This window comes from Squalius cephalus (genome assembly GCF_949319135.1).
Source record: "Squalius cephalus genome assembly, chromosome: 12".
Classification (NCBI taxonomy): Eukaryota; Metazoa; Chordata; class Actinopteri; order Cypriniformes; family Leuciscidae; genus Squalius; species Squalius cephalus.
The window spans coordinates 37,940,233-38,004,003 of NC_137133.1; the positions used below are offsets into that span (position 1 = coordinate 37,940,233).

Here is a 63,771-nt window from a genome sequence, read left to right on the forward strand (position 1 = left end):
CGGCGGCGTCAGACACAAGCCCTTGAGCTCCACTTAGACGCGAGCGCAGACACACAGCAGAGACAGCAGGAGACTCACGCGCAGCAAAAACACCTGTTCATCCTCTACCTGTGGGTTCCTCCCGTCTCACTCTTCAGTCTACAGTACAGATCAGAGGAAATCTGTATTTCTGCTCAAGACTGACACTTGCTGGTGCCTTTAGGAATTAGATTTCAGGTAAAGTGCCATATATCCCAATCATATTTTGCCCAAAATTATAGTATTATTAAATAATGTCCTCTTCTTTATTTCCTCCTCTAATTCCTTCACTTTATTCTTATCTGTTTATCGCTGTCTCATGCTTTCTGGTTTGCTTTTTATCGCTCTAAATCTTTTTACTTTCAGAATGATGTCCTGCAAGCTCTGATGTGACCTGTGTTGAGAAGTACAGAAATACAGGCTTTATTTCTTCTCTGGAAAACCAAATAAAGATGTTTATTAGGGCTACATGGTAAATGGATGGTAATTTACACTGAAGAGTAACAAAAAAGACCCCAAAAAGCACCATAAAAATAAATTAACAGTTATCCCACATAAAGTTTGAACTCCATAAAAGACCAAAAAGTTACTATCATCTGCTGCTCTCAGACCTGTTAAAATCTATAAAAACGTATGCAAGAAAATGAAACCATAGTTGTGACTTATTTCTCATAATTTAAAGTAAAGTGTATATATATATATATATATATGTGTGTGTGTGTGTGTGTGTGTGTGTGTGTAATAAAAGGTGACTTTTTTAAAGATGTACCAAAACAGAAGCTCAAATACTCTACACCAGAAATCAATATCAGTGTGTAGAAGTGTATTTTTGTCTCTAAAGTTCAGCGTACTGTAGTTCATTGTCATTCAAAGTTAATTCAGGTCAGTGTGAAGAGTTCAGAGTCTATCATTGTGTGTCTCTTATTAAAATATAATCCATATCCACTTTGAAGGAGTTATATGTAAAAATGTTAATTTCATGTTCAGCCAGATCTGTAGTCTATAGTCTCAAATATACTTTAATCAAGTATTAATTATCAATCAGACTGTCAGAACAGTGTACATGTAAAGGGGTCCTATTGTACCCTTTTACGAAGTCTGGATTTTGTTTTTGGGGTGTTCATGATGTAATACACCATTTAATCATGGTACTTGTCGGAAAACGATGGTAATACAAACAGTAATCGATCACAAAAATATGGTTTATTTTCCTAAGGGGCGATGAACAGTCTAACAAAATCAAGAGCTTACAAAAGCTACAGTGAAGACTACATCAATACTGTAATGTTAGTTAGCAGGCTAGCGGAGACAAAGCTTTACATCATAGCTATCATAGCAAATACATTAAGCTTATAATTGGAACTGCTAATTGAAAACACTACTACAAATAATAATTGACGATAATGTTCAGGAACAGTGTTAAAATAAATTTTAACCTCTCTAAGTTTGTCAGCCTTTGGACAAACTTTTTCGGGGGTGTAAAGTCAAAGACAACTCTTCCTCTTCTCTAAAGCAGCCCAACATGGCTTCATCCCCTTTGTTGCTGTTCCCGGGGGCGGGGTTTATGTAAATTTGAGGGTTTGTGATGTCACCAACACGGGAAGAAGCTCATTGTAGTCCCTATGAGTCATTTGTGGTGGTCCTAAAAAACAATTTCTGTAAAAGAAAATATCTCCTTTCTCATTGAACTTTGAGCTTCTGCTGCTTTTGACCATCGCCATGTCCAGTAAGTATCTCTACTGCCGCTCAGTCTGAATAGCACAAATCGAAATTTCACAATTAGTTTCTGACCAACTTTTTAATTTTTTTCCATCAGATATTTGCACTGCAAAAAGTGATTTTCTTTCTCTGTATTATTTCCAGTACAAGTAATAAAATACATTTACTGAAGATGCAAAAATGACATGCATATTAAAATTAAGTGAGATTTGTCCTTAAAACACATTCAATACTCAATTATCATTTTTGATTTGTTTAAATAATTCAAATATCGGAAAATTATTTTTTCCAGTTTAATAGGATACATTGTTGAGATGCATATGAAATCCATATGGAAACCCATTTCCGCCACATGAGATAAAGTATCATGCTTTAGTAAATCTTAATTATGACAAAAAGTTTGAGATGAAAAGTCTAAATGATGTCAGAATTTTGAGATTGAAGTCAAAATCATGACATAAAAAGTCAAAATTTACATACTAAGTCATAATAATTATACAGAATACAGTAAAAAAGTCATAATGATGAGATAAGAGTCGAACTTATTACATTAAAAGTCATAATTGTGGCTTTTTATATCAGTTTTGACAAGTCAAAGTTAGGTAAAAAAAAGTTATAATTATGAGATAAAAATGTGAAATTGCAACATACTAAATCATAATTTTGTGATTGAAAAGTCAAAATCATGACATAAAAAGTCGAAATTGACATAAGTTAAAATAATAATTATACAAGTCATAATTATAAGAGAAAAGTCATTTTTATCTCATAGTCGAAGTTAGGACATAAGTCCTATGAGATTGAAAATTCAAAATCATGACATAAATAGTAGAAATTGTCATAAGTCATAATTTAGATTTTTTATGTCATAATTATGACATAAGTCATTATTATGAGATAAAAATAAATAAAAATGATGATGTGCCAAGCACTACAATAAGAACTTTTGAATTCATTTTACTTTTTTCACTTCATTGGCAGGTATTTCTTATTTCTGAATGCCATTACAATAAAGAACTTTACATGTAACATTTACATTTAATCATTTTGCAGATGCTTTTATCAGAAACAACTTACAAATGAGGAGAATAATAGAATTAATCAAGCAGCGATTGACCACCAGTGCAAGTTCACGAGGAGAGGAGTTACGTGCGTCTCTTCGGCTCGATAAAGACACTCTTCTGGATTCTGGATCAGTTGCAGAGGTTTGACAGTGAAGCTGGAAGGAGAGAGCATTACAATAGTCCAGTCTGGAGAGAACAAGAGCTTGGACCAGGAGTTGTATAGCTCCGATATGAAGGACCTGATCCTCCCCATGTTGTATAAGGCAAATCTTCAGGACAGAGCAGTTCTAGCAATGTGGTCTGTAAAGTTCAACTGATCATCAATCACAACTATAATGTTCCTGGCTGTCCTGAGAGGAGTTAAGGTTGATGAACCTATAGCTTTGACGTACCAGGCTTTGCTACAGTGTGGTGCACCAGAATGCAGCAGTGCTGTCATGCAGATATTCAGGACCTTTGACAAGTTCTCGGGTGAGATTGACGCTGCTGTATATGCCATGGGAATGATCCCCCGGTCCTCCTGCGTCCTTGTGAAGGAAATGTTGGCGATGGCAAAGTTCAAGCCAAGCAAACCCATCTACTACGCTCTCAGCAATGCTGTGAGAAGGTGAGGGACTACTGTAGTAATGTATTACATTGAAAACTTTAGATTAAGGTAAAAAATAAATCGTCAACTAATATATGAGTTGAATTTTACCAATTGGTAGTATTTCTGTAGTTCAAACAGTTAAGAATTAGCCAAGATCTTGGGTTCCATTCCAAGGAAATGCATGCACAATTTTATTATTCCAAAATTTTGGTAATGTTTACCTTGAATACAGTGGATAAAAGTGTTTGCCAAATGCATAAATATAGTACTTTTTAATTTGCAACCATGTGAAAAGACATTTTCAGACAAATTACAGTTTTGTCTCACTGACTGTTGTCCATGTTTCACGCAAGTGAACTTTTCATCAAAACAACATCTTTATTCTTTGTGTGACCCAAGGCTCTTTGAGACGGATGGAGTCACCAGTGAGATCCAGGCAGTGGCTGATTACGCCCTTGAACAGATCGGTGATTGCACAGGTGACCAGGAACACGTCTTTCTTTCTTTGAAGGTATGTTCACACAAATTCCTACATGCTAATAAATTCAACTTCAGACTCTACAACTAAAGCCCTATTCAGATGGTAATTGTTTCTCATGGGGACGCAACATTTACAGGAGTTAAACTGTGATTTTATTGCTGTCTGATTCCAGAATGTCTGAGTTTTTCTCCCACTATCTGTATAAAAATTCCAGGCTAAATCCCCGTCTGTTTGTTGACGAACACCAAGGTCATGTTGGTAATTTTATGGCCATCCTAATCCATAAGAAGGGATCAATCAAAAAGTCGTTCTTTGAATTATTTTCGACCAATGCCAAGCACTGTACAGTAACTGTTGTGCTTCAGAGTAATGTGTGCATGTATTATAAGGAAAAACCTTGTAAATTATTTTTGATAGACCAAATCGTACTCATACTGTACAATGTATTAGACACGCCAAAATGGACATTAGGCTATAACTCTCCAATGCTTCAGCATATTGGGACGAAACTTGGTACAAGTCATCATAATCATGACTCCATTGTACTTCCACATTTGTGGCATAGCACCACCTACTGGTCAAGAGAAATGAAGAATTGAGTTTTTGCTTATAACTGCTGAACGGTTTGGCCAAACATCATGAAATTGGTCTCGTTAGATTACCCTAAAAGTCTATTAAAGGTCATTGGCAACATGGTGGCTGCACTGGGAGCTGCGCGTCCTGCTTTGCAGTCGTCTGTTATTCAATGCATCAAACAGCCGGCTGCCTCCCCTGCAGTCCAACAGGCCGCGGTCCAGGTCTACAGACAGATTCCTTTACCTGACGAGGTGAGCTGTTAAATAAACCCACAGCTCCTGTTAGATTCGAGAGGCCTTTCAAGCCAATGATATTGAAATGCTCATGGAACCAAACGAACTCTGTCGGTACTACAGACTTGGATCTTTAGAGGGAAACATGATCTTTGAATCTCTTAATGAACTTCCAAGGGAGGTCATGCTGGAGATTGATTATGGCCCTATGAAATCTGTTTGATTTTTGCCAAATTCTGTTTGCCATAATCAAGCAGCCCTAATGTCCTTGATTCTTGCTTTCAGATTGGCATAGAGGGAAAGGGCTTTGAGCCCATTGTGGAGGCTCTCTTTGGTGACAATGGATTCTTCCCAGATACTATCACGAAGACCACCTTATATGCCACCGACAAGATGCCCGCCGAACTCAATGAGGTCTTAGACAACATGCTGCCGTTCATGGGAAACGATAGGAAGAAGAGACAGGTATTAAATGCAGTGAAAGTTGCAAATGGATGTATTTCTTTACAGCTGTATTCCAATCTCAATCTCTTCTGTGTCCTGTAGGCTTCTCAAAACATGGTCAGTGAAATCAGTCATAGTGTCAACAAGCTTATCGAGAACTTAAAGGCCCAGGATGCTCCTGAAGCAATGGTGTACCTCAAGCTTCTGGGTGCTGAACTTGGGTATCTTGATACAAAAGATGGCAAGATAATTCACAATCTCCTTAAGATGATCCCCATTGACGTGAGTACAGCTTTACCAACCACAGCTCAATGTTGAAAAGTCATTTTTTTGTGGAAACGTGATATATTTTTATTTTTCAGGATTCTTTGATGAATAGAAAGTTCAAAAGTACAGCATTTATTTGAAATAGAATCTTTTGTAACATTATAAATGTTTTTAGTGTCACTTTTGAGCAGTTTAATGCCTCTTTGTATAAAAGTATCATTTTCATTTCATTTTTTTAAATCTTACTTGACCAACATTTTTAAATGGTAGTGTTTCACGGTTTCCACAAAAAAAATGGCTGAACACGGATGATAATCAGAAATATTACTTGAGCGTCAAATCATCATATTGAATGATTTCTGAAGGATTATGTGACACTGAAGACTGGAGTAATTATGCTGAAAATTTAGCTTTGATCACAGGAATAAAATATAGCTGCAAGCAGCAATTTCCGGGCCAAGCCCCAGAAAAGCAAAAACAGCAGAAATTGAACATACATGGAAGAAGTACAGGTGAAAATGAACTCAAAATGAACAGAACACAGAATGAACAAAACATACAACATAGAGGAAGAAAGATTAGTACAACGCTTACTCAGATAATAAAGGAATTAAAATGACACAACATTACATACAATTATAATTATAATTATAAAGTTGTCCGACACAGGACTCAACAGGACTTAACAGCTTACGCTACTCAGTTGACGCTGACTCACCGAACTGCAGAGGAGAGCCTTCGGTGTGAAACTGAAAACACAACAGCATTACTTAGCATGTTAACCAGATTAGCATGCTAAGCTAGTTTAATGCTAATGTGACATATGGTTAACCTGATAGCTGAATAGCCACATTAGAAAGAATGGCATCTGGTTAGCATGCTAACCAATTAGCAAGGTCAGCTTTGAAGACGAATATCTCGGGAACGGTGGTGAATATCAAAACTCAATTCTGGTCTGTGCACCTTGGTCCAAAGATCATCTGAGCCAATTTTTTTACAAAATTGAGCAAAATTTGTCAACAGTTTTTCATTTTCTTCATTATGGCGGACAAAAGAGATATCGTCGGAATCGGCAAAAACCAAGGAACATAATGACATAAATCAAATTTTAAACAATGTTTTTAAAAGTTATAAGCATTTTTGCAAAAAAAAGTATATCTCTGGAACACAAGGTGGCACTGTGTTCAAACATCTTGGGTACTTTCAGGACATACCCTTGATGATTCCTACCAAATGTTGTGAAGAAATGTGAAATTGTTTAAAAGATATTTCAATTATGTCCAAATTCAAAATGGTGGACACGCGGTTCATCCAATCCTTTCATGACACAAGGAATCCATGGACACCAAAGATTATGATTTTCTGACAAACTGTTCAAAAGTTATGAGCATTAATAACCATTTTTCAGATCTCATGACCTGTAGGTGGCGTTGTTCCCAAATTTGGAATGGTCCCTCAGATCATGGTTCTGATAAAGGGTACCAATTTTCGTTTCGCTTGATTAAAGTTTAGCCAAGATAAAGCCTCAGAACCAATTTTGGGTCGACCTTGTTAAATTTCTGACATCATAACTTTTGAACAAAGATGAATTAAAAAAAATCTGTTCAATCATTTATGTGCAGCTCAGTCCAAAGATAATCTGAACCAATTTTCGTAAAAATTTATCAAACCTTAAAGGAGTAGAGAATTTTTTTTTTTTTTAAATGGTCACTACTGTAATGGGCAGACTCTTATTGTAAGACATTGAATGTGATCTGCATATTGAGAGAAATCATGTGTACTAAATTTCATTTTTCGAGATCAAAAGTTCAAAAGTTAACACTATAGAGTTGGTCCAAGAGACTCCAAAATTGGTCCAATTACTATTCTTTACCATCCCTACAAGTGTGCCAAATTTCATAATTTTCCTATGTTCCGTTAATTGGGCTGCCATAGACTCCCATTTGGGAGGAATAAGAAAAATAAAAATGACAATAGGGGCTTGGCCCCTAATTAAAGTTTACTATATATTTTCACATAGAACACAGCCGTTTTACATTGTAATAAAATTGTACAAATTTTACTGTTTTATCAAATAAATGCTAAAACAATCTTAATCCAAACTTTTGATTGGTAATACTAACATGAATTAATGACTATACAGAGGAAACTTGCTTTGACCCTGTCTGCTGGCATTGAGTTTGTGACTGAGATTGGGACTCACTTCCCCGACTATGTTCACTGTGGTCTGGAGATGCACACGAACATCATGAGAGTGGTGTTAGAGCAAAGCCCTCTGTGACCGACAGCCAGCTCAAGCTCTCCATTCCAGCTCCTCATGGGCCAACTGAGCTCATTACCTGCATAAAGGATTTAAAAGCCCTTCACATAAAAGGGGGGTAGGGCTCCAAAATAATGGGTAAACTGATAATCATGATTATTCTAATTTGACATTTTTACAGTTCATCAGAATTATTGCACTTTCATTTGACCAAGAGAAAGTCAACTCATATGCAGGGTTTATTTGCCAGATAAGTTGATGACTAATGTAAACTCAGAATTGCAAGAAAAGAATTGTGAAATAAAATAAAAATAAAAAAAAACCAGTTACCTTTATATATTTTATTCCTTGGCAGAATTAAATGGTTGGAGAAAAAAAAAATGCAAGGAAACAAATCTGCAACAAAATATTGAGCTATACAGAAGCATAGCGGCCCAGGTTAACAACTGGAGCTTGTAAAATGGCTTGGGCAGAAACTTGGCTTGTTTAATTCAAGTCAAGCACCCCAGTCAGAATGAACATTGGTAAAGGAAAAATGGAATTTCACTTGTGGTGTGGCCCAATAAATAAACTGAACAGTCATGAAAGTTCCAACTCCAGTTGAAAATCAATACCAAAGAGACCCTGTTGGGTTTCGTGCAATTTATTCAATCGAAAATCACATGACCAGTTTAACCTCTCCACTAGACACCACAGTTTGCCCACTAGAGATGGTCTTGATGGGAGTGTCTCTTCCTGTAAAAGAATTTGTAGAAGCATGAGGAGCATTTAAATACCAAAGTCGCATGTTTCCTGAAGTCAGTTTACAGCAAGCACTCACTTTTCCTTGTGCAGCTTTGCTCACAGGAGCCAGAAGAGGGATGGCACACCGCTGTACTACAGTGGATGAAGATCTAACAGAGGGGGAAAAGGGTTTAGCCATAATATTGACAAAAAAAAAAAAAGCCCTAATATTAAGGGTTGAGGTAAGGCTGCAGAGCATACGGTTTCCTGCAGAGGAGCCAGTGATGCTGGATCAACAAATGTGAACATCTTCACAATAAAGCGCTTGTAGTGGGTCGGGAACTGAAGACCAGATGATCCAGCCACTGGAACCAATGTGGTCAGGTAACGATCATCCTGGTAAGGGCATCTGAAAGGCAAAGAGGCAGTCAGAAATGCCTTACAGCACACTAGATGGATAAAGACTGGCCATACTCACCCATCAACCAGAAGATCCCATTGGGGTAGACTGAGTGGACTGGGGGTTGATGTCGCCCAGCAATGTCCCAGCATCAGGACAATGTTGGGGTCAGTCCTCTCCAAAATGTGCACCTCAACATACACAGGCTCCCGCAGGACTTTTGTAACTGGATAATCAGCATCACTGTAGTAGGACGTGTACGCCTCGTCCCCTGAGGAAGAATGCAGTGTTTAACTAGAAACTGGAGCTTTAGAAAGGCTTTAGGCATACTTGGGACAAACACTTACCTTCTGCACAGCCTTTGGTGACACATTGACCATTTGCCAGTCTAAGCTCCACCCTGAGGGGTCCAGGAGCAGCTACTGGTGGAGGTGGAGGAACGGTGTTGACCTCCACAACCAGAGCTTCCACAGAGGTACCAGAGTACCTACACTGGAAGAGAAGCCTGGACAACAAACAGTGAGCTTGTAGCATTTGTCAATGATTCACATTTATGATAAAGCATACATCACTTACTCAAAATGGCTGTCCCTTGTAATGGAACCAAGTGGTCCGATACCCACTTCATATGAGGAGGTCATTCTGTTTTCATACACCACATATCCACTGTCCTCCTGCAAATAGTAACATTGACATCCAATCCATTCTAAGCCATGCAGAACAAAACCACAAGCAGCTACTCACCATCATGCTTGTGCCACACGCAGTGACAGGGAACTGGTAGATAGCAAAGAAAGGTGTGGATCCCACAGGACTGCAAGCTGGATCACTTCCACCCAGGAGACGGACTGAATCCAAGCTCAATCGAGGCAGCGTAACATCTCTAGCCACCACTACCACAAACTGACCATCTCTTATACACTGGACAGTCACTGGAACGAGTTACAAGAGCAGGTTATTGCTGAGGATCAGTTTAACATGAATGCCTCTACATTGACTCTACACTCTTACCTGCCTTCCCATAGTAACACTGCTGTCCATTAAAGCAGCAGTTGATAGCAGCACACTCAGCACCACTGATACCAGGTGGTCCACATTGAATCTGCTCATAATCAGCTACAGTACATTTGTCAAGGGGCTCTACCTGTGCTACTGGCTGCTTAGGCTGAAACTGCTGAGGATACAGTTGACTAGCTTGCTGTTGAACTGACTGAGGAAACTGCTGAGGAGACCATTGACTAGCTTGCTGTTGAACCTGCTGAGGAAACTGTTGACTAGCTTGCTGTTGAACTGGCTTTGGAACCTGCTGAGGAAACCATTGACTAGCTTGCTGTTGAACTGGCTTTGGAACCTGTTGAGGAAACCATTGACTAGCTTGCTGTTGAACTGGCTTTTGAAACCGCTGGTCAGTTTGCTGGAACATCAGAGCTTGAGGATTCTGGGGCAGATCACTCCACTTCGGAACAGCATGACTGAACGCACAGAACCAAACACAAAGTGCCAGAGACTGAACAGCCCACCAACTTCCTGCCATTGTTCAACAGCTAGTCACACTGCTGAGGTGCTGCCCTTTGGTCCTTTTGTACTCTACAGACTTTGGCTAATTAATGATAATCCCTCCCTCTTCATTAACAGTCATGATTCTCCAGACTTGCACGAGTGGGAGTTTATGCAACTAGGTGATTCTATTGTTTCTTAAAAGTCAATTTTTCCCTTTTGAACATACATAAAACCACATTGAGCTGAATTCAGAATAGTATGCTAGTACTATTTCTGCCCTTCTGAATTCAGCCTTTTTATATGAGATGTTTTAGCTATTCTGGATTGTTTTTTTTTTTCTTCTTTGAAACACATCATAGTTTTCTCATGGCAACAGGCCTGTATATTTTAAGAAAGTTTCAAGGGATACTTCACTTCTGGAAAGATGAATGTGTATTTAAAATGGGTCATTTATGTAGTAGAAATGTGAAATTATTTTTGAATTTAGAGCCTTCTAGACTGAGAAAAGCCAGAAAATGTATTTTTGGCTCATGTGGATGAAAGACAACAACTCCCAGAATGCACTTGCTTCGCTGCCCTACGAGGCCACTCCCAAGTCAGTAAGCTGGTAAGAGAGCGCAGTTAAACAACTAGGCTAGGCTACTAGTTGACTCGAAACTTAAAAGACGTCGTTTTATAGTGAGTCTCCATGACGAGTCTGCCCTGGATTTCGAGATCGCCCAAAATGTCCGGGATTCGGCTTTTGCGTTCTACAGTCGCCATTCATTATGTTTACTGTGGCGAGCAGGACGAGGCTGAGGGGCGCGGGAGAACGGCGCGAGGCCGGTGGCGTGATTACTGATGAGCGACACCTGTGAGACGCACTGGTCTCGTAGGCTGTCTCTCCCGGAGTAGCGGGAATTCTCTTAGCAATGCTAAAACGCACATCAGCCGATCACTTGTTTGGCGTTCAAGAAAACACTACATTCAGATTCACCAATTGCAATGAATTCAGTTAGATTGCAACAAATGGTGTGCATGTAAACAATGAATGGCGACTGTAGAAAGCAAAGGCCAGACATGTCCGGGAAAAAGAGGATGGTAACCCCTACTACTCAGCTTTCTCCACAGAACAAGAGCCTGTTAGCTTAGCTTCCAAAAAAAAAGATGGCTGACACTATTTGTACATTCTGTGAGTGAGATCCCACCCCCTATGGGCGGGTTGAAAACATGCGGAACTAGCTCCTACTACTGGCTGTAGTTTCTAGCCTCTGGCCAAAAAAATATCCTCCGATGACGCAAAATGCCGATTTTTGCGTCATCTGAGAATTTTTTCCAGACAAAAAATACATAAATCTCTTGTCTCAGGGGGATATGAGGGAGGGAAGCACGGTAACTTGAAAATACTACAGGTTTTCTACTGATACAAAGCTTAATGCTAAACGCTGAAGTATCCCTTTAAATCACACCTGCTAGCGCACTTCTTAAAATGTTTACGTACAAGGTCAGTAGGCAGTAGAGTACACCATTTTGCAGCTGTTCGAACACATTTAACCACATGAGCATCTACACTATGAAAGCAATCTGGTCAAATGTGTTGGACTACCTCTGGAAGTGGCCAAAAATAGACAAGCTCAAAATAAAATTAGCCCCTTTTTTACACCTTCATTTACCAAAGTTCACTTGTGATCCAATTTACAAAAAATACTCCTTAGTACCAGGTGTAAACAAGGCCTTGGACAGCTACCTAGTTTGGATACAACAGTTAAGGGATTAATGCTTAAATGAAAGCAGTCTACATTACTGGGACTACCCTGAAAAAAATTTGAAATAAAAATCAGTATCAACCTGCACTCAGTGTTGGTCAAGTTACTTGGAAAAAGTAATTAGTTACTGATTACTGATTACTTCTCCAAGAAAGTAATCCAGTTACTTTACTGATTACTTATTTTCAAAAGTAATTAGTTACTTTACTAGTTACTTTACTAGTTACTTTTCAAAAACATGATGCACGAAATGAATACGCTATAAAGCAATAGACCTTTCTGCTTCTATTCTTTCTGCATATTCCATCATCTAAAATTGAATCAAATGAAACATTCTTTTTTAAAATTTGTTTTATTAGTTTCGGTATTTTAACTTTATGCACATTGCATCAATGATTCACTCATTAAGATGGTCGCCTGCCGCCTCCTACTGGCGGTTTATAAATATTTCTATGCATAAATAATATTTCTTATTTGTATATTCAAAAAATATTTTAAATAATCTCATTACATTATTAAATGCTTTGATTGGTAACAGCCCTTTAGCATCTTATTATTCTATTGTAATTTATTGATCAAATTTAAGAATTTTAAATGAAAGATGAGGCAAACGATTAGGGAAAAATGCCCTTTATAAAGGTTAAAATATCATAAATATATACATTTATATATGTTAAAGCTGACTGAACTGATGAGAATACTGATTCAGAATAAATTATATTTACAACACACATAAAAAAAAATCACATTTTTTTCCTGTTCTAACAAATGTTTTTACTCGGACAAGTGAATGACCGACCGAAGGACAAATGAAAAGGCTTAAATGTTGAGCCCTGGTATATATTTTTTATTATTATTCATTTATTTACCCATAAACCTGTCTTTAGGAAGCCATAAGTTACAGTGGCAAGAATAACTTTGTGAAACCTTTGGGGGTGGTGGACAGAGAGGAGTATGCCTTAATCTAGTTGATCATGCATTTCTTTTCTTTTATTCCACAGCTGATGTGTGCAGTTTTTTATTGCTTGCATTAAAATAATTTTCTCTTGTTTTGTTTTTTTAATTGCAGTCTTTTTCTTCTGCCATTCATGCTTTTCAGCTCCATGCAATCTTAAACTTTTCTTGGTTCAGCTGCACACAGTCTGAAAAGGTTTTTTGGCAGTTTGCTAAAATAAAAGACCCATTCTAAGAGCTGTTGACTTTTCTACCTTGGGAAAGAACGTTAAACGAATAACTTTAAAAGGCATGACAAATCATGACATAAGACTGACATCACTCACAACGTACCAATGCATTATCCCTCATGAACAAATATAACGTCTGATGTTTGCACGTGCATACAGTTTACCATTACGACATCGTTCATGAATAAACATGACGTCTGAACACGGACAAACGGTGCGTGTTGACGCCTCAAAATTAACGCGTTTCGTTTAAAGACTTTTGAACGCGATCGCTTGCCATAGTGTTTACCACTGACTTCGCGGCGCTCATGTCATTGTCACTCACGAGTCACGGCTCACGTCGCGAGACAGTCTCGCAGTATAACGCAGTAACGCAGCCTGCTTACGGGGAAGTAACAGTAATCTAATTACTGTTTTTGCAATTGTAATCCCTTACTTTACTCGTTACTTGAAAAAAGTAATATTATTACAGTAACGCGTTACTTTGTAACGCGTTACACCCAACACTGCCTGCACTCATCCTTTATCCCAAGATATGATTCTATACTTGCGTGACTAAGAAAGCATTACAAAAAGCCAACAAGTGACCTCAGTGGGATTTGGGCATCAATATTTGCAGTTATGCTAGTCCAGCCATAAAGTCATATGTAAAGCCTCAAACAGACAGAAGCTAAAACCTTAATTTGATATGTGAAACATGAACAGGGGCCCCAAGTTAACTACTATTTGCCAAGTTCTAGTCAAGTTAAAAGGCTTAAGCAGAAACTTGGCTTGTTTAGTTCAAGTCAAGAATCTCAATGCACAAAAGAAAGGTTTAGTAGTGCAGAAGTCAAACTAAGAACAATCATGAAACTGCCAACTCATGACAGAAATGAATACCAAAGAGAAACATGTTGAGTTTCATGAAGTTTATTAAAACACTTAAATTCACTTGACCAGGTTAACTTGTCCACTAGACACCACAGTTTGCCCACTAGAGATGGTCTTGATGTGCGTGTCTCTTCCTGTAAAAAGTGGTAGAAGTGTGAGGGGCGTTTAAATAAATTCTCAGTTCCTGAAGTCAACCTACAGAAAGCACTCACTTTTCCTAGTGCAGCTTTGCTCACAGGAGCCAGAAGAGGGATGGCACACCGCTGTACTACAGTGGATGAAGATCTAACAGAGGCGGAAAAAGGGTTTAGCCATAATATTAACTAAAATGTTTTTTTTTTTAAAAAGCACTAATATTAAGGGTTGAGGTAAGGCTGCAGAGCATACAGTTTCCTGCAGAGGAGCCAGAGATGCTGGATCTACAAATGTGAACATCTTGACAACAAAGCGCTTGTAGTGGGTCGGGAACTGAAGACCAGATGATCCAGCCACTGGAACCAATGTGGTCAGGTAACGATCATCCTGGTAAGGGCATCTGAAAGGCAAAGAGGCAGTCAGAAATGCCTTACAGCACACTAGATGGATAAAGACTGGCTTTACTCACCCATCAACCAGAAGATCCCATTGGGGTAGACTGAGTGGACTGGGGGTTGATGTCGCCCAGCAATGTCCCAGCATCAGGACAATGTTGGGGTCAGTCCTCTCCAAAATGTGCACCTCAACATACACAGGCTCCCGCAGGACTTTTGTAACTGGATAATCAGCATCACTGTAGTAGGACGTGTATGCCTCGTCCCCTGAGGAAGAATGCAGTGTTTAACTAGAAACTGGAGTTTTAGAAAGGCTTTAGGCATACTTGGGACCAACACTTACCTTCTGCACAGCCTTTGGTGACACATTGACCATTTGCCAGTCTAAGCTCCACCCTGAGGGGTCCAGGAGCAGCTACTGGTGGAGGTGGAGGAACGGTGTTGACCTCCACAACCAGAGCTTCCACAGAGGTACCAGAGTACCTACACTGGAAGAGAAGCCTGGACAACAAACAGTGAGCTTGTAGCATTTGTCAATGATTCACATTTATGATAAAGCATACATCACTTACTCAAAATGGCTGTCCCTTGTAATGGAACCAAGTGGTCCGATACCCACTTCATATGAGGAGGTCATTCTGTTTTCATACACCACATATCCACTGTCCTCCTGCAAATAGTAACATTGTTGGCATCCAATCCATTCTAACCCATGCAGAACAAAACCACAAGCAGCTACTCACCATCATGCTTGTGCCACATGCAGTGACAGGGAACTGGTATATAGCAAAGAAAGGTGTGGATCCCACAGGACTGCACACTGGATCACTTCCACCCAGGAGACGGACTGAATCCAGGCTCAATCGAGGCAGCGTAACATCTCTAGCCACCACTACCACAAACTGACCATCTCTTATACACTGGACAGTGACTGGAACAAGTTACAAGAGCAGGTTATTGCTGAGGATCAGTTTAACATGAATGCCTCTACATTGACTCTACACTCTTACCTGCCTTCCCATAGTAACACTGCTGTCCATTAAAGCAGCAGTTGATAGCAGCACACTCAGCACCACTGATACCAGGTGGTCCACATTGAATCTGCTCATAATCAGCTACAGTACATTTGTCAAGGGGCTCTACCTGTGCCACTGGCTGCTTAGGCTGAAACTGCTGAGGAGACCATTGACTAGCTTGCTGTTGACCTGACTGAGGAATCTGTTGACCTGACTGAGGAAACTGTTGACTAGCTTGCTGTTGAACTAACGGAGGAAACTGTTGACTAGCTTGCTGCTGACCTGACTGAGGAGACCATTGACTAGCTTGCTGTTGAACCGGCTTTTGAATCTGCTGAGGAAACCATTGACTAGCTTGCTGTTGACCTGACTGAGCAAACTGTTGACCTGACTGAGGAAACTGTTGACTAGCTTGCTGTTGAACTAACGGAGGAAACTGTTGACTAGCTTGCTGCTGACCTGACTGAGGAGACCATTGACTAGCTTGCTGTTGAACCGGCTTTTGAATCTGCTGAGGAAACCAATGACTAGCTTGCTGTTGAACTGACTGAGGAAACCATTGACTAGCTTGCTGTTGAACTGGCTTTTGAACCTGCTGAGAAAACCATTGACTAGCTTGCTGTTGAACCGGCTTTTGAAACCTCTGGTCAGTTTGCTGGAACATCAGAGCTTGAGGATTCTGGGGCAGATCACTCCACTTCGGAACAGCATGACTGAACGCACAGAACCAAACACAAAGTGCCAGAGACTGAACAGCACACCAACTTCCTGCCATTGTTCAACAGCTAGTCACACTGCTGAGGTGCTGCCCTTTGGTCTTTTTGTACTCTACAGACTTTGGCTAATTAATGAGTATCCCTCCCTCTTCATTAACAGTCATGATTCTCCAGACTTGCACGAGTGGGAGTTTATGCAACTGGGTGATTCTGTTGTTTCTTAAAAGTAAAATTTTCCCTTTTGAACATACATAAAACCACATTGAGCTGAATTCAGAATAGTATGCTAGTACTATTTCTGCCATTCTGAATTAAGCCTATTTATCCTTCAGTAGCTGAATATTATATTCGATGTTTTAGCTATTCTGTATTGTCTTTTTCTTTGAAACACATCATGGCAGCAGGCCTGTATTCAGGGTATGATTAAACAACAACGATGTACTAAAAAACGCGGGACAGTCATTCTGCGGGACAGTCCCGAAATTGTGTGTTTTGTCCCACAAGACATAAATATTGTCCAGCATTTCAGTTATGTCTGTATTATTATTCTTTTTTTCATCCCTAAAATTACAATAGCACAGTAAGAAATATAATAAAAACTGTGCCTGGCATTTAAAAATCTATTTGTGCAGCTGTCATGTTCTAGTTGTAGAAATAACCAAACAACATACGCAAACCTGGAGAGAGGTTTTCCCGCTGATGACAACTAAATGGACAGCTCAAAGAAAAGTGCAGGCCTCATCAAAGTCTGTAAACACAGCTATACCAGCAAGAATTTCATCTCACATTCTGGATAAGAACCTTAAGAGCTGCTCAAATTGATGATTTAAAGCTACACTGTGTAACTTTTTTAGTTGATTCTTAGCAAAAAACACTTAGTTCTTTCAAAAATATATGTGCTCATTAATATATATTTATTTATTTCAAGTAATAAAGTATTCTCTTAAGTTTATAATCTGCCATTGAAAGTACATACGGGTGAGGGGTTCGAATGCCGGTCGCCATGTTGCCCCTCCATCTTGAAACTACATTAGCCAAAGAGGGACATGCCTGTAAATTCAAGCTTCGCCTTTTGCGTTTTTCACTCAGTGACACCGTGACGAATGCGAGGGGGAGATTACTCGCGAGCTCGCGAGTGCCGGCAGATTTGAAAGATAGTGTGGTGTGTGTGTGTGTGTGCGTGCGTACTCAGATTTGAAAGAGAGAATTAAAACGTCAACGCGACAGACAAATCAGCAAGACCATAGTCAATATTGGAGTAACTTTTCCCAGATGGAAAGAGCTCATGAGGAGAAAAGATTTTAAAACGGACGCCGAGGTTGCCTGCTTTCTTCTCGACAGGTAATTCAGCCTGTTGTAATTCATTTGTGTAAATTCGAAGTTTTATAGTTGCTTGTCTAAACATAGCATGGTTGTGCATAACGGCAGAACGACCTCCAGTATAACTTCATCCTCGCGTCAATGGTGAAAAAGTATTGTTTACCTTGTAACATAAATCTGTGCTGCGACGGATCACAGGTAATAAAGGCGCAATTTTTTAAGCTATATAAAAAAAAGGACACTGTAAATTTTAGTTATTTTTAATTGCTTTTACTTTGTACACATTGTAACGTTAGCCTAATCTGATTATGCTGGGATAGCCGATTCCAAGGGTGACGTTTACCTCCTGACATCTGTCCTGTAGTTTTATTCATTTTAGACGTATTGTTTATTATTGTCATGGACGAAGTGATAACTGGAAGCCATGTTAATCTTGGAATAATATGGCCACCGTAGGAGTGAAAACGCCCTCGGAATTGAGAGGAACAGAAATTAATATTCACTGGGTAGTCATATACAATTTCACCACTAGATGGGGGTAAAAATCACACAGTGTAGCTTTAAAGCATGAAATCATCCATCCTGATGGCAAATATTTCCAACGAACATGCACCGATGCCATGGATGCTCGAGCGCCGCCTACAGAAATGGTTGAGCAACTACAGAAAAACCGGCTAAGCAGAGAAAGTTTAAATCACACCTGCTAGCGCACTTCTTAAAATGTTTAATTACTTGGTCAGTAGGCGGTAGAGTTCACTATGTTTTGTGGCTGTTCGAACACATTCAACCACATGAGCATCTACTCTATGAAAGCAATTTGGTCGAATGTGTTGGACTACCTCTGGAAGTGGCCAAAAATAGAAAAGCTCAAAAAATATTAGCCCCTTTTTACATCTTCATTTACCACAGTCCACTTGTGATCCGATTTACAAAAATGCTTCTTAGTACCAGGTGTAAACAAGGCCTTGGACATTGAAGAGGTTATATGTAAAAATGTTCATTTCATGTTCAGCCAGATCTATAGTCTATAGTCTCAAATATACTTTAATCAAATACTAATTATCAACCAGACTGTCAGAACAGTGTACATGTAAAGGGGTCCTATTATGCCCTTTTACGAAGTCTGGATTTTGTTTTTGGGGTGTTCATGATGTAATACACCATTTAATCATGGTACTTGTCGGAAAACGATGGTAATACAAACAGTAATCGATCACAAAAATATGGTTTATTTTCCTAAGGGGCGATGAACAGTCTAACAAAATCAAGAGCTTACAAAAGCTACAGTGAAGAGTACATCAATACTGTAATTACTGTAAATGAGACAAAGCTTTACATCATAGCTATCATAGCAAATACATTAAGCTTATAATTGGAACTGCTAATTGAAAACACTACTACAAATAATAATTGACGATAATGTTCAGGAACAGTGTTAAAATAAATTTTAACCTCTCTAAGTTTGTCAGCATTATGACAAACTTTTTCGGGGGTGTAAAGTCAAAGACAACTCTTCCTCTTCTCTAAAGCAGCCCAACATGGCTTCATCCCCTTTGTTGCTGTTCCCGGGGGCGGGGTTTATGTAAATTTGAGGGTTTGTGATGTCACCAACCCGGGAAGAAGCTCATTGTAGTCCCTATGAGTCATTTGTGGTGGTCCTAAAAAACAATTTCTGTAAAAGAAAATATCTCCTTTCGCATTGAACTTTGAGCTTCTGCTGCTTTTGACCATCGCCATGTCCAGTAAGTATCTCTACTGCCGCTCAGTCTGAATAGCACAAATCGAAATTTCACAATTAGTTTCTGACCAACTTTTTAATTTTTTTTCCATCAGATATTTGCACTGCAAAAAGGGATTTTCTTTCTCTGTATTTTTTCCAGTATAAGTAATAAAATACATTTACTGAAGATGCAAAATGACATGTACATTAAAATTAAGTGAGATTTGTCCTTAAAACACATTCAATACTCAATTATCATTTTTGATTTGTTTAAATAATTCAAATATCGGAGAATTATTTTTTCCAGTTTAATAGGATACATTGTTGAGATGCATATGAAATCCATATGGAAACCCATTTCCGCCACATGAGATAAAGTATCATGCTTTAGTAAATCTTAATATGACAAAAAGTCTAAATGATGTCAGAATTTTGAGATTGAAAAGTCAAAATCATGACATAAAAAGTCAAAATTGACATACTAAGTCATAATAATTATACAGAATAATTATGACATAAAAAGTAAAAAAGTCATAATGATGAGATAAGAGTCAAACTTATTACATTAAAAGTCATAATTGTGGCTTTTTATATCAGTTTTGACAAGTCAAAGTTAGGTAAAAAAAAGTTATAATTATGAGATAAAAATGTGAAATTGCAACATACTAAATCATAATTTTGTGATTGAAAAGTCAAAATCAAGAAAATAAAATTCGAAATTGACAAGTCAAAATAATAATTATACAGAATAATTATACAAGTCATAATTATAAGAGAAAAGTCATTTTTATCTCATAGTCAAAGTTAGGACATAAGTCCTATGAGATTGAAAATTCAAAATCATGACATAAATAGTAGAAATTGACATAAGTCATAATTTAGATTTTTTAATTTAGCAAGTTTATGAGGAGAGTAGTGACGTGTGTCTCTTCAGCTCGATAAAGACACTCTTCTGGATTCTGGATCAGTTGCAGAGGTTTGACAGTGAAGCTGGAAGGAGAGAGCATTACAATAGTCCAGTCTGGAGAGAACAAGAGCTTGGACCAGGAGTTGTATAGCTCCGATATGAAGGACCTGATCCTCCCCATGTTGTATAAGGCAAATCTTCAGGACAGAGCAGTTCTAGCAATGTGGTCTGTAAAGTTCAACTGATCATCAATCACAACTATAAAGTTCCTGGCTGTCCTGAGAGGAGTTAAGGTTGATGAGCCTATAGCTGAATGGAGAAGTTGTGCTGAAGTGTTGGGTTGGCCGAGACTACTAGTAGTTCTGTCTTCACAAGGTTGAGTTGAAGGTGGTGGTCCTTCATCCAGCAAGAAATGTCCCTCAGATCCTCTGGTTGGAATGAGAGGTAGAGTTGTGTGTAAGAGAGCCCACGATGGACGTAAGAGAGCCCACTTGGCCCACAAGCTCGTAGGCGTGATCCGCAAGATGGAAGCTGAAACCTTGACGGCTGTTGTTCCCGAGGCATTGGAAATCTCTCAGTCTTTGACGTACCAGGCTTTGCTACAGTGTGGTGCACCAGAATGCAGCAGTGCTGTCATGCAGATATTCAGGACCTTTGACAAGTTCTCGGGTGAGATTGACGCTGCTGTATATGCCATGGGAATGATCCCCCGGTCCTCCCGCGTCATTGTGAAGGAAATGTTGGCGATGGCAAAGTTCAAGCCAAGCAAACCCATCTACTACGCTCTCAGCAATGCTGTGAGAAGGTGAGGGACTGCTGTAGTAATGTATTACATTGAAAACTTTAGATTAAGGTAAAAAATAAATCGTCAACTAACATATGAGTTGAATTTTACCAATTGGTAGTATTTCTGTAGTTCAAACAGTTAAGAATTAGCCAAGATCTTGGGTTCCATTCCAAGGGAATGCATGTACAATGTTATTATTCCAAAAGTTTGGTAATGTTTACCTTGAATACAGTGGATAAAAGTGTTTGCCAAATGCATAAATATAGTACTTTTTAATTTGCAACCATGTGAAAAGACATTTTCAGACAAATTAGTTTTGTCTCACTGACTGTTGTCCATGTTTCACGCAAGTGAACTTTTCATCAAAACAACATCTTTATTCTTTGTGTGACCCAAGGCTCTTTGAGACGGATGGAGTCACCAGTGAGATCCAGGCAGTGGCTGATTACGCCCTTGAACAGATCGGTGATTGCACAGGTGACCAGGAACACGTCTTTCTTTCTTTGAAGGTATGTTCACACAAATTCCTACATGCTAATAAATTCAACTTCAGACTCTACAACTAAAGCCCTATTCAGATGGTAATTGTTTCTCATGGGGACGCAACATTTACAGGAGTTAGACTGTGATTTTATTGCCGTCTGATTCCAGAATGTCTGAGTTTTTCTCCCACTATCTGCATAAAAATTCCAGGCTAAATCCCCGTCTGTTTTTTGACGAACACCAAGGTCATGTTGGTAATTTTATTGCCATCCTAATCCATAAGAAGGGATCAATCAAAAAGTCATTTTTTGTATTCTTTTCGACCAATGCCAAGCACTGTACAGTAACTGTTGTGCTTCAGAGTAATGTGTGCATGTATTTTAAGGAAAAACCTTGTAAATTATTTTTGATAGACCAAATCGTACTCATACTGTACAATGTATTAGACACGCCAAAATGGACATTAGGCTATAACTCTCCAATGCTTCAGCATATTGGGACGAAACTTGGTACAAGTCATCATAATCATGACTCCATTGTACTTCTACATTTGTGGCATAGCACCATCTACTGGTCAAGAGAAATGAAGAATTGAGTTTTTGCTTATAACTGCTGAACGGTTTGGTCAAACATCATGAAATTGGTCTCGTTAGATTACCCTAAAAGTCTATTACAGGTCATTGGCAACATGGTGGCTGCACTGGGAGCTGCGCGTCCTGCTTTGCAGTCGTCTGTTATTCAATGCATCAAACAGCCGGCTGCCTCCCCTGCAGTCCAACAGGCCGCGGTCCAGGTCTACAGACAGATTCCTTTACCTGACGAGGTGAGCTGTTAAATAAACCCACAGCTCCTGTTAGATTCGAGAGGCCTTTCAAGCCAATGATATTGAAATGCTCATGGAACCAAACGAACTCTGTCGGTACTACAGACTTGGATCTTTAGAGGGAAACATGATCTTTGAATCTCTTAATGAACTTCCAAGGGAGGTCATGCTGGAGATTGATTATGGCCCTATGAAATCTGTTTGATTTTTGCCAAATTCTGTTTGCCATAATCAAGCAGCCCTAATGTCTTTGATTCTTGCTTTCAGATTGGCATAGAGGGAAAGGGCTTTGAGCCCATTGTGGAGGCTCTCTTTGGTGACGATGGATTCTTCCCAGATACTATCACGAAGACCACCTTATATGCCACCGACAAGATGCCCGCCGAACTCAATGAGGTCTTAGACAACATGCTGCCGTTCATGGGAAACGATAGGAAGAAGCGACAGGTATTAAATGTAGTGAAAGTTGCAAATGGATGTATTTCTTTACAGCTGTATTCCAATCTCAATCTCTTCTGTGTCCTGTAGGCTTCTCAAAACATGGTCAGTGAAATCAGTCATAATGTCAACAAGCTTATCGAGAACTTAAAGGCCCAGGATGCTCCTGAAGCAATGGTGTACCTCAAGCTTCTGGGTGCTGAACTTGGGTATCTTGATATAAAAGATGGCAAGATAATTCACAATCTCCTTAAGATGATCCCCATTGACGTGAGTACAGCTTTACCAACCACAGCTCAATGTTGAAAAGTAATTTTTTTGTGGAAACGTGATATATTTGTATTTTTCAGGATTCTTTGATGAATAGAAAGTTCAAAAGTACAGCATTTATTTGAAATAGAATCTTTTGTAACATTATAAATGTTTTTAGTGTCACTTTTGAGCAGTTTAATGCCTCTTTGTATAAAAGTATAATTTTCATTTCATTTTTTTAAATCTTACTTGACCAACATTTTTAAATGGTAGTGTTTCACGGTTTCCACAAAAAAAATGGCTGAACACGGATGATAATCAGAAATATTACTTGAGCGTCAAATCATCATATTGAATGATTTCTGAAGGATTATGTGACACTGAAGACTGGAGTAATTATGCTGAAAATTTAGCTTTGATCACAGGAATAAAATATAGCTGCAAGCAGCAATTTCCGGGCCAAGCCCCAGAAAAGCAAAAACAGCAGAAATTGAACATACATGGAAGTACAGGTGAAAATGAACTCAAAATGAACAGAACACAGAATGAACAAAACATACAACAGAGGAAGAAAGATTAGTACAACGCTTACTCAGATAATAAAGGAATTAAAATGACACAACATTACATACAATTATAATTATAAAGTTGTCCGACACAGGACTCAACAGGACTTAACAGCTTACGCTACTCAGTTGACGCTGACTCACCGAACTGCAGAGGAGAGCCTTCGGTGTGAAACTGAAAACACAACAGCATTACTTAGCATGTTAACCAGATTAGCATGCTAAGCTAGTTTAATACTAATGTGACATATGGTTAACCTGATAGCTGAATAGCCACATTAGAAAGAATGGCATCTGGTTAGCATGCTAACCAATTAGCAAGGTCAACTTTGAAGACGAATATCTCGGGAACGGTGGTGAATATCAAAACTCCATTCTGGTCTGTGCACCTTGGTCCAAAGATCATCTGAGCCAATTTTTTTACAAAATTGAGCAAAATTTGTCAACAGTTTTTCATTTTCTTCATTATGGCGGACAAAAGAGATATCGTCGGAATCGGCAAAAACCAAGGAACATAATGACATAAATCAAATTTTAAACAATGTTTTTAAAAGTTATAAGCATTTTTGCAAAAAAAAAAAGTATATCTCTGGAACACAAGGTGGCACTGTGTTCAAACATCTTGGGTACTTTCAGGACATACCCTTGATGATTCCTACCAAATTTTGTGAAGAAATGTGAAATTGTTTAAAAGATATTGCAATTATGTCCAAATTCAAAATGGTGGACACGCGGTTCATCCAATCCTTTCATGACACAAGGAATCCATGGACACCAAAGATTATGATTTTCTGACAAACTGTTCAAAAGTTATGAGCATTAATAACCATTTTTCAGATCTCATGACCTGTAGGTGGCATTGTTCCCAAATTTGGAATGGTCCCTCAGATCATGGTTCTGATAAAGGGTACCAATTTTCGTTTCGCTTGATTAACGTTTAGCCAAGATAAAGCCTCAGAACCAATTTTGGGTCGACCTTGTTAAATTTCTGACATCATAACTTTTGAACAAAGATGAATTAAAAAAAATCTGTTCAATCATTTATGTGCAGCTCAGTCCAAAGATAATCTGAACCAATTTTCGTAAGAATTTATCAATTTAAAGGAGAAAAAAAAAAAAAAAAAAAAAAAAAAAAAAAAAAAAAAAAAAAGTCACTACTGTAATGGGCAGACTCTTATTGTAAGACATTGAATGTGATCTGCATATTGAGAGAAATCATGTGTACTAAATTTCATTTTTCGAGATCAAAAGTTCAAAAGTTAACACTATAGAGTTGGTCCAAGAGACTCCAAAATTGGTCCAATTACTATTCTTTACCATCCCTACAAGTGTGCCAAATTTCATAATTTTCCTATGTTCCGTTAATTGGGCTGCCATAGACTCCCATTTGGGAGGAATAAGAAAAATAAAAATGACAAATAGGGGCTTGGCCCCTAATTAAAGTTTACTATATAGTCACATAGAACACAGCCGTTTTACATTGTAATAAAATTGTACAAATTTTACTGTTTTATCAAATAAATGCTAAAACAATCTTAATCCAAACTTTTGATTGGTAATATACTAACATGAATTAATGACTATACAGAGGAAATTTGCTTTGACCCTGTCTGCTGGCATTGAGTTTGTGACTGAGATTGGGACTCACTTCCCCGACTATGTTCACTGTGGTCTGGAGATGCACACGAACATCATGAGAGTGGTGTTAGAGCAAAGCCCTCTGTGACCGACAGCCAGCTCAAGCTCTCCATTCCAGCTCCTCATGGGCCAACTGAGCTCATTACCTGCATAAAGGATTTAAAAGCCCTTCACATAAAAGGGGGGTAGGGCTCCACAATAATGGTTAAACTGAATCATGATTATTCTAATTTGACATTTTTACAGTTCATCAGAGTTATTGCACTTTCATTTGACCAAGAGAAAGTCAACTCATATGCAGGGTTTATTTGCCAGATAAGTTGATTAATGTAAACTCAGAATTGCAAGAAAAGAATTGTGAAATAAAAAATAAAAAAACCCAGTTACCTTTATATATTTTATTCCTTGGCAGAATTAAATGGTTGAAGAAAAAAAAAAAAAAAATGCAAGGAAACAAATCTGCAACAAAATATTGAGCTATACAGAAGCATAGCGGCCCAGGTTAACAACTGGAGCTTGTAAAATGGCTTGGGCAGAAACTTGGCTTGTTTAATTCAAGTCAAGCACCCCAGTCAGAATGAACATTGGTAAAGGAAAAATGGAATTTCACTTTAGTGGTGTGGCCCAATAAATAAACTGAACAGTCATGAAAGTTCCAACTCCAGTTGAAAATCAATACCAAAGAGACCCTGTTGGGTTTCATGCAATTTATTCAATCGAAATTCACATGACCAGTTTAACCTCTCCACTAGACACCACAGTTTGCCCACTAGAGATGGTCTTGATGGGAGTGTCTCTTCCTGTAAAAGAATTTGTACAAGCATGAGGAGCATTTAAATACCAAAGTCGCATGTTTCCTGAAGTCAGTTTACAGCAAGCACTCACTTTTCCTAGTGCAGCTTTGCTCACAGGAGCCAGAAGAGGGATGGCACACCGCTGTACTACAGTGAATGAAGATCTAACAGAGGGGGAAAGGGTTTAGCCATAATATTGACTAAAAAAAAAGCACTAATATTAAGGGTTGAGGTAAGGCTGCAGAGCATACGGTTTCCTGCAGAGGAGCCAGTGATGCTGGATCAACAAATGTGAACATCTTCACAATAAAGCGCTTGTAGTGGGTCGGGAACTGAAGACCAGATGATCCAGCCACTGGAACCAATGTGGTCAGGTAACGATCGTCCTGGTAAGGGCATCTGAAAGGCAAAGAGGCAGTCAGAAATGCCTTACAGCACACTAGATGGATAAAGACTGGCCATACTCACCCATCAACCAGAAGATCCCATTGGGGTAGACTGAGTGGACTGGGGGTTGATGTCGCCCAGCAATGTCCCAGCATCAGGACAATGTTGGGGTCAGTCCTCTCCAAAATGTGCACCTCAACATACACAGGCTCCCGCAGGACTTTTGTAACTGGATAATCAGCATCACTGTAGTAGGACGTGTACGCCTCATCCCCTTAGGAAGAATGCAGTGTTTAACTAGAAACTGGAGTTTTAGAAAGGCTTCAGGCAAAGTTGGGACCAACACTTACCTTCTGCACAGCCTTTGGTGACACATTGACCATTTGCCAGTCTAAGCTCCACCCTGAGGGGTCCAGGAGCAGCTACTGGTGGAGGTGGAGGAACGGTGTTGACCTCCACAACCAGAGCTTCCACAGAGGTACCAGAGTACCTACACTGGAAGAGAAGCCTGGACAACAAACAGTGAGCTTGTAGCATTTGTCAATGATTCACATTTATGATAGAGCATACATCACTTACTCAAAATGGCTGTCCCTTGTAATGGAACCAAGTGGTCCGATACCCACTTCATATGAGGAGGTCATTCTGTTTTCATACACCACATACCCACTGTCCTCCTGCAAATAGTAACATTGACATCCAATCCATTCTAAGCCATGCAGAACAAAACCACAAGCAGCTACTCACCATCATGCTTGTGCCACATGCAGTGACAGGGAACTGGTATATAGCAAAGAAAGGTGTGGATCCCACAGGACTGCAAGCTGGATCACTTCCACCCAGGAGACGGACTGAATCCAGGCTCAATCGAGGCAGCGTAACATCTCTAGCCACCACTACCACAAACTGACCATCTCTTATACACTGGACAGTGACTGGAACAAGTTACAAGAGCAGGTTATTGCTGAGGATCAGTTTAACATGAATGCCTCTACATTGACTCCACTCTTACCTGCCTTCCCATAGTAACACTGCTGTCCATTAAAGCAGCAGTTGATAGCAGCACACTCAGCACCACTGATACCAGGTGGTCCACATTGAATCTGCTCATAATCAGCTACAGTACATTTGTCAAGGGGCTCTGCCTGTGCCACTGGCTGCTTAGCTAGAAACTGCTGAGGATACAGTTGACTAGCTTGCTGTTGACCTGACTGAGGAAACTGTTGACTAGCTTGCTGTTGGCCTGACTGAGCAAACTGTTGACCTGACTGAGGAAACTGTTGACTAGCTTGCTGTTGAACTGACTGAGGAAACTGCTGAGGAGACCATTGACTAGCTTGCTGTTGAACCTGCTGAGGAAACTGTTGACTAGCTTGTTGTTGTTGAACTGACTGAGGAAACTGCTGAGGAGACCATTGACTAGCTTGCTGTTGAACCTGCTGAGGAAACTGTTGACTAGCTTGCTGTTGAACTGGCTTTTGAACCTGCCGAGTCCATTGACTAGCTTGCTGTTGAGCCTGCTGAGGAAACTGTTGACTAGCTTGCTGTTGAACTGGCTTTGGAACCTGCTGAGGAAACCATTGACTAGCTTGCTGTTGAACTGGCTTTGGAACCTGTTGAGGAAACCATTGACTAGCTTGCTGCTGAACTGGCTTTTGAAACCGCTGGTCAGTTTGCTGGAACATCAGCGCTTGAGGATTCTGGGGCAGATCACTCCACTTCGGAACAGCATGACTGAACGCACAGAACCAAACACAAAGTGCCAGAGACTGAACAGCACACCAACTTCCTGCCATTGTTCAACACCTAGTCACACTGCTGAGGTGCTGCCCTTTGGTCCTTTTGTACTCTACAGACTTTGGCTAATTAATGATAATCCCTCCCTCTTCATTAACAGTCATGATTCTCCAGACTTGCACGAGTGGGAGTTTATGCAACTAGGTGATTCTATTGTTTCTTAAAAGTCAATTTTTCCCTTTTGAACATACATAAAACCACATTGAGCTGAATTCAGAATAGTATGCTAGTACTATTTCTGCCCTTCTGAATTCAGCCTTTTTATATTAGATGTTTTAGCTATTCTGGATTGGTTTTTTTTTCTTCTTTGAAACACATCATAGTTTTCTCATGGCAACAGGCCTGTATATTTTAAGAAAGTTTCAAGGGATACTTCACTTCTGGAAAGATGAATGTGTATTTAAAATGGGTCATTTATGTAGTAGAAATGTGAAATTATTTTTGAATTTAGAGCCTTCTAGAGAAAAGCCAGAAAATGTATTTTTGGCTCATGTGGATGAAAGACAACAACTCCCAGAATGCACTTGCTTCGCTGCCCTACGAGGCCACTCCCAAGTCAGTAAGCTGGTAAGAGAGCGCAGTTAAACAACTAGGCTAGGCTACTAGTTGACTCGAAACTTAAAAGACGTCGTTTTATAGTGAGTCTCCATGACGAGTCTGCCCTGGATTTCGAGATCGCCCAAAATGTCCGGGATTCGGCTTTTGCGTTCTACAGTCGCCATTCATTATGTTTACTGTGGCGAGCAGGACGAGGCTGAGGGGCGCGGGAGAACGGCGCGAGGCCGGTGGCGTGATTACTGATGAGCGACACCTGTGAGACGCACTGGTCTCGTAGGCTCTCTCTCCCGGAGGAGCGGGAATTCTCTTAGCAATGCTAAAACGCACATCAGCCGATCACTTGTTTGGCGTTCAAGAAAACACTACATTCAGATTCACCAATTGCAATGAATTCAGTTAGATTGCAGCAAATGGTGTGCATGTAAACAATGAATGGCGACTGTAGAAAGCAAAGGCCGGACATGTCCGGGAAAAAGAGGATGGTAACCCCTACTACTCAGCTTTCTCCACAGAACAAGAGCCTGTTAGCTTAGCTTCCAAAAAAAAAGATGGCTGACACTATTTGTACATTGTGAGTGAGATCCCACCCCCTATGGGCGGGTTGAAAACATGCGGAACTAGCTCCTACTACTGGCTGTAGTTTCTAGCCTCTGGCCAAAAAAATATCCTCCGATGACGCAAAGTCATCTGAGAATTTTTTCCAGACAAAAAATACACAAATCTCTTGTGTCAGGGGGATATGAGGGAGGGAAGCACGGTAACTTGAAAATACTACAGGTTTTCTACTGATACAAAGCTTAATGCTAAACGCTGAAGTATCCCTTTAAATCACACCTGCTAGCGCACTTCTTAAAATGTTTACGTACAAGGTCACTAGGCAGTAGAGTACACCATTTTGCAGCTGTTCGAACACATTTAACCACATGAGCATCTACACTATGAAAGCAATCTGGTCAAATGTGTTGGACTACCTCTGGAAGTGGCCAAAAATAGACAAGCTCAAAATAAAATTGGCCCCTTTTTTACACCTTCATTTACCAAAGTTCACTTGTGATCCAATTTACAAAAAATACTTAGTACCAGGTGTAAACAAGGCCTTGGACAGCTACCTAGTTTGGATACAACAGTTAAGGGATTAATGCTTAAATGAAAGCAGTCTACATTACTGGGACTACCCTGAAAAAAAATTGAAATAAAAATCAGCATCAACCTGCACTCATCCTTTATCCCAAGATATGATTCTATACTTGCGTGACTAAGAAAGCATTACAAAAAGCCAACAAGTGACCTCAGTGGGATTTGGGCATCAATATTTGCAGTTATGCTAGTCCAGCCATAAAGTCATATGTAAAGCCTCAAACAGACAGAAGCTAAAACCTTCATTTGATATGTGAAACATGAACAGGGGCCCCAAGTTAACTACTATTTGCCAAGTTCTAGTCAAGTTAAAAGGCTTAAGCAGAAACTTGGCTTGTTTAGTTCAAGTCAAGAATCTCAATGCACAAAAGAAAAAGGTTTAGTAGTGCAGAAGTCAAACTAAGAACAATCATGAAACATCCAACTCATGACAGAAATGAATACCAAAGAGAAACATGTTGAGTTTCATGAAGTTTATTAAAACACTTAAATTCACTTGACCAGGTTAACTTGTCCACTAGACACCACAGTTTGCCCACTAGAGATGGTCTTGATGTGCGTGTCTCTTCCTGTAAAAAGTGGTAGAAGTGTGAGGGGCGTTTAAATAAATTCTCAGTTCCTGAAGTCAACCTACAGCAAGCACTCACTTTTCCTAGTGCAGCTTTGCTCACAGGAGCCAGAGGAGGGATGGCACACCGCTGTACTACAGTGGATGAAGATCTAACAGAGGGGAAAGGGTTAAGCCATAGAATTCACTGTAAAAAGCACTAATAAGGGTTGAGGTAAGGCTGCAGAGCATACAGTTTCCTGCAGAGGAGCCAGAGATGCTGGATCTACAAATGTGAACATCTTGACAACAAAGCGCTTGTAGTGGGTCGGGAACTGAAGACCAGATGATCCAGCCACTGGAACCAATGTGGTCAGGTAACGATCATCCTGGTAAGGGCATCTGAAAGGCAAAGAGGCAGTCAGAAATGCCTTACAGCACACTAGATGGATAAAGACTGGCTTTACTCACCCATCAACCAGAAGATCCCATTGGGGTAGACTGAGTGGACTGGGGGTTGATGTCGCCCAGCAATGTCCCAGCATCAGGACAATGTTGGGGTCAGTCCTCTCCAAAATGTGCACCTCAACATACACAGGCTCCCGCAGGACTTTTGTAACTGGATAATCAGCATCACTGTAGTAGGACGTGTACGCCTCGTCCCCTGAGGAAGAATGCAGTGTTTAACTAGAAACTGGAGTTTTAGAAAGGCTTTAGGCATACTTGGGACAAACACTTACCTTCTGCACAGCCTTTGGTGACACATTGACCATTTGCCAGTCTAAGCTCCACCCTGAGGGGTCCAGGAGCAGCTACTGGTGGAGGTGGAGGAACGGTGTTGACCTCCACAACCAGAGCTTCCACAGAGGTACCAGAGTACCTACACTGGAAGAGAAGCCTGGACAACAGTGAGCTTGTAGCATTTGTCAATGATTCACATTTATGATAAAGCATACATCACTTACTCAAAATGGCTGTCCCTTGTAATGGAACCAAGTGGTCCGATACCCACTTCATATGAGGAGGTCATTCTGTTTTCATACACCACATACCCACTGTCCTCCTACAAATAGTAACATTGTTAGCATCCAATCCATTCTAACCCATGCAGAACAAAACCACAAGCAGCTACTCACCATCATGCTTGTGCCACACGCAGTGACAGGGAACTGGTATATAGCAAAGAAAGGTGTGGATCCCACAGGACTGCAAGCTGGATCACTTCCACCCAGGAGACGGACTGAATCCAGGCTCAATCGAGGCAGCGTAACATCTCTAGCCACCACTACCACAAACTGACCATCTCTTATACACTGGACAGTCACTGGAACGAGTTACAAGAGCAGGTTATTGCTGAGGATCAGTTTAACATGAATGCCTCTACATTGACTCCACTCTTACCTGCCTTCCCATAGTAACACTGCTGTCCATTAAAGCAGCAGTTGATAGCAGCACACTCAGCACCACTGATACCAGGTGGTCCACATTGAATCTGCTCATAATCAGCTACAGCACACTTGTCAAGGGGCTCTGCCTGTGCCACTGGCTGCTTAGGCTGAAACTGCTGAGGATACAGTTGACTAGCTTGCTGTTGACCTGACTGAGCAAACTGTTGACCTGACTGAGGAAACTGTTGACTAGCTTGCTGTTGGCCTGACTGAGCAAACTGTTGACCTGACTGAGGAAACTGTTGACTAGCTTGCTGTTGGCCTGACTGAGCAAACTGTTGACTAGCTTGCTGTTGACCTGACTGAGGAAACCGTTGACTAGCTTGCTGTTGGCCTGACTGAGCAAACTGTTGACTAGCTTGCTGTTGACCTGACTGAGGAAACCGTTGACTAGCTTGCTGTTGACCTGACTGAGGAAACCGTTGACTAGCTTGCTGTTGACCTGACTGAGGAAACCGTTGACTAGCTTGCTGTTGGCCTGACTGAGCAAACTGTTGACTAGCTTGCTGTTGACCTGACTGAGGAAACTGTTGACTAGCTTGCTGTTGACCTGACTGAGCAAACTGTTGAACTAACGGAGGAAACTGTTGACCTGACTGAGGAAACTGTTGACCTGACTGAGGAAACTGTTGACTAGCCTGCTGTTGAACCTGCTGAGGAGACCATTGACTAGCTTGCTGTTGAACTGGCTTTTGAACCTGCTGAGAAAACCGTTGACTAGCTTGCTGTTGAACCAGCTTTTGAACCTGTTGAGGAAACTGTTGACTAGCTTGCTGTTGAAATGGCTTTTGAAACCGCTGGTCAGTTTGCTGGAACATCAGCGCTTGAGGATTCTGGGGCAGATCACTCCACTTTGGAACAGCATGACTGAAAGCACAGAACCAAACACAAAGTGCCAGAGACTGAACAGCACACCAACTTCCTGCCATTGTTCAACACCTAGTCACACTGCTGAGGTGCTGCCCTTTGGTCCTTTTGTACTCTACAGACTTTGGCTAATTAATGATAATCCCTCCCTCTTCATTAACAGTCATAATTCTCCAGACTTGCACGAGTGGGAGTTTATGCAACTGGGTGATTCTGTTGTTTCTTAAAAGTAAAATTTTCCCTTTTGAACATACATAAAACCACATTGAGCTGAATTCAGAATAGTATGCTAGTACTATTTCTGCCATTCTGAATTAAGCCTTTTTTATCCTTCAGTAGCTGAATATTATATTAGATGTTTTAGCTATTCTGTATTGTCTTTTTCTTTGAAACACATCATGGCAGCAGGCCTGTATTCAGGGTATGATTAAACAACAACGATGTACTAAAAAACGCGGGACAGTCATTCTGCGGGACAGTCCCGAAATTGTGTGTTTTGTCCCACAAGACATAAATATTGTCCCGCATTTCAGTTATGTCTGTATTATTATTCTTTTTTTCATCCCTAAAATTACAATAGCACAGTAAGAAATATAATAAAAACTGTGCCTGGCATTTAAAAATCTATTTGTGCAGCTGTCATGTTCTAGTTGTAGAAATAACCAAACAACATACGCAAACCTGGAGAGAGGTTTTCCCGCTGATGACAACTAAATGGACAGCTCAAAGAAAAGTGCAGGCCTCATCAAAGTCTGTAAACACAGCTATACCAGCAAGAATTTCATCTCACATTCTGGATAAGAACCTTAAGAGCTACTCAAATTGATGATTTAAAGCATGAAATCATCCATCCTGATGGCAAATATTTCCAACGAACATGCACCGATGCCATGGATGCTCGAGCGCCGCCTACAGAAATGGTTGAGCAACTACAGAAAAACCGGCTAAGCAGAGAAAGTTTAAATCACACCTGCTAGCGCACTTCTTAAAATGTTTAATTACTTGGTCAGTAGGCGGTAGAGTTCACTATGTTTTGTGGCTGTTCGAACACATTCAACCACATGAGCATCTACTCTATGAAAGCAATTTGGTCGAATGTGTTGGACTACCTCTGGAAGTGGCCAAAAATAGAAAAGCTCAAAAAATATTAGCCCCTTTTTACATCTTCATTTACCACAGTCCACTTGTGATCCGATTTACAAAAATGCTTCTTAGTATCAGGTGTAAACAAGGCCTTGGACATTGAAGAGGTTATATGTAAAAATGTTAATTTCATGTTCAGCCAGATCTATAGTCTATAGTCTCAGATATACTTTAATCAAATACTAATTATCAGTCAGACTGTCAGAACAGTGTACATGTAAAGGGGTCCTATTATGCCCTTTTACGAAGTCTGGATTTTGTTTTTGGGGTGTTCATGATGTAATACACCATTTAATCATGGTACTTGTCGGAAAACGATGGTAATACAAACAGTAATCGATCACAAAACTATGGTTTATTTTCCTAAGGGCGATGAACAGTCTAACAAAATCAAGAGCTTACAAAAGCTACAGTGAAGAGTACATCAATACTGTAATTACTGTAAATGAGACAAAGCTTTACATCATAGCTATCATAGCAAATACATTAAGCTTATAATTGGAACTGCTAATTGAAAACACTACTACAAATAATAATTGACGAAAATGTTCAGGAACAGTGTTAAAATAAATTTTAACCTCTCTAAGTTTGTCAGCATTATGACAAACTTTTTTGGGGGTGTAAAGTCAAAGACAACTCTTCCTCTTCTCTAAAGCAGCCCAACATGGCTTCATCCCCTTTGTTGCTGTTCCCGGGGGCGGGGTTTATGTAAATTTGAGGGTTTGTGATGTCACCAACCTGGGAAGAAGCTCATTGTAGTCCCTATGAGTCATTTGTGGTGGTCCTAAAAAACAATTTCTGTAAAAGAAAATATCTCCTTTCGCATTGAACTTTGAGCTTCTGCTGCTTTTGACCATCGCCATGTCCAGTAAGTATCTCTACTGCCGCTCAGTCTGAATAGCACAAATCGAAATTTCACAATTAGTTTCTGACCAACTTTTTAATTTTTTTTCCATCAGATATTTGCACTGCAAAAAGGGATTTTCTTTCTCTGTATTTTTTCCAGTATAAGTAATAAAATACATTTACTGAAGATGCAAAATGACATGTATATTAAAATTAAGTGAGATTTGTCCTTAAAACACATTCAATACTCAATTATCATTTTTGATTTGTTTAAATAATTCAAATATCGGAGAATTATTTTTTCCAGTTTAATAGGATACATTGTTGAGATGCATATGAAATCCATATGGAAACCCATTTCCGCCACATGAGGTAAAGTATCATGCTTTAGTAAATCTTAATATGACAAAAAGTCTAAATGGTGTCAGAATTTTGAGATTGAAAAGTCAAAATCATGACATAAAAAGTCAAAATTGACATACTAAGTCATAATAATTATACAGAATAATTATGACATAAAAAGTAAAAAAGTCATAATGATGAGATAAGAGTCAAACTTATTACATTAAAAGTCATAATTGTGGCTTTTTATATCAGTTTTGACAAGTCAAAGTTAGGTAAAAAAAGTTATAATTATGAGATAAAAATGTGAAATTGCAACATACTAAATCATAATTTTGTGATTGAAAAGTCAAAATCAAGAAAATAAAATTCGAAATTGACAAGTCAAAATAATAATTATACAGAATAATTATACAAGTCATAATTATAAGAGAAAAGTCATTTTTATCTCATAGTCAAAGTTAGGACATAAGTCCTATGAGATTGAAAATTCAAAATCATGACATAAATAGTAGAAATTGACATAAGTCATAATTTAGATTTTTTAATTTAGCAAGTTTATGAGGAGAGTAGTGACGTGTGTCTCTTCAGCTCGATAAAGACACTCTTCTGGATTCTGGATCAGTTGCAGAGGTTTGACAGTGAAGCTGGAAGGAGAGAGCATTACAATAGTCCAGTCTGGAGAGAACAAGAGCTTGGACCAGGAGTTGTATAGCTCCGATATGAAGGACCTGATCCTCCCCATGTTGTATAAGGCAAATCTTTCTAGGCTTGACTACTGTAATGCTCTTCTGGCCAGACTTCCAGCATGTGCAACTAAACCTCTACAGATGATCCAAAATGCTGCAGCCCGTCTTGTCTTCAACGAGCCAAAGAGGGCCCACGTCACTCCTCTGTTCAGCTCACTGCACTGGCTACCTCTCGCTGCTCGCATCAAGTTCAAGGCATTGACGCTTGCTTACAGATCTATCACAGGCTCAGCTCCCTCCTACTTTCACTCACTCCTACGAGTCTACATCCCTGCCAGAAGCCTACGATCGGCCAACGAGCGACGTCTCGTGGTTCCATCCCAGAAAGCCACAAAATCACTTTCCAGAACATTCTCATTCACAGTTCCATGCTGGTGGAACGCTCTCCCCACCCTCATCCGGAATGCAGAATCCCTGACAACCTTCAAAAAACATCTGAAAACCCATCTCTTCCGGGAGCACTTAACCTCCATAAAAATAAAAAAAAACACCTCCCCTTTCCCTCTAACCCTCACTTATCGGGCTTATGCTACTCTGAATAATGCCTGAACGTTGTATCTTGAGCACTTCTTGCGCTGCTTCTTGTTTTTTGCCTCTTCATGATGACTCGCTTAATCTAGTCCTACTTTGTAAGTCGCTTTGGATAAAAGCGTCTGCTAAATGACTAAATGTAAATGTAAATGTAAATCTTCAGGACAGAGCAGTTCTAGCAATGTGGTCTGTAAAGTTCAACTGATCATCAATCACAACTATAATGTTCCTGGCTGTCCTGAGAGGAGTTAAGGTTGATGAGCCTATAGCTGAATGGAGAAGTTGTGCTGAAGTGTTGGGTTGGCCGAGACTACTAGTAGTTCTGTCTTCACAAGGTTGAGTTGAAGGTGGTGGTCCTTCATCCAGCAAGAAATGTCCCTCAGATCCTCTTGTTGGAATGAGAGGTAGAGTTGTGTGTAAGAGAGCCCACGATGGACGTAAGAGAGCCCACTTGGCCCACAAGCTCGTAGGCGTGATCCGCACGATGGAAGCTGAAACCTTGACGGCTGTTGTTCCCGAGGCATTGGAAATCTCTCAGTCTTTGACGTACCAGGCTTTGCTACAGTGCGGTGCACCAGAATGCAGCAGTGCTGTCATGCAGATATTCAGGACCTTTGACAAGTTCTCGGGTGAGATTGACGCTGCTGTATATGCCATGGGAATGATCCCCCGGTCCTCCCGCGTCATTGTGAAGGAAATGTTGGCGATGGCAAAGTTCAAGCCAAGCAAACCCATCTACTACGCTCTCAGCAATGCTGTGAGAAGGTGAGGGACTACTGTAGTAATGTATTACATTGAAAACTTTAGATTAAGGTAAAAAATAAATCGTCAACTAACATATGAGTTGAATTTTACCAATTGGTAGTATTTCTGTAGTTCAAACAGTTAAGAATTAGCCAAGATGGAATGCATGCACAATTTTATTATTCCAAAATTTTGGTAATGTTTACCTTGAATACAGTGGATAAAAGTGTTTGCCAAATGCATAAATATAGTACTTTTTAATTTGCAACCATGTGAAAAGACATTTTCAGACAAATTACAGTTTTGTCTCACTGACTGTTGTCCATGTTTCACGCAAGTGAACTTTTCATCAAAACAACATCTTTATTCTTTGTGTGACCCAAGGCTCTTTGAGACGGATGGAGTCACTAGTGAGATCCAGGCAGTGGCTGATTATGCCCTTGAACAGATCGGTGATTGCACAGGTGACCAGGAACACGTCTTTCTTTCTTTGAAGGTATGTTCACACAAATTCCTACATGCTAATAAATTCAACTTCAGACTCTACAACTAAAGCCCTATTCAGATGGTAATTGTTTCTCATGGGGACGCAACATTTACAGGAGTTAAACTGTGATTTTATTGCCGTCTGATTCCAGAATGTCTGAGTTTTTCTCCCACTATCTGCATAAAAATTCCAGGCTAAATCCCCGTCTGTTTTTTGACGAACACCAAGGTCATGTTGGTAATTTTATTGCCATCCTAATCCATAAGAAGGGATCAATCAAAAAGTCATTTTTTGTATTCTTTTCGAAAAATGCCAAGCACTGTACAGTAACCGTTGTGCTTCAGAGTAATGTGTGCATGTATTTTAAGGAAAAACCTTGTAAATTATTTTTGATAGACCAAATCGTACTCATACTGTACAATGTATTAGACACGCCAAAATGGACATTAGGCTATAACTCTCCAATGCTTCAGCATATTGGGACGAAACTTGGTACAAGTCATCATAATCATGACTCCATTGTACTTCCACATTTGTGGCATAGCACCACCTACTGGTCAAGAGAAATGAAGAATTGAGTTTTTGCTTATAACTGCTGAACGGTTTGGTCAAACATCATGAAATTGGTCTCGTTAGATTACCCTAAAAGTCTATTAAAGCTCATTGGCAACATGGTGGCTGCACTGGGAGCTGCGCGTCCTGCTTTGCAGTCGTCTGTTATTCAATGCATCAAACAGCCGGCTGCCTCCCCTGCAGTCCAACAGGCCGCGGTCCAGGTCTACAGACAGATTCCTTTACCTGACGAGGTGAGCTGTTAAATAAACCCACAGCTCCTGTTAGATTCGAGAGGCCTTTCAAGCCAATGACATTGAAATGCTCATGGAACCAAACGAACTCTGTCGGTACTACAGACTTGGATCTTTAGAGGGAAACATGATCTTTGAATCTCTTAATGAACTTCCAAGGGAGGTCATGATGGAGATTGATTATGGCCTTATGAAATCTGTTTGATTTTTGCCAAATTCTGTTTGCCATAATCAAGCAGCCCTAATGTCCTTGATTCTTGCTTTCAGATTGGCATAGAGGGAAAGGGCTTTGAGCCCATTGTGGAGGCTCTCTTTGGTGACAATGGATTCTTCCCAGATACTATCACGAAGACCACCTTATATGCCACCGACAAGATGCCCGTCGAACTCAATGAGGTCTTAGACAACATGCTGCCGTTCATGGGAAACGATAGGAAGAAGCGACAGGTATTAAATGTAGTGAAAGTTGCAAATGGATGTATTTCTTTACAGCTGTATTCCAATCTCAATCTCTTCTGTGTCCTGTAGGCTTCTCAAAACATGGTCAGTGAAATCAGTCATAATGTCAACAAGCTTATCGAGAACTTAAAGGCCCAGGATGCTCCTGAAGCAATGGTGTACCTCAAGCTTCTGGGTGCTGAACTTGGGTATCTTGATACAAAAGATGGCAAGATAATTCACAATATCCTTAAGATGATCCCCATTGACGTGAGTACAGCTTGACCAACCACAGCTCAATGTTGAAAAGTCATTTTTTTATGGAAACGTGATATATTTTTATTTTTCAGGATTCTTTGATGAATAGAAAGTTCAAAAGTACAGCATTTATTTGAAATAGAATCTTTTGTAACATTCTAAATGTTTTTAGTGTCACTTTTGAGCAGTTTAATGCCTCTTTGTATAAAAAGTATAATTTTCATTTCATTTTTTTAAATCTTACTTGACCAACATTTTTAAATGGTAGTGTTTCACGGTTTCCACAAAAAAAATGGCTGAACACGGATGATAATCAGAAATATTACTTGAGCGTCAAATCATCATATTGAATGATTTCTGAAGGATTATGTGACACTGAAGACTGGAGTAATTATGCTGAAAATTTAGCTTTGATCACAGGAATAAAATATAGCTGCAAGCAGCAATTTCCAGGCCAAGCCCCAGAAAAGCAAAAACAGCAGAAATTGAACATACATGGAAGTACAGGTGAAAATGAACTCAAAATGAACAGAACACAGAATGAACAAAACATACAACATAGAGGAAGAAAGATTAGTACAACGCTTACTCAGATAATAAAGGAATTAAAATGACAACATTACATACAATTATAATTATAATTATAAAGTTGTCCGACAGAGGACTCAACAGGACTTAACAGCTTACGCTACTCAGTTGACGCTGACTCACCGAACTGCAGAGGAGAGCCTTCGGTGTGAAACTGAAAACACAACAGCATTACTTAGCATGTTAACCAGATTAGCATGCTAAGCTAGTTTAATGCTAATGTGACATATGGTTAACCTGATAGCTGAATAGCCACATTAGAAAGAATGGCATCTGGTTAGCATGCTAACCAATTAGCAAGGTCAACTTTGAAGACGAATATCTCGGGAACGGTGGTGAATATCAAAACTCCATTCTGGTCTGTGCACCTTGGTCCAAAGATCATCTGAGCCAATTTTTTTACAAAATTGAGCAAAATTTGTCAACAGTTTTTCATTTTCTTCATTATGGCGGACAAAAGAGATATCGTCGGAATCGGCAAAAACCAAGGAACATAATGACATAAATCAAATTTTAAACAATGTTTTTAAAAGTTATAAGCATTTTTGCAAAAAAAAGTATATCTCTGGAAGACAAGGTGGCACTGTGTTCAAACTTCTTGGGTACTTTCAGGACATACCCTTGATGATTCCTACCAAATTTTGTGAAGAAATGTGAAATTGTTTAAAAGATATTGCAATTATGTCCAAATTCAAAATGGTGGACACGCGGTTCATCCAATCCTGTCATGACACAAGGAATCCATGGACACCAAAGATTATGATTTTCTGACAAACTGTTCAAAAGTTATGAGCATTAATAACCATTTTTCAGATCTCATGACCTGTAGGTGGCGTTGTTCCCAAATTTGGAATGGTCCCTCAGATCATGGTTCTGATAAAGGGTACCAATTTTCGTTTCGCTTGATTAAAGTTTAGCCAAGATAAAGCCTCAGAACCAATTTTGGGTCGACCTTGTTAAATTTCTGACATCATAACTTTTGAACAAAGATGAATTAAAAAAAATCTGTTAAATCATTTATGTGCGGCTCAGTCAAAGATCATCTGAACCAATTTTCGTAAGAATTTATCAAAATTTAAAGGAGTAGAGAAATTTGTTTTTAAAAAAAATGGTCACTACTGTAATGGGCAGACTCTTATTGTAAGACATTGAATGTGATCTGCATATTGAGAGAAATCATGTGCACTAAATTTCATTTTTCGAGATCAAAAGTTCAAAAGTTAACACTATAGAGTTGGTCCAAGAGACTCCAAAATTGGTCCAATTACTATTCTTTACCATCCCTACAAGTGTGCCAAATTTCATAATTTTCCTATGTTCCGTTAATTGGGCTGCCATAGACTCCCATTTGGGAGGAATAAGAAAAATAAAAATGACAATAGGGGCTTGGCCCCTAATTAAAGTTTACTATATATATTCACATAGAAAACAGCCGTTTCACATTGTAATAAAATTGTACAAATTTTACTGTTTTATCAAATAAATGCTAAAACAATCTTAATCCAAACTTTTGATTAGTAATATACTAACATGAATTAATGACTATACAGAGGAAATTTGCTTTGACCCTGTCTGCTGGCATTGAGTTTGTGACTGAGATTGGGACTCACTTCCCCGACTATGTTCACTGTGGTCTGGAGATGCACACGAACATCTATCATGGAAGCAGTGTTAGAGCGAAGCCCTCTGTGACCGACAGCCAGCTCAAGCTCTCCATTCCAGCTCCTCATGGGCCAACTGAGCTAATTACCTGCATAAAGGATTTAAAAGCCCTTCACATAAAAGGGGGGTAGGGCTCCACAATAATGGTTAAACTGATAATCATGATTATTCTAATTTGACATTTTTACAGTTCATCAGAATTATTGCACTTTCATTTGACCAAGAGAAAGTCAACTCATATGCAGGGTTTATTTGCCAGATAAGTTGATGACTAATGTAAACTCAGAATTGCAAGAAAAGAATTGTGAAATAAAATAAATTAAAAAAACCCAGTTACCTTTATATATTTTACTCCTTGGCAGAATTAAATGGTTGGAGAAAAAAAAAAGGAAACAAATCTGCAACAAAATATTGAGCTATACAGAAGCATAGCGGCCCAGGTTAACAACTGGAGCTTGTAAAATGGCTTGGGCAGAAACTTGGCTTGTTTAATTCAAGTCAAGCACCCCAGTCAGAATGAAAATTGGTAAAGGAAAAATGGAATTTCACTTGTGGTGTGGCCCAATAAATAAACTGAACAGTCATGAAAGTTCCAACTCCAGTTGAAAATCAATACCAAAGAGACCCTGTTGGGTTTCATGCAATTTATTCAATCGAAATTCACATGACCAGTTTAACCTCTCCACTAGACACCACAGTTTGCCCACTAGAGATGGTCTTGATGGGAGTGTCTCTTCCTGTAAAAGAATTTGTAGAAGCATGAGGAGCATTTAAATACCAAAGTCGCATGTTTCCTGAAGTCAGTTTACAGCAAGCACTCACTTTTCCTAGTGCAGCTTTGCTCACAGGAGCCAGAAGAGGGATGGCACACCGCTGTACTACAGTGGATGAAGATCTAACAGAGGCGGAAAAAGGGTTTAGCCATAATATTAACTAAAAAAAGCACTAATATTAAGGGTTGAGGTAAGGCTGCAGAGCATACGGTTTCCTGCAGAGGAGCCAGTGATGCTGGATCAACAAATGTGAACATCTTCACAATAAAGCGCTTGTAGTGGGTCGGGAACTGAAGACCAGATGATCCAGCCACTGGAACCAATGTGGTCAGGTAACGATCGTCCTGGTAAGGGCATCTGAAAGGCAAAGAGGCAGTCAGAAATGCCTTACAGCACACTAGATGGATAAAGACTGGCCATACTCACCCATCAACCAGAAGATCCCATTGGGGTAGACTGAGTGGACTGGGGGTTGATGTCGCCCAGCAATGTCCCAGCATCAGGACAATGTTGGGGTCGGTCCTCTCCAAAATGTGCACCTCAACATACACAGGCTCCCGCAGGACTTTTGTAACTGGATAATCAGCATCACTGTAGTAGGACGTGTACGCCTCGTCCCCTGAGGAAGAATGCAGTGTTTAACTAGAAACTGGAGCTTTAGAAAGGCTTCAGGCAAAGTTGGGACCAACACTTACCTTCTGCACAGCCTTTGGTGACACATTGACCATTTGCCAGTCTAAGCTCCACCCTGAGGGGTCCAGGAGCAGCTACTGGTGGAGGTGGAGGAACGGTGTTGACCTCCACAACCAGAGCTTCCACAGAGGTACCAGAGTACCTACACTGGAAGAGAAGCCTGGACAACAAACAGTGAGCTTGTAGCATTTGTCAATGATTCACATTTATGATAAAGCATACATCACTTACTCAAAATGGCTGTCCCTTGTAATGGAACCAAGTGGTCCGATACCCACTTCATATGAGGAGGTTATTCTGTTTTCACACACCACATATCCACTGTCCTCCTGCAAATAGTAACATTGTTAGCATCCAATCCATTCTAAGCCATGCAGAACAAAACCACAAGCAGCTACTCACCATCATGCTTGTGCCACATGCAGTGACAGGGAACTGGTATATAGCAAAGAAAGGTGTGGATCCCACAGGACTGCAAGCTGGATCACTTCCACCCAGGAGACGGACTGAATCCAGGCTCAATCGAGGCAGTGTAACATCTCTAGCCACCACTACCACAAACTGACCATCTCTTATACACTGGACAGTCACTGGAACGAGTTACAAGAGCAGGTTATTGCGGAGGATCAGTTTAACATGAATGCCTCTACAATGACTCTACACTCTTACCTGCCTTCCCATAGTAACACTGCTGTCCATTAAAGCAGCAGTTGATAGCAGCACACTCAGCACCACTGATACCAGGTGGTCCACATTGAATCTGCTCATAATCAGCTACAGTACACTTGTCAAGGAGCTCTGCCTGTGCCACTGGCTGCTTAGGCTGAAACTGCTGAGGAAACTGTTGACTAGCTTGCTGTTGACCTGACTGAGGAAACTGTTGACCTGACTGAGGAAACTGTTGACTAGCTTGCTGTTGACCTGACTGAAGAAACTGTTGACCTGACTGAGGAAACTGTTGACTAGCTTGCTGTTGAACCTGCTGAGGAAACTGTTGACTAGCTTGCTGTTGAACCTGCTGAGGAAACTGTTGACTAGCTTGCTGTTGAACCTGCTGAGAAAACTGTTGACTAGCTTGCTGTTGAACTGGCTTTGGAACCTGCTGAGGAAACCATTGACTAGCTTGCTGTTGAACTGGCTTTGGAACCTGCTGAGGAAACCATTGACTAGCTTGCTGTTGAACTGGCTTTGGAACCTGCTGAGGAAACCATTGACTAGCTTGCTGTTGAACTGGCTTTTGAAACCGCTGGTCAGTTTGCTGGAACATCAGCGCTTGAGGATTCTGGGGCAGATCACTCCACTTCGGAACAGCATGACTGAACGCACAGAAACAAACATAAAGTGCCAGCGACTGAACAGCACACCAACTTCCTGCCATTGTTCAACAGCTAGTCACACTGCTGAGGTGCTGCCCTTTGGTCCTTTTGTACTCTACAGACTTTGGCTAATTAATGATAATCCCTCCCTCTTCATTAACAGTCATGATTCTCCAGACTTGCACGAGTGGGAGTTTATGCAACTAGGTGATTCTATTGTTTCTTAAAAGTCAATTTTTCCCTTTTGAACATACATAAAACCACATTGAGCTGAATTCAGAATAGTATGCTAGAACTATTTCTGCCCTTCTGAATTCAGCCTTTTTATATTAGATGTTTTAGCTATTCTGGATTGTTTTTTGTTTTCTTCTTTGAAACACATCAGTTTTCTCATGGCAACAGGCCTGTATATTTTAAGAAAGTTTCAAGGGATACTTCACTTCTGGAAAGATGAATTTGTATTTAAAATGGGTCATTTATGTAGTAGAAATGTGAAATTATTTTTGAATTTAGAGCCTTCTAGACTGAGAAAAGCCAGAAAATGTATTTTTGGCTCATGTGGATGAAAGACAACAACTCCCAGAATGCACTTGCTTCGCTGCCCTACGAGGCCACTCCCAAGTCAGTAAGCTGAGAGCGCAGTTAAACAACTAGGCTAGGCTACTAGTTGACTCGAAACTTAAAAGACGTCGTTTTATCGTGAGTCTCCATGACGAGTCTGCCCTGGATTTCGAGATCGCCCAAAATGTCCGGGATTCGGCTTTTGCGTTCTACAGTCGCCATTCATTATGTTTACTGTGGCGAGCAGGACGAGGCTGAGGGGCGCGGGAGAACGGCGCGAGGCCGGTGGCGTGATTACTGATGAGCGACACCTGTGAGACGCACTGGTCTCGTAGGCTCTCTCTCCCGGAGGAGCGGGAATTCTCTTAGCAATGCTAAAACGCACATCAGCCGATCACTTGTTTGGCGTTCAAGAAAACACTACATTCAGATTCACCAATTGGAATGAATTCAGTTAGATTGCAACAAATGGTGTGCATGTAAACAATGAATGGCAACTGTAGAAAGCAAAGGCCGGACATGTCCGGGAAAAAGAGGATGGTAACCCCTACTACTCAGCTTTCTCCTCAGAACAAGAGCCTGTTAGCTTAGCTTCCAAAAAAAAAGATGGCTGACACTATTTGTACATTCTGTGAGTGAGATCCCCCCCCCCCCCCATGGGCGGGTTGAAAACATGCGGAACTAGCTCCTACTACTGGCTGTAGTTTCTAGCCTCTGGCCAAAAAAAAAATCCTCCGATGGCGCAAAATGCCGATTTTTGCGTCATCTGAGAATTTTTTACAGACAAAAAAATACACAAATCTCTTGTGTCAGGGGGATATGAGGGAGGGAAGCACGGTAACTCGAAAATACTACAGGTTTTCTACTGATACAAAGCTTAATGCTAAACGCTGAAGTATCCCTTTAAATCACACCTGCTAGCACACTTCTTAAAATGTTTACATACAAGGTCAGTAGGCAGTAGAGTACACCATTTTGCAGCTGTTCGAACACATTTAACCACATGAGCATCTACACTATGAAAGCAATCTGGTCAAATGTGTTGGACTACCTCTGGAAGTGGCCAAATGTGTTGGACTACCTCTGGAAGTGGCCAAAAATAGACAAGCTCAAAATAAATTTAGCCCCTTTTTTACACCTTCATTTACCAAAGTTCACTTGTGATCCAATTTACAAAAATACTCCTTAGTACCAGGTGTAAACAAGGCCTTGGACAGCTACCTAGTTTGGATACAACAGTTAATGGATTAATGCTTAAATGAAAGTGGTCTACATTACTGGGACTACCCTGAAAAAAAATTGAAATAAAAATCAGCATCAACCTGCACTCATCCTTTATCCCAAGATATGATTCTATACTTGCGTGACTAAGAAAGCATTACAAAAAGCCAACAAGTGACCTCAGTGGGATTTGGGCATCAATATTTGCAGTTATGCTAGTCCAGCCATAAAGTCATATGTAAAGCCTCAAACAGACAGAAGCTAAAACCTTAATTTGATATGTGAAACATGAACAGGGGCCCCAAGTTAACTACTATTTGCCAAGTTCTAGTCAAGTTAAAAGGCTTAAGCAGAAACTTGGCTTGTTTAGTTCAAGTCAAGAATCTCAATGCACAAAAGAAAAAGGTTTAGTAGTGCAGAAGTCAAACTAAGAACAATCATGAAACATCCAACTCATGACAAATGAATACCAAAGAGAAACATGTTGAGTTTCATGAAGTTTATTAAAAGACTTAAATTCACTTGACCAGGTTAACTTGTCCACTAGACACCACAGTTTGCCCACTAGAGATGGTCTTGATGTGCGTGTCTCTTCCTGTAAAAAGTGGTAGAAGTGTGAGGGGCGTTTAAATAAATTCTCAGTTCCTGAAGTCAACCTACAGCAAGCACTCACTTTTCCTAGTGCAGCTTTGCTCACAGGAGCCAGAGGAGGGATGGCACACCGCTGTACTACAGTGGATGAAGATCTAACAGAGGGGGAAAGGGTTAAGCCATAGAATTCACTGTAAAAAGCACTAATAAGGGTTGAGGTAAGGCTGCAGAGCATACAGTTTCCTGCAGAGGAGCCAGAGATGCTGGATCAACAAATGTGAACATCTTGACAACAAAGCGCTTGTAGTGGGTCGGGAACTGAAGACCAGATGATCCAGCCACTGGAACCAATGTAGTCAGGTAACGATCATCCTGGTAAGGGCATCTGAAAGGCAAAGAGGCAGTCAGAAATGCCTTACAGCACACTAGATGGATAAAGACTGGCTTTACTCACCCATCAACCAGAAGATCCCATTGGGGTAGACTGAGTGGACTGGGGGTTGATGTCGCCCAGCAATGTCCCAGCATCAGGACAATGTTGGGGTCAGTCCTCTCCAAAATGTGCACCTCAACATACACAGGCTCCCGCAGGACTTTTGTAACTGGATAATCAGCGTCACTGTAGTAGGACGTGTACGCCTCGTCCCCTTAGGAAGAATGCAGTGTTTAACTAGAAACTGGAGTTTTAGAAAGGCTTTAGGCATACTTGGGACTAGGGGTGTCGGAATATACTGGTATTGACGATAATCGTGATATTCAAAGCATGAAATATCGACATCGTGTTAATTTAGAGCAATACAATACACCGGTATTGGCGATATTGGCGTTTTCTAGACGCAGCGCTCGTCCGCGCCCGCGCAGCTAGAGTGAAACACTGTCCACACCCGAAAAAAGTAAGCTGAGTTCGCCAATATTAACAACAGAGTTCTTCGGCTTCAAAGAAAACAGCACCTTAGAGGTAGTCGCACACCGGACGAGAAGCGCAGCGCCACGTCTTTAAAATTCGAACACATTCTGTATGTGTACACACACCGGACGAGAAGCGCAGCGCCACGTCTTAAATTCGAACACATTCTGTGAGTGTACACACACCGGACGAGAAGCACAGCGCGGTTCTATTCCGTGTCTGTCCGCGTCGCCCAGCAACGGCTCAGGACCTTGTTCAAAATCCTGCCGCGACACAGAGCGCAGAAAAAAAAGTGTTCAGATCACAGACTCAGCAACTATTGTATTTAATTGTACAGTATAATCATAACATAGTACAGACACTCACAATTCCATAATGTCCTTAAACATAATGATATTGCTGGCCATAAACTGAGAAAGTGCGTGTCCGGTGTGCAATACCTCGAGTTGTCATAGACGTGACGATTATTTTACTAGTCATCATGGAATGGGAAACGTGACATTAACTGTTAACAGGGGGTTTCTGTGTTCATATATTTAATAAAGGGTGATTATAAATTAAGAACCCTGTTTTCTTTACTCATCTTATTTTTGTATTTGTACTTGCACTTGATTTTTTTTATTCAAATCTGCTATCTGCATGACTTTATTGGCGCCAGTGCAACAGGTTTGAGCTTTTCAGTTCTTCAGGAAACCTTCAGACAGTGTTTGGCTTCAGTTTGAAACCAGATAAACTTCACATGCTTGTCTTCCTTCACAAAAATTTGCCATAGATTGAGTACGCAAGAAGTAAAAATGCATGTGCCTTGTGTTTATCAGTATCCTTATGTTTGTTGGGTAAAAAAGAACTATATAAAGTCAAAATTAATTTGACTGATATAACTACCCATATAACTACCCCTAGATTCTATAGATATCGCGATATCGTGAATTCTTTTGGCCACAATAACCGTGGTGTGAAAAATCTAACATCGTGACAGCCCTACTTGGGACCAACACTTACCTTCTGCACAGCCTTTGGTGACACATTGACCATTTGCCAGTCTAAGCTCCACCCTGAGGGGTCCAGGAGCAGCTACTGGTGGAGGTGGAGGAACGGTGTTGACCTCCACAACCAGAGCTTCCACAGAGGTACCAGAGTACCTACACTGGAAGAGAAGCCTGGACAACAAACAGTGAGCTTGTAGCATTTGTCAATGATTCACATTTATGATAAAGCATACATCACTTACTCAAAATGGCTGTCCCTTGTAATGGAACCAAGTGGTCCGATACCCACTTCATATGAGGACGTCATTCTGTTTTCATACACCACATATCCACTGTCCTCCTGCAAATAGTAACATTGTTAGCATCCAATCCATTCTAAGCCATGCAGAACAAAACCACAAGCAGCTACTCACCATCATGCTTGTGCCACACGCAGTGACAGGGAACTGGTATATAGCAAAGAAAGGTGTGGATCCCACAGGACTGCAAGTTGGATCACTTCCATCCAGGAGACGGACTGAATCCAGGCTCAATCGAGGCAGCGTAACATCTCTAGCCACCACTACCACAAACTGACCATCTCTTATACACTGGACAGTCACTGGAACGAGTTACAAGAGCAGGTTATTGCGGAGGATCAGTTTAACATGAATGCCTCTACAATGACTCTACACTCTTACCTGCCTTCCCATAATAACACTGCTGTCCATTAAAGCAGCAGTTGATAGCAGCACACTCAGCACCACTGATACCAGGTGGTCCACATTGAATCTGCTCATAATCAGCTACAGTACACTTGTCAAGGGGCTCTACCTGTGCCACTGGCTGCTTAGGCTGAAACTGCTGAGGAAACTGTTGACTAGCTTGCTGTTGACCTGACTGAGCAAACTGTTGACCTGACTGAGGAAACTGTTGACTAGCTTGCTGTTGAACCTGCTGAGGAAACCATTGACTAGCTTGCTGTTGAACCTGTTGAGGAAACTGTTGACTAGCTTGCTGTTGAACCTGTTGAGAAAACTGTTGACTAGCTTGCTGTTGAACTGGCTTTGGAACCTGCTGAGGAAACCATTGACTAGCTTGCTGTTGAACTGGCTTTGGAACCTGCTGAGGAAACCATTGACTAGCTTGCTGTTGAACTGGCTTTTGAACCTGCTGAGGAAACCATTGACTAGCTTGCTGTTGAAGTGGCTTTTGAAACCGCTGGTCAGTTTGCTGGAACATCAGAGCTTGAGGATTCTGGGGCAGATCACTCCACTTTGGAACAGCATGACTGAACGCACAGAACCAAACACAAAGTGCCAGAGACTGAACAGCACACCAACTTCCTGCCATTGTTCAACAGCTAGTCACACTGCTGAGGTGCTGCCCTTTGGTCCTTTTGTACTCTACAGACTTTGGCTAATTAATGATAATCCCTCCCTCTTCATTAACAGTCATGATTCTCCAGACTTGCACGAGTGGGAGTTTATCCAACTGGGTGATTCTCTTGTTTCTTAAAAGTAAATTTTTCCCTTTTGAACATACATAAAACCACATTGAGCTGAATTCAGAATAGTATGCTAGTACTATTTCTGCCCTTCTGAATTAAGCCTTTTTTATCCTTCAGTAGCTGAATATTATATTAGATGTTTTAGCTATTCTGTATTGTCTTTTTCTTTGAAACACATCATGGCAGCAGGCCTGTATTCAGGGTATGATTAAACAACAACGATGTACTAAAAAACGCGGGACAGTCATTCTGCGGGACAGTCCCGAAATTGTGTGTTTTGTCCCACAAGACATAAATATTGTCCCGCATTTCAGTTATGTCTGTATTATTATTCTTTTTTTCATCCCTAAAATTACAATAGCACAGTAAGAAATATAATAAAAACTGTGCCTGGCATTTAAAAATCTATTTGTGCAGCTGTCATGTTCTAGTTGTAGAAATAACCAAACAACATACGCAAACCTGGAGAGAGGTTTTCCCGCTGATGACAACTAAATGGACAGCTCAAAGAAAAGTGCAGGCCTCATCAAAGTCTGTAAACACAGCTATACCAGCAAGAATTTCATCTCACATTCTGGATAAGTACCTTAAGAGCTACTCAAATTGATGATTTAAAGCATGAAATCATCCATCCTGATGGCAAATATTTCCAACGAACATGCACCGATGCCATGGATGCTCGAGCGCCGCCTACAGAAATGGTTGAGCAAGCAACTACAGAAAAACCGGCTAAGCAGAGAAAGTTTAAATCACACCTGCTAGCGCACTTCTTAAAATGTTTAATTACTTGGTCAGTAGGCGGTAGAGTTCACTATGTTTTGTGTCTGTTCGAACACATTCAACCACATGAGCATCTACTCTATGAAAGCAATCTGGTCGAATGTGTTGGACTACCTCTGGAAGTGGTCAAAAATAGAAAAGCTCAAAAAATATTAGCCCCTTTTTACATCTTCATTTACCACAGTTCACTTGTGATCCGATTTACAAAAATGCTTCTTAGTACCAGGTGTAAACAAGGCCTTGGACATTGAAGAGGTTATATGTAAAAATGTTCATTTCATGTTCAGCCAGATCTATAGTCTATAGTCTCAAATATACTTTAATCAAATACTAATTATCAGTCAGACTGTCAGAACAGTGTACATGTAAAGGGGTCCTATTATGCCCTTTTACGAAGTCTGGATTTTGTTTTTGGGGTGTTCATGATGTAATACACCATTTAATCATTGTACTTGTCGGAAAACGATGGTAATACAAACAGTAATCGATCACAAAACTATGGTTTATTTTCCTAAGGGCGATGAACAGTCTAACAAAATCAAGAGCTTACAAAAGCTACAGTGAAGAGTACATCAATACTGTAATTACTGTAAATGAGACAAAGCTTTACATCATAGCTATCATAGCAAATACATTAAGCTTATAATTGGAACTGCTAATTGAAAACACTACTACAAATAATAATTGACGATAATGTTCAGGAACAGTGTTAAAATAAATTTTAACCTCTCTAAGTTTGTCAGCATTAGGACAAACTTTTTTGGGGGTGTAAAGTCAAAGACAACTCTTCCTCTTCTCTAAAGCAGCCCAACATGGCTTCATCCCCTTTGTTGCTGTTCCCGGGACGGGGTTTATGTAAATTTGAGGGTTTGTGATGTCACCAACCCGGGAAGAAGCTCATTGTAGTCCCTATGAGTCATTTGTGGTGGTCCTAAAAAACAATTTCTGTAAAAGAAAATATCTCCTTTCGCATTGAACTTTGAGCTTCTGCTGCTTTTGACCATCGCCATGTCCAGTAAGTATCTCTACTGCCGCTCAGTCTGAATAGCACAAATCGAAATTTCACAATTAGTTTCTGACCAACTTTTTAATTTTTTTTCCATCAGATATTTGCACTGCAAAAAGGGATTTTCTTTCTCTGTATTTTTTCCAGTATAAGTAATAAAATACATTTACTGAAGATGCAAAATGACATGTATATTAAAATTAAGTGAGATTTGTCCTTAAAACACATTCAATACTCAATTATCATTTTTGATTTGTTTAAATAATTCAAATATCGGAGAATTCTTTTTTCCAGTTTAATAGGATACATTGTTGAGATGCATATGAAATCCATATGGAAACCCATTTCCGCCACATGAGATAAAGTATCATGCTTTAGTAAATCTTAATATGACAAAAAGTCTAAATGATGTCAGAATTTTGAGATTGAAAAGTCAAAATCATGACATAAAAAGTCAAAATTGACATACTAAGTCATAATAATTATACAGAATAATTATGACATAAAAAGTAAAAAAGTCATAATGATGAGATAAGAGTCGAACTTATTACATTAAAAGTCATAATTGTGGCTTTTTATATCAGTTTTGACAAGTCAAAGTTAGGTAAAAAAAAGTTATAATTATGAGATAAAAATGTGAAATTGCAACATACTAAATCATAATTTTGTGATTGAAAAGTCAAAATCAAGAAAATAAAATTCGAAATTGACAAGTCAAAATAATAATTATACAGAATAATTATACAAGTCATAATTATAAGAGAAAAGTCATTTTTATCTCATAGTCAAAGTTAGGACATAAGTCCTATGAGATTGAAAATTCAAAATCATGACATAAATAGTAGAAATTGACATAAGTCATAATTTAGATTTTTTTATGTCATAATTATGACATAAGTCATTATTATGAATTAAAAATAAATAAAAATGATGATGTGCCAAGCACTACAATCAGAACTTTTGAATTCATTTTACTTTTTTCACTTCATTGGCAGGTATTTCTTATTTCTGAATACCATTACAATAAAGAACTTTACATTTAACATTTACATTTAATCATTTTGCAGATGCTTTTATCAGAAACAACTTACAAATGAGGAGAATAATAGAATCAATCAAGCAGCGATTGACCACCAGTGCAAGTTTATGAGGAGAGTAGTGACGTGTGTCTCTTCAGCTCGATAAAGACACTCTTCTGGATTCTGGATCAGTTGCAGAGGTTTGACAGTGAAGCTGGAAGGAGAGAGCATTACAATAGTCCAGTCTGGAGAGAACAAGAGCTTGGACCAGGAGTTGTATAGCTCCGAGATGAAGGACCTGATCCTCCCCATGTTGTATAAGGCAAATCTTCAGGACAGAGCAGTTCTAGCAATGTGGTCTGTAAAGTTCAACTGATCATCAATCACAACTATAATGTTCCTGGCTGTCCTGAGAGGAGTTAAGGTTGATGAGCCTATAGCTGAATGGAGAAGTTGTGCTGAAGTGTTGGGTTGGCCGAGACTACTAGTAGTTCTGTCTTCACAAGGTTGAGTTGAAGGTGGTGGTCCTTCATCCAGCAAGAAATGTCCCTCAGATCCTCTGGTTGGAATGAGAGGTAGAGTTGTGTGTAAGAGAGCCCACTTGGCCCACAAGCTCGTAGGCGTGATCCACAAGATGGAAGCTGAAACCTTGACGGCTGTTGTTCCCGAGGCATTGGAAATCTCTCAGTCTTTGACGTACCAGGCTTTGCTACAGTGCGGTGCACCAGAATGCAGCAGTGCTGTCATGCAGATATTCAGGACCTTTGACAAGTTCTCGGGTGAGATTGACGCTGCTGTATATGCCATGGGAATGATCCCCCGGTCCTCCCGCGTCCTTGTGAAGGAAATGTTGGCGATGGCAAAGTTCAAGCCAAGCAAACCCATCTACTACGCTCTCAGCAATGCTGTGAGAAGGTGAGGGACTGCTGTAGTAATGTATTCCATTGAAAACTTTAGATTAAGGTAAAAATAAATCGTCAACTAACATATGAGTTGAATTTTACCAATTGGTAGTATTTCTGTAGTTCAAACAGTTAAGAATTGGCCAAGATCTTGGGTTCCATTCCAAGGGAATGCATGCACAATTTTATTATTCCAAAATTTTGGTAATGTTTACCTTGAATACAGTGGATAAAAGTGTTTGCCAAATGCATAAATATAGTACTTTTTAATTTGCAACCATGTGAAAAGACATTTTCAGACAAATTACAGTTTTGTCTCACTGACTGTTGTCCATGTTTCACGCAAGTGAACTTTTCATCAAAACAACATGTTTATTCTTTGTGTGACCCAAGGCTCTTTGAGACGGATGGAGTCACCAGTGAGATCCAGGCAGTGGCTGATTACGCCCTTGAACAGATCGGTGATTGCACAGGTGACCAGGAACACGTCTTTCTTTCTTTGAAGGTAAATTCACACAAATTCCTACATGCTAATAAATTCAACTTCAGACTCTACAACTAAAGCCCTATTCAGATGGTAATTGTTTCTCATGGGGACGCAACATTTACAGGAGTTAAACTGTGATTTTATTGCCGTCTGATTCCAGAATGTCTGAGTTTTTCTCCCACTATCTGCATAAAAATTCCAGGCTAAATCCCCGTCTGTTTTTTGACGAACACCAAGGTCATGTTGGTAATTTTATTGCCATCCTAATCCATAAGAAGGGATCAATCAAAAAGTCATTTTTTGTATTCTTTTCGACCAATGCCAAGCACTGTACAGTAACTGTTGTGCTTCAGAGTAATGTGTGCATGTATTTTAAGGAAAAACCTTGTAAATTATTTTTGATAGACCAAATCGTACTCATACTGTACAATGTATTAGACACGCCAAAATGGACATTAGGCTATAACTCTCCAATGCTTCAGCATATTGGGACGAAACTTGGTACAAGTCATCATAATCATGACTCCATTGTACTTCCACATTTGTGGCATAGCACCACCTACTGGTCAAGAGAAATGAAGAATTGAGTTTTTGCTTATAACTGCTGAACGGTTTGGTCAAACATCATGAAATTGGTCTCGTTAGATTACCCTAAAAGTCTATTACAGGTCATTGGCAACATGGTGGCTGCACTGGGAGCTGCGCGTCCTGCTTTGCAGTCGTCTGTTATTCAATGCATCAAACAGCCGGCTGCCTCCCCTGCAGTCCAACAGGCCGCAGTCCAGGTCTACAGACAGATTCCTTTACCTGACGAGGTGAGCTGTTAAATAAACCCACAGCTCCTGTTAGATTCGAGAGGCCTTTCAAGCCAATGATATTGAAATGCTCATGGAACCAAACGAACTCTGTCGGTACTACAGACTTGGATCTTTAGAGGGAAACATGATCTTTGAATCTCTTAATGAACTTCCAAAGGAGGTCATGCTGGAGATTGATTATGGCCTTATGAAATCTGTTTGATTTTTGCCAAATTCTGTTTGCCATAATCAAGCAGCCCTAATGTCCTTGATTCTTGCTTTCAGATTGGCATAGAGGGAAAGGGCTTTGAGCCCATTGTGGAGGCTCTCTTTGGTGACAATGGATTCTTCCCAGATACTATCATGAAGACCACCTTATATGCCACCGACAAGATGCCCGCCGAACTCAATGAGGTCTTAGACAACATGCTGCCGTTCATGGAAAACGATAGGAAGAAGCGACAGGTATTAAATGTAGTGAAAGTTGCAAATGGATGTATTTCTTTACAGCTGTATTCCAATCTCAATCTCTTCTGTGTCCTGTAGGCTTCTCAAAACATGGTCAGTGAAATCAGTCATAATGTCAACAAGCTTATCGAGAACTTAAAGGCCCAGGATGCTCCTGAAGCAATGGTGTACCTCAAGCTTCTGGGTGCTGAACTTGGGTATCTTGATACAAAAGATGGCAAGATAATTCACAATCTCCTTAAGATGATCCCCATTGACGTGAGTACAGCTTTACCAACCACAGCTCAATGTTGAAAAGTCATTTTTTTGTGGAAACGTGATATATTTTTATTTTTCAGGATTCTTTGATGAATAGAAAGTTCAAAAGTACAGCATTTATTTGAAATATAATCTTTTGTAACATTATAAATGTTTTTAGTGTCACTTTTGAGCAGTTTAATGCCTCTTTGTATAAAAGTATCATTTTCATTTCATTTTTTTAAATCTTACTTGACCAACATTTTTAAATGGTAGTGTTTCACGGTTTCCACAAAAAAAATGGCTGAACACGGATGATAATCAGAAATATTACTTGAGCGTCAAATCATCATATTGAATGATTTCTGAAGGATTATGTGACACTGAAGACTGGAGTAATTATGCTGAAAATTTAGCTTTGATCACAGGAATAAAATATAGCTGCAAGCAGCGATTTCCGGGCCAAGTCCCAGAAAAGCAAAAACAGCAGAAATTGAACATACATGGAAGAAGTACAGGTGAAAATGAACTCAAAATGAACAGAACACAGAATGAACAAAACATACAACATAGAGGAAGAAAGATTAGTACAACGCTTACTCAGATAATAAAGGAATTAAAATGACACAACATTACATACAATTATAATTATAAAGTTGTCCGACACAGGACTCAACAGGACTTAACAGCTTACGCTACTCAGTTGACGCTGACTCACCGAACTGCAGAGGAGAGCCTTCGGTGTGAAACTGAAAACACAACAGCATTACTTAGCATGTTAACCAGATTAGCATGCTAAGCTAGTTTAATGCTAATGTGACATATGGTTAACCTGATAGCTGAATAGCCACATTAGAAAGAATGGCATCTGGTTAGCATGCTAACCAATTAGCAAGGTCAACTTTGAAGACAATTATCTCGGGAACGGTGGTGAATATCAAAACTCCATTCTGGTCTGTGCACCTTGGTCCAAAGATCATCTGAGCCAATTTTTTTACAAAATTGAGCAAAATTTGTCAACAGTTTTTCATTTTCTTCATTATGGCGGACAAAAGAGATATCGTCGGAATCGGCAAAAACCAAGGAACATAATGACATAAATCAAATTTTAAACAATGTTTTTAAAAGTTAAGCATTTTTGCAAAAAAAAGTATATCTCTGGAACACAAGGTGGCACTGTGTTCAAACTTCTTGAATACTTTCAGGACATACCCTTGATGATTCCTACCAAATTTTGTGAAGAAATGTGAAATTGTTTAAAAGATATTGCAATTATGTCCAAATTCAAAATGGTGGACACGCGGTTCATCCAATCCTGTCATGACACAAGGAATCCATGGACACCAAAGATTATGATTTTCTGACAAACTGTTCAAAAGTTATGAGCATTAATAACCATTTTTCAGATCTCATGACCTGTAGGTGGCGTTGTTCCCAAAATTGGAATGGTCCCTCAGATCATGCTTCCGATAAAGCGTACCAATTTTCGTTTCGATTGATTAAAGTTTAGCCAAGATAAAGCCTCAGAACCAATTTTGGGTCGACCTTGTTAAATTTCTGACATCATAACTTTTGAACAAAGATGAATTAAAAAAAATCTGTTCAATCATTTATGTGCGGCTCAGTCCAAAGATCATCTGAACCAATTTTCGTAAGAATTTATCAAAATTTAAAGGAGTAGAGAAAAAAAATGGTCACTACTGTAATGGGCAGACTCTTATTGTAAGACATTGAATGTGATCTGCATATTGAGAGAAATCATGTGTACTAAATTTCATTTTTCGAGATCAAAAGTTCAAAAGTTAACACTATAGAGTTGGTCCAAGAGACTCCAAAATTGGTCCAATTACTATTCTTTACCATCCCTACAAGTGTGCCAAATTTCATAATTTTCCTATGTTCCGTTAATTGGGCTGCCATAGACTCCCATTTGGGAGGAATAAGAAAAATAAAAATGACAATAGGGGCTTGGCCCCTAATTAAAGTTTACTATATATATTCACATAGAAAACAGCCGTTTTACATTGTAATAAAATTGTACAAATTTTACTGTTTTATCAAATAAATGCTAAAACAATCTTAATCCAAACTTTTGATTAGTAATATACTAACATGAATGACTATACAGAGGAAATTTGCTTTGACCCTGTCTGCTGGCATTGAGTTTGTGACTGAGATTGGGACTCACTTCCCCGACTATTTTCACTGTGGTCTGGAGATGCACACAAACATCTATCATGGAAGCAGTGTTAGAGCGAAGCCCTCTGTGACCGACAGCCAGCTCAAGCTCTCCATTCCAGCTCCTCATGGGCCATGTCAGATACAGCCCAGTAGTAAGGCACAAGGACACAGGATTTCCAACAAAAATGGGGTTTATTTACCCAAAAAAAAGAAAAGGTCCCAATTAAGAGATACAAAATAAATCAAATTGTTCTAGCAAACATCTAGCTAGACTTAAATAAACAAAAGTAAATAAAACAAGTTTTAACTCAATATAACGAAAACTAAGGAGAACTGAACAGAACAAAATTACCCCCCAAATGAGGCAACAAACAGGTATTTATCACAGACGGTGAGCTCACTTAAACAAGACAGGGGAAGCATACAATCAACAATTTATAAATCAACAAATTAGTTACAAGTTACCCAATAAAAGTAAATAGAGTAACAAACAAACAAATATAAGAATACAAAACAACAAATGTTAATAATCGAAATAAATTGGAACCAATCAAAAATATAATTTCATATTCTTCACCCCCCCCCATGACGTAGCATCCAGTTAGTATCGCCAAGCGGAACGTTCAGACCATAAATATTTACTGCCGCACGCGCCTCAGCCTTTTGTCAGTCCAGACCGCGATGACGGAAAGACGCACACCTGCAGCCAACATCATTCATCCAACCTCCATGCCACGGTAACTTAAACTCAAATAGAAACAAGGATAAGGAAACAGACATAGTACAACGCAAGCCAGTAAGTGTGCACTCCAAACCAACGAACGAAGTACTAACATGTATAAATAAAGCTTTGCAAATTTGTCAAACCAAATCTGTGTAGTGATTTTATTATACATGAACCTTAAATCCTATACTATACTAAACTCAAATATAAATGAATGATAAAGAGGAAGAAAATAACTATCAGTATGTGAATGAATGTATGTATCGCAAATGAATGCGTGTCTGTTACCCTTATCAATGTGTGGCCACAGGTTCGGCCATCACACATCCCGGGCATCCATTTTCCCCCTCCCTTCAGACATCTCGTGGATACAACGAGAGAAGTAGTCAGCGGTCACATTAGACTTGCCAGGAACATGCTGGACAGTGAACCGGAAAGGCTGCATAGCCAGATACCACCGTGTGATCCTCCCATTTGTGTCTTTCATCCTTTCCAACCACTGGAGAGCTTTATGGTCCGTTTCCAACTTGAACTCCCTTCCCAGTAGATAATATCTCAAGGAGTCTAGGGCCCATTTAACTGCCAAACATTCCTTCTCTATGGTTGAATAGCGGACTTCCCTTGGAAAGAGTTTGCGGCTTATAAAAGCCACAGGCCGTCGCTCACCAGGTGGTCCCTGTAACAGCACAGCCCCTATGCCCCTCTCAGAGGCATCCGTCTGCACAATAAATTCTTGATCAAAGTCTGGACTGTACAGCACAGCATTTTCTCTTAAAGCCGATTGAATATCTCGAAAGGCCGTCATTCTTTCTTCTGACCACTTGCATTGATTGGGACATCGGACCCCCACCATGTCAACAGGGCAGCCCTGCTAGAGAAGTGAGGGATAAAACGATTATAAAATCCCGCCATTCCCAGAAAGGACCTGAGTTCCTTACGTGTCTGTGGAATGGGAGCTTCCTCTAACGCCTGGACCTTTTTGACTTGTGGTCGCACTACCCCGTTGCCAATGACAAAGCCCAGGTATTCGGTTTCCGTCCTGGCTACAGCACACTTGTCAGGGTTCACTGTGAGGCCTGCTTCTTGAAGACGCTGTAGAACCTCTTGAAGGTGTCGAACATGCTCCTCCCAGGTAGTACTGTAGATGACTATGTCATCCAAATAAGCTGCAGCAAAGGTTAGCCCATGTAACACCTGATCAATAAGTCTCTGAAAGGTAGCCGGTGCCCCATGCAGGCCAAAGGGTAAAACCCGGAAATGGAATAGCCCCCATGGTGTCCTAAATGCTGTTAAAGGACGGGCCTGTGGTGTCAGTGGTATCTGCCAATACCCTTTGGACAAATCGATGGTCGTCAGGTATTTGGCTTTGCCCAGTCGATCAATTAAGGCGTCTATACGGGGAGTAGGATATGAGTCAAACTGTGATACAGAATTCAAGTACCGGAAGTCAATACAAAACCGGATACTCCCATCCTTTTTCGGTACTAGGACCACCGGATGACACCACTCGCTTTTAGAGGGTTCAATAATTCCCAGTCTCAACATCAAGTTCACTTCCTCCTTCAAGTCCTCTTGGAGTTTCTCAGGTATTCTGTAACTCATACGTCTAACAGCTGCCTCAGGTTTTAATATCACATCATGTTGTATCAAAGATGTCAAACCAGGATATTCTGAGAAGGTTTCAGGGGTACATAGAGCTCTCACCTGGGATTGCTGATCTTCAGGCAGATGTTCCAGATTAATATTTCCAGCTACTGGTCGAGGCAAGTACTGGTCTTCCCATTCCTCCTCCTCCTTCACATGACGAATCATCATCACTTGCGCGCTCTGCTCAGGTCGGGATACCCACTTCTTCAACAGATTTACATGAAGTACTCGGCTCGCACGATCTTGCCCTGGAATGCCCACCTCATACGTGGTGGGACCTAGCTGGTTCTTGATTTCGAAGGGGCCCTGCCACTTGGCCAACAGTTTACTCTCCTGACTCGGCAGCATCACCAGTACTTTTTCTCCAACCACAAAGCCTCTTGTCCGTGCCGATTGGTCGTACCATGTTTTTTGGTGCTTCTGGGCCGCCATCAGGTGGGTTTGAGCCAAAGTCCTCATTTTCTCCAGACGTTCCCTCATTTGCAAGACATAAGACACAATGTTAATAGGCTCACTCTTACCATGTTCTCCTTCCCAGACTTCTCTAAGTAGTGTCAGAGGTCCCCGAACTTCATGGCCGTATAAGAGCTCAAACGGAGAAAACCCGGTAGAAGCCTGGGGTACTTCTCTATAAGCAAAAAGAAGATACGGGAGCCATTGGTCCCAGTCCCGGCCAGTCTCATCAACAAATTTCCGCAGCATTTGTTTCAATGTCTGATTAAACCGTTCTGTGAGCCCATCAGTTTGGGGATGGTATGGTGTTGTACGCAGACTCTTAATACCCAGCAACTGGTAGACCTGTTTCAGGAGATTGGACATGAAATTGGTCCCTTGGTCAGTGAGAATTTCAGCTGGCAGCCCGACTCTGGAAAAGAACTGGACTAGACAAGTTGCAACATACTTGGCTTTAACAGACTTTAAAGGAAATACCTCTGGGTACCTCGTAGCATAATCGGTGATCACCAGTAGAAACCGGTTCCCTGCACAGCTCTTTTCCACAGGGCCAACGACATCCATGCCCAGCCGTTCGAATGGTGTACTGATTACAGGGAGGGGCTGGAGGGGCACTCTTGATGGACGTTTGATGGATACTTTTTGACAATCAGGGCAACTTTTACAGTACTGGGCAACATCCGCTTCCAAGCCGGGCCAGTAAAAGTGTCTTTTGATACGTGCAGTGGTTTTCTTTTTCCCTAGGTGGCCAGCCCAGGGAATAGAATGGCTCAGGTGAAGGACAACCTCTCGAGTATCCTGCGGAACCACCAACTGTTTTACCAGTCCGATTTGGCGGTAGAGTATGCCCTGTTCAAATACAAAATGCTCACCCTTGTCATTAGTAGGTCCCTCCCCTGTGGACTCCTGGTTTGCTTTCTGTAGGCAAACAACAAGACTAACATCTTTTTGCTGTAATGCAATTATGTTAGTAGGCAGCTGGACATGTGGGGTTAGATTGCATATGCTCTCTACGGGCAATTGGGAGGCATTATACTCAAGCTTTGCTCGTCTCCTTTGACGTCTAGATTTCCTTGATTTTGGGGTGCCCATCGCTAAATCTACGTCATAAAAGGGCAATGTCGAAAGAGTCTGTATCGCTTCTTCCGGCTGCTTTGCCATGGCCCTTGTTATCACTATGTTGCACTGCTGCGAGGGCTTGACCAGATCTAGGAGTACTGGTAAATCACGACCAAGAACTACGGGATACGGCAGATTATCTGCTACCCCTACTTCTAACAGGTAGATTTGACCTTCAACCCCAATATAGAGGTCTGCAGTGGGCACCATTCTTTCCTCCCCATGTACGCAGCAAATGGGTAATTTATTATAGGCCCTAATTAAAGATGGAGCCACAAATTTCCTGTTCACCAGGGTCTGGTCACTCCCGGTATCAACTAGGGCCTTCAGTTCTTTACCGTTTATGGTCACCATCTTGATCTGTAACAGTACATTTGGTTTGTTTATCTTTGCCACGCTACCTCTGGGAACATAACATAAGTTAGTTAGTTTAGCTGCATTTTGTGGGCAGGCTGGCCTTGTGTGGCCCTCTTGTCCGCACTGGAAACAAATGACTGGCCCTCTTAAAATGTTATGCCGTCTAACTTCTGGAAAATCTCCCTTGGGAGACTTACCCGCCCCAGGCACCGGTTTCTGATGGAACGGGGCCCGCCGGGAGTCGCTACCAGTTGTCCAACTCCACGGTTGATTCTTTCTTCTTGCAGCCACAAAGACATCAGCCAATGACGCGGCATCCGCTGCGGTCCTAGGGTCCCGTTCCCGGACCCAAACCTGGAGTTCAGGAGAAAGCATACGAAGATACTGTTCTAGAATGATCATTTCACCCACCTCTTCGATGGTTTTCTCCCGAGGTCTAATCCACTTGCCAAAGAGTTCCTTCAGCCTTATGTACAGTTCTTTTGGACTCTCGGATGGATAGACATCTAAGGAGCGAAACCTCTGTCTATAGGTCTCTGCACTGATATCGTATTTAATGAGGATGGCTGCCTTGACCTTCTCATACTCGATACAATCATCCAAATCCATATTAACATAGGCAGCCCTTGCTTTGCCAGTCAATAACGGAATCAAATGAAAAGTCCAATCGGCCTTGGGCCAGCGGCAAGCTGTGGCAATTCGCTCAAAAGTTATTAAAAAATGCTCTATATCATCAGAGTCAGACAACTTTTCCAGTCGAGGTTCACGAGGCCACGTTGGTCCAGAATAATCAACAGAAGGGTAAGCATCCCTTGTGTGGGAGGGAAACTGGTGAGGAGAGCGTCGGGTCCTGTTCCCGTTCTCCAGACTCCTGCCTCCTTGCTGCCTCCCGGGCATCCATTTTCGCCATATGGGCTCGAAACAGGCCAGTCAAATCACCCACTGATGGTTCTCTACTTGCCGCCTCCTTTTCCCCATCAAACACCTCTTCATCTATAGTCCTCTCCTCATCTCTTTCTTCTCGCTCAGTTGGAGCAAGCTTAGAAGCTCCTTTCTTCGGCGGTCGACTCATAACTCCTCAAAAAAAAAAAATTTTTTTTCCAAGAGGGGAGGGGGGGGGGGGACAACCTGTGTCCTCTACTGGCTTATCCCACCGCTGCCACCATATGTCAGATACAGCCCAGTAGTAAGGCACAAGGACACAGGATTTCCAACAAAAATGGGGTTTATTTACCCAAAAATAAGAAATGGTCCCAATTAAGGGATACAAAATAAATCAAATTGTTCTAGCAAACATCTAGCTAGACTTAAATAAAAGTAAATAAAACAAGTTTTAACTCAATATAACGAAAACTAAGGAGAACTGAACAGAACAAAATTACCCCCCAAATGAGGCAACAAACAGGTATTTATCACAGACGGTGAGCTCACTTAAACAAGACAGGGGAAGCATACAATCAACAATTTATAAATCAACAAATTAGTTACAAGTTACCCAATAAAAGTAAATAGAGTAACAAACAAACAAATATAAGAATACAAAACAACAAATGTTAATAATCGAAATAAATTGGAACCAATCAAAAATATAATTTCATATTCTTCACCCCCCCCCATGACGTAGCATCCAGTTAGTATCGCCAAGCGGAACGTTCA

The 63,771-nt window shown here is 40.3% G+C and overlaps 6 protein-coding genes and 1 long non-coding RNA gene across 8 annotated transcripts; all 7 read right to left on the minus strand.

Annotated features, from left to right (window-relative positions):
- Positions 1 to 8,309: 8,309 nt before the first annotated feature.
- On the minus strand, positions 8,310 to 9,323 carry LOC307168750 (zona pellucida sperm-binding protein 4-like; the record flags this gene model as incomplete). Its single annotated transcript, XM_079888989.1, has 5 exons — positions 9,122 to 9,323; positions 8,853 to 9,045; positions 8,636 to 8,783; positions 8,472 to 8,544; positions 8,310 to 8,386 (listed from the first exon to the last, which is right to left on the minus strand). The coding sequence occupies exons 1-5, from the start codon at positions 9,306 to 9,308 to the stop codon at positions 8,310 to 8,312; spliced, it is 678 nt and encodes a 225-aa protein (XP_079745115.1). The 5' UTR covers positions 9,309 to 9,323.
- A 339-nt stretch (positions 9,324 to 9,662) lies between these two features.
- Positions 9,663 to 27,781, minus strand: LOC307168752. Its single transcript, XR_013822968.1, has 3 exons — positions 27,715 to 27,781; positions 16,148 to 16,198; positions 9,663 to 10,052 (listed from the first exon to the last, which is right to left on the minus strand). It is a non-coding gene; the product is annotated as an uncharacterized lncRNA (long non-coding RNA).
- Positions 14,131 to 15,148, minus strand: LOC307168593 (zona pellucida sperm-binding protein 4-like; the record flags this gene model as incomplete). Its single annotated transcript, XM_079888722.1, has 5 exons — positions 14,947 to 15,148; positions 14,678 to 14,870; positions 14,461 to 14,608; positions 14,286 to 14,358; positions 14,131 to 14,207 (listed from the first exon to the last, which is right to left on the minus strand). Exons 1-5 carry the CDS (start codon positions 15,131 to 15,133, stop codon positions 14,131 to 14,133), a joined length of 678 nt encoding a protein of 225 aa, XP_079744848.1. The 5' UTR covers positions 15,134 to 15,148.
- LOC307168594 (zona pellucida sperm-binding protein 4-like) lies at positions 25,770 to 26,987 on the minus strand (the record flags this gene model as incomplete). Its single annotated transcript, XM_079888723.1, has 5 exons — positions 25,770 to 26,069; positions 26,155 to 26,227; positions 26,315 to 26,462; positions 26,532 to 26,724; positions 26,801 to 26,987. 5 exons carry the CDS (start codon positions 26,985 to 26,987, stop codon positions 25,993 to 25,995), a joined length of 678 nt encoding a protein of 225 aa, XP_079744849.1. The 3' UTR covers positions 25,770 to 25,992.
- Positions 27,782 to 30,403: 2,622 nt separating the features above from the next.
- LOC307168595 (zona pellucida sperm-binding protein 4-like) lies at positions 30,404 to 32,889 on the minus strand. Its single transcript, XM_079888724.1, has 10 exons — positions 32,704 to 32,889; positions 32,437 to 32,508; positions 31,891 to 32,379; positions 31,626 to 31,813; positions 31,455 to 31,552; positions 31,230 to 31,387; positions 30,961 to 31,153; positions 30,744 to 30,891; positions 30,590 to 30,662; positions 30,404 to 30,511 (listed from the first exon to the last, which is right to left on the minus strand). The coding sequence occupies exons 1-10, from the start codon at positions 32,864 to 32,866 to the stop codon at positions 30,435 to 30,437; spliced, it is 1,659 nt and encodes a 552-aa protein (XP_079744850.1). The 5' UTR covers positions 32,867 to 32,889; the 3' UTR covers positions 30,404 to 30,434.
- A 9,138-nt stretch (positions 32,890 to 42,027) lies between these two features.
- Positions 42,028 to 49,811, minus strand: LOC307168748 (zona pellucida sperm-binding protein 4-like). Of its 2 annotated transcripts, none has more exons than XM_079888985.1 (9): positions 49,619 to 49,811; positions 43,534 to 43,806; positions 43,267 to 43,454; positions 43,096 to 43,193; positions 42,867 to 43,024; positions 42,598 to 42,790; positions 42,381 to 42,528; positions 42,221 to 42,293; positions 42,028 to 42,135 (listed from the first exon to the last, which is right to left on the minus strand). In XM_079888985.1, exons 1-9 carry the CDS (start codon positions 49,779 to 49,781, stop codon positions 42,059 to 42,061), a joined length of 1,371 nt encoding a protein of 456 aa, XP_079745111.1. In that variant the 5' UTR covers positions 49,782 to 49,811; the 3' UTR covers positions 42,028 to 42,058. The 2 variants fall into 2 exon arrangements, with proteins under 2 accessions (XP_079745111.1, XP_079745110.1); XM_079888984.1 differs by lacking the exon at positions 49,619 to 49,811 and adding an exon at positions 44,080 to 44,277.
- LOC307168596 (zona pellucida sperm-binding protein 4-like) lies at positions 46,476 to 49,228 on the minus strand (the record flags this gene model as incomplete). The annotated part of the gene is made up of 8 exons (XM_079888725.1): positions 46,476 to 46,557; positions 46,636 to 46,708; positions 46,791 to 46,938; positions 47,008 to 47,200; positions 48,463 to 48,620; positions 48,692 to 48,789; positions 48,863 to 49,050; positions 49,186 to 49,228. The coding sequence occupies 8 exons, from the start codon at positions 49,226 to 49,228 to the stop codon at positions 46,481 to 46,483; spliced, it is 978 nt and encodes a 325-aa protein (XP_079744851.1). The 3' UTR covers positions 46,476 to 46,480.
- Positions 49,812 to 63,771: the final 13,960 nt, after the last annotated feature.

What these genes read in the sequence shown, in the direction of transcription:
- LOC307168595 (XM_079888724.1), bottom strand. Translation starts at nt 32,866, where the DNA reads ATGGCAGGAAGTTGGTGTGCTGTTCAGTCTCTGGCACTTTGTGTTTGG. An exon ending in CGTGTGGCACAAGCATGATG is followed by an intron (nt 31,553 to 31,625) that starts GTGAGTAGCTGC and finishes TACTATTTGTAG; the next exon opens with GAGGACAGTGGGTATGTGGT. An exon ending in TGGGATCTTCTGGTTGATGG is followed by an intron (nt 30,892 to 30,960) that starts GTGAGTAAAGCC and finishes TTTGCCTTTCAG; the next exon opens with ATGCCCTTACCAGGATGATC.
- LOC307168748 (XM_079888985.1), bottom strand. Translation starts at nt 49,781, where the DNA reads ATGGCAGGAAGTTGGTGTGCTGTTCAGTCTCTGGCACTTTGTGTTTGG. An exon ending in GCCACTTCAACAGCAAGCTA is followed by an intron (nt 43,807 to 49,618) that starts GTCAATGGTTTC and finishes TTCCTCAGTCAG; the next exon opens with GTCAACAGTTTCTTCAGTCA. An exon ending in GCAAAGCTGCACTAGGAAAA is followed by an intron (nt 42,136 to 42,220) that starts GTGAGTGCTTGC and finishes ATTCTTTTACAG; the next exon opens with GAAGAGACACTCCCATCAAG.